Source organism: Rattus norvegicus, chromosome 17, assembly GCF_021556685.1.
Source record: "Rattus norvegicus strain SHRSP/BbbUtx chromosome 17, alternate assembly SHRSP_T2T, whole genome shotgun sequence".
Classification (NCBI taxonomy): domain Eukaryota; kingdom Metazoa; phylum Chordata; class Mammalia; order Rodentia; family Muridae; genus Rattus; species Rattus norvegicus.
The window spans coordinates 41,398,072-41,470,160 of NC_141550.1; the positions used below are offsets into that span (position 1 = coordinate 41,398,072).

The 72,089-nt window shown below is 40.6% G+C and overlaps 2 protein-coding genes across 14 annotated transcripts; both read right to left on the bottom strand.

The window, feature by feature from the left end:
- Positions 1-2,689: 2,689 nt before the first annotated feature.
- Positions 2,690-30,287, bottom strand: Slc17a3 (solute carrier family 17 member 3). Of its 10 annotated transcripts, XM_087589901.1 has the most exons (17): positions 29,979-30,258; positions 29,476-29,565; positions 28,183-28,454; positions 26,192-26,267; positions 21,112-21,228; positions 19,438-19,557; positions 18,494-18,705; positions 17,579-17,812; positions 16,838-16,925; positions 11,458-11,544; positions 8,064-8,182; positions 7,777-7,938; positions 7,366-7,495; positions 7,124-7,271; positions 6,764-6,854; positions 5,814-5,950; positions 2,690-5,733 (listed from the first exon to the last, which is right to left on the bottom strand). In XM_087589901.1, exons 5-16 carry the CDS (start codon positions 21,200-21,202, stop codon positions 5,816-5,818), a joined length of 1,617 nt encoding a protein of 538 aa, XP_087446027.1. In that variant the 5' UTR covers positions 21,203-21,228; positions 26,192-26,267; positions 28,183-28,454; positions 29,476-29,565; positions 29,979-30,258; the 3' UTR covers positions 2,690-5,733; positions 5,814-5,815.
- A 22,947-nt stretch (positions 30,288-53,234) lies between these two features.
- Slc17a2 (solute carrier family 17, member 2) lies at positions 53,235-69,160 on the bottom strand. 4 transcript variants are annotated; one of them, XM_087590646.1, is made up of 12 exons: positions 68,850-69,160; positions 64,941-65,050; positions 63,101-63,312; positions 60,663-60,896; positions 60,489-60,576; positions 58,411-58,497; positions 56,819-56,937; positions 56,547-56,708; positions 55,956-56,088; positions 55,723-55,870; positions 54,892-54,982; positions 53,235-53,705 (listed from the first exon to the last, which is right to left on the bottom strand). In XM_087590646.1, the coding sequence occupies exons 2-12, from the start codon at positions 64,966-64,968 to the stop codon at positions 53,571-53,573; spliced, it is 1,437 nt and encodes a 478-aa protein (XP_087446772.1). In that variant the 5' UTR covers positions 64,969-65,050; positions 68,850-69,160; the 3' UTR covers positions 53,235-53,570.
- Positions 69,161-72,089: the final 2,929 nt, after the last annotated feature.

Sequence of the window (72,089 nt, forward strand, 5' to 3'; positions counted from 1 at the left end):
GAAGTGAACGATAGTCCTCTGTGGGAAGGAAGGACCTATAAAAGCCAAACCCCCAAAAAGATGTGGTGGTTTAAATGAGAACTGTCTTCACAGCCTCACATACTTGTAGACAACTGGGCAGTAGAGCTTTTAAGGATTAGGAGGATTGGGAGATGTGACCTTGTCTGAGGAACTATGTCACTGGGAGTAGGCAGAATATTCAAAAGTCCATACTAGGCCCAGACTGTCTGTCTCTCTGTCTCCATTTGTTCCTTCTGCTTCCCCTTCCTCTCCCCTTCTCGTTATCCTTCTCTCTTTTCTTTCTTCTCCCAGACTTTCCTGCAGATCAGGATGTAATTTATCAGATGATGCTGCAGCTTCAGAACTGCCAGCTTCCTACTATGATGATGAACTCTACGAAAGTCGCCTTGGTCATACTGTCTCCTCACAGCAATAGAATAGTGACTAAGACAGGCACAAAGAATTTCTTTAAGTGGAGTGTCAGATTGCAGTTCAGTTTGGGATAGATCATGTTCCATTTAAAAACTTCTAGGCAACATATTTATGTCAACTAAAAATAGAATTGCAAATATACCAAAATATCAGTTATTTTTCCAAGAATTGTGAAATCTGTTTTCATTTAAATGAGCCAATAAGGCTTTTTAACAAATGCTACATCTTTTTATCAGCAAATTCTGGTACAAATTTCTGTTTTGATACCATAAATGAATAGATAACATGGAGAAAATCATAATCTCTTAACCAGTGTCTTTGAGTTAGCTATCTTACATCCAAATAGAAAACAATGGCGTTACCATAGTCAACACACTGACATTTCTAAGTAATTCTTGGACTTAATGATGATATGGCCCTTAGGAAAGTCAGATTTGGTTATAGTTTGCCTGATGTTATCCATTTTTAATGCTTTTGTGTATAAATTACCTTGATAATATCTCATTAAGCATGAGATTGGGACACCAATCTCTTTATCTTCTATTAATTTGAAAAGTCCCCTTTGTTTACCTATTGTTAAGGTCTCATCCAAGTCTTTAATCCCAGCACTCAGCATGCAGAAGTAAATGGATCTCTGGAAATTCAGGTCAGGCTGGTCTATAAAATGACTTCTAGGCCAACTAGGGCTACACAGTGAGCTACTCAAAAACAGACAGTAACAACAAAAAAGACAAAACAAACAAACAAACCTGGCACCAGATATATTGATAGTGGACAAAGAAAATTAATTTTAGCATATCCTTTTGTTGCTTGGTATAAATCCTTTGATTTAGATGTGTTTCCATAATCATATTTCTTATTGATATCTTTAATAAAAGTGACAAGTTAAGGTGTTATTGTATCATTAGCACTGACATGTATTGCCAAAGCATAAGAGTGAGAAGCTACACTCTATAAATGCCATTTAGTAGATTTCATCAGACAAGACCTTGGAAATCCTCCCTCTTTCTCAGTGTGGGTTATGTCTGCCCGAATGTTGCTTACAGACCATCACTTACATTGTTTCATAATGTCACTATTGATAACTGATTCTGGTATTGTTGCTGTTCAATATACTACCATATAGCTAGCTTTGACAATAGAACCTGCTTATATTATAATACTTTTTCGTTGAGAAGACAGACTCTTGTTCAGCTCTGCTCATTTGTTCTTACAATCCTTGATAAGAACCAGATTTGGCAGCATGTTTTTATGTGCAATGCATTTTCAAATTGCCATCTTTGAAAACTTAGGGAAAGCCCTTGCAATTTAAGCAGACTAGCTATGTGTTTTAACAGTTTAACTAGAGAGATTATTTGCCTCAACAGAAATGTGTTCACTTTCATTGAATGGTCTTCTTTCACTGATGTTTCTTAGAGGCTGGGAGTTGGGTTTCTGTTTCCTTTTGAAACTTTGTAGAAGCCATGTTGGAATTGAAGAATAGGTATGAGGCTATATGTGCTTTTATTATAAAAATGAATTGGCAGGGAAAAAGAAAGCAAGGATTGGGTCCTTCACAAATTCCAACTGCTGAAGCAATTTTTAGTAGAGGGTGGCTTGTGAAGTCTGGCAGCCAGAACATAAGGTGCTGGGTGAGGTATAGATATAACCTCAGTATGTGACTAGGGATCCTTACCTGTCTTCTAAATAATGCTGAGCTCCACCAAGTTCAAGTAGTGAGTTAAGATGTCCGGGTCCTTGGGGAAGGACACATGGGCTCGCATGGCAGAACTTGAAATGTGTCAAAGGTGAATTCATGTGAAGGCCAGAAAGAGAGAGACTACCACCCTTGGTTATGCCCATCCTCAGGGGTGAGAGGTGTTTGAGAGAACTCTCTTGTGAGATTCAGGTGATATTTTGATGACTCACCTACGCATAGAATGTCTTCTCCCCAGGGTCTTCATCAACCATGGTGAAATAGAGGCTACCCTGTGTGCCAGAGAGACAGCTAGCTGGGGGTCTTTGGTCTGCAATAGCTCCTGAGCTAGTGAGGCAAATTTTCATTTACCAAGACCCAGCAGCATAAGATGATGCATTGCTTAGTGCAATACCTGCAACTTCTTTAGAGATTAATAGAAATATTAACCAAGATTAATAGTATGTTTATTCTGTGCAATGAAATTTTAGCTATGATTAATTTTTTGCCTCTAATGTATTACTTTGAGGTGGCTATTCAACTTCAGAGTTATAAGAAAAATTGAAATAATAAATGCTAGTCTATGGGGTTGTCATAAAGATTTAATAAAAGAACAGGTACAGTTTGTTGACTTTTGGCAAGTGTTTCTGATCCAAGTAGAACACACCTTCATGGATGGTGTGTGGTAGAAGCTTCAAGCAGTCTCTTGGGTTAGACTGCTCAGGACTGAACCCCACCCTTCTTGCTCATAGCTTGGCCTTTGCCATGCTACTAAGCCATTTTTGGACTGTTTAGTGATGTTAATTATTTTTATTACTCAGGAACAATCAGTTTTCTCCTTGGTCATTGTCCTGGTTGATTTATTGTGTCAAGGTGACACAGGCTAGAGTTGTCTGGAAAGAAGGACTCCAGATGAGAAAAGCTTCCATCAGATTGCCTATAGACAAGTCTTATATAGTATTTTCTTGGTTAATGATGGATGTTGGAAGACCTGGATCACTTGGGGTGGTGCCAACCTTGGGCAGGTAGGTGGTGCTGAGTTGTATAAGAAAGCAGCATGAGCAACCCATGGAGAACAAGCCTGTAAGCAGCACTCCCCATGGCCTCTGCTTCAGTTTCTGCCTGGAGTTCCTGCACTGTCTTCTCTTGGTGATGAACTGTGGCCTGAGAGTTGTACGGTGAAATAAATTCTTTTTGTCCCACAATGCTTTGGCCATGATGTTTTATCACAGCTGTATGACAGTCATTCTCTTCTGTAGTTGCACTGAAGTCCAGGATTAAAGCACCAGTAATAGACATCTTTATGACAAAAGAGCTAAACTATAGTTTGCAGGATAAATTTCCTGCTCCCAAGTGAGGATAATTATCAGTTACCCAGGTGGTGAGCAGGTATCATCACTCCATGGAACTCAGATTTCTCCCCTCAAGTGGTGACAGCAATGACAACTTCTCCAGAACTCCATACAAGGACAAGCACTGACATGATGACCAATAGACCACTGGCACTTTGAAGACAGACTTAGGGACACTGCTTCCCAATGTAGCCATGTCTAGTTAATCTTCTTTCATTGTCCTGTACCACTACTCAGTAATCTCTTTGGAAGGCATGTGGGACAAATGGTGGAGTCTCATCCTTGGATACTCCTGGAAACCAGGACTTTTACCCTAAAACTCTCTAACCTGAGAAGGCAAAATCCAAGCCAAAAGATTCCTGAAGCTACAAAGAAACTAAAATACAAGTAGAGAACAGATCCTCTTTCACATTCCTTACAGAGAAAGAGCCCTGTCAATCACTCTAATTTCTGAACTAAGGCAGTAGTTGAGGCAGTAGTTGCTATTGTTAAAGTTGCCTGGTTGTAGCAGTTTGTCAAAGCAGAAAATTGATACCCGTGGCTACTCAACCTTCCCAACATCACTGCTAACTCAGCACAGCCCAGTCAGCTCATTATCTTTCCTCTGAACAGAGATCATCTTTTTCTGTCTCTGTCTAGTATTCTATCTTGTCTCACCTTCTGTCTGTTTCCTCTACCATCCATCCAGTTAAATGGTAGGATCTTCAAATCCTTTCACACAAATATTTTCCACCCCTCTTCTCTTCATTTCCTGCCTTATTCCAGCCCCTAAAACTGCTGTTTTAAAGACCAGTATACAGATGCTCACTTGACGTGTCATCCTAACTCTGAAATTATAGGAGAATGCACCATCTAGAAAGACTTGCCTATGTAGCTATTGCTATGAGCCCCACTTCACTGCTCATATAATGTTCTCAAGCTCTCTCCCATGACACAGGAGCACTTCATGTTTTACCCACTCATCTTCCTTTAATTTTGAACTTTGTATTTTTCTATGAATATGCAGACAGGGGACTCCCTTTAGAATTCATCCTGTTTCTTGCTTTTGTAGAAGTAGGGCAACCCATTTAGTATGTACCCCTGGAATTGCTTCACAGACAAAACCTCCCCAGTGTTTTTCAGCATGGGATTGCAAATCTTCATCTCTGTCCCATGCATGTCCCTTTGCTGCTGTGCCCTATTCTGCATAATAGAAGAAAAACTGTATTTAATTTACTCTAGTCTCCCAACAGACAGAGCAGAACTCATGTCAAGATCACAGTCATTGCTGTAAACACATGGTTCATGGTTGGCCTCTCTAATCTTGGCCTGATCTGTATTTTGCTACCTCTGTAGGATATGATTTGAGGAGAGTAATCTCTGTCTTAGACAGTACAGATCAGCATGGGGAACAGTTCTCAATGCTGTCCTGGTTCTCTGAATTTGGTCTGACCATAGACACCTACAAATCATTACTTTACAAAAACACTAAGTCAGTTTTACTTTTGATCCTTATGAGTGATTTAACCATAAATTAGGCATATCTCACAGAAGAGAGATAACAGCCACACTGGGCTGTTTCAGGACAGAGAAAAGAGATAATTTTCACAGGATCAGGCAGAGGGTGAGAAAACCACAACAGGTTCTAGAGAGTAGCAGAGATGGCACAAACAAAGACAAAAATAACAAACAGACAAAGGGAAGAAGTAACCAGAACACATAGGGGGTTGTCGGTTAGGGTTGGGGACTGCAGTGATCCTCTGTGCTAAGTTCTTCAGACTACATTTTCCTTTCTCCATCAAGAGTCTGGCTGAAGCCAGTAGATAAGGGAGTATGGGTACAGGCCACACAACTCACTGTCCAGTAGCCTGAGCACAGTGAAGAAGAATGGAACATATGTGAAATGTGTCAGTGCCAATCCAGGAAGTAGAAATTGCAGGCTAGGAGTGAAAGCCAGTCAAAGAGTGCTTGTTCTGTACCACAGGCATAAAGAGTAAGGCTATTCAACTTGACAAATAGAAAATAAACAATTGCTCCAGTAAGATTAGCACTCTGGATCAAGGGTTCATAAACTTTGGTCCTTAAGAAACTGAAACTACCATGTCAGCACCAATTTCTCGATTCAAAGATGACAACCTGGTCCCTCCTCATTTTACTTAATGTTTTATTCATCTCATGTTTTCTCCAAAAGAACTCTAGATGGAAGGGGGAAAATATATGATGTCATTTTTTCATGAATGTCTTCCCACATAGGAGCCAGTATATGTGATGACTTCTTTACCGAAAGTGGGACAGCTGAGGAAGGAAAGTGACGAGAAATTAACAATTGGAAGTCCTGCTTCGGTGACTGTAACTCTACTAAAAATCATTGTTACCTTCACAAACGGGTGAGCTTCCTCTCTCTAGCCCATTCTTGGATATCTGCTTTCGCAAACACGAGGTAGATGATTAAGCCAAATAGGTTAATCGCAAATAGAACAAAAAAGAAATTCCTCCACCCGAATTCAGAGTCCTGGGAACACAAGACCCAAAATGGGTATTACTTCTCTCATCTCTTTTCCTATGAATCACTAATTCAGAGGACACTTTCCAGAAGGTTTCCTTGATGAAGTTAATTTCTTAGAAAGTGTCTTGATATTTAGAGAGAACTCCAAAATATGCTCAAAATGTTCTAAATAGGAGAGATTTGAAGACCCTCACGACTGACCTATAGAGCTATGTTTGTCTTTATCATCAAAGTGTCACATATTCTCTGTTGGCCAACCTTGCTACAACCGCTATGCTAAAACTGGCTCTAAGATTCTTCCATCCATGCTGTGATGTAGTGAAAAGACACCCGAGGCTTCAGAGCTATGTCCTCTGAGCAGAAAAGCTCATTCTACCAGATTTTCAGTTTAAGTATTAGGAGATAAGGGTGATAGTATTAATTTCCAAACTGATGAGAGAAGGAAAAGCCAAGCAGGATTGTGGGTGTATAAAATACCTGTTGTGATGCCAACGTGCATCAGGCACTTAACCATGTTTGCTCTCCAATTCTTCTCTCTGTGTGCTCACTTTCACAAATGAAAGTTCAGCCTCAGATGACTTGGCAGGAAACATTCTCCTGAGATTTCCATGGCATTGTTGGCCATTTCAAGCGGCCGATTCTAAGTGATTCACTGATTAGTTCCAGAGTGACCTCAACTCTGGTTCATTCTGCTCTACACTTCATGGTCACCCCCAAAGTCAACACTCTTTCCCATCCCTTGAATACACTCATTAGCTATTGCTTTTACAAATACATGTGGGAGAGCATTTTAAAAGTCTGTCTTAGAATGGAAACTACCTGATTGAGGAAAAAGCCAGCAACAATGGGTACCATTACAGCAGATGAATGTGCGAGCCCTCTTGATGTTCCCATGAGAAGGCTGGCATACCTGTGAGTGACAGCAACATTTCAAGTTAAATCCAGACACACCTGACCATGTCTTTCAGCCCTGCTTTATGTGTGAATTCATCAAAAGGACTTGGGTCATGCATAGTCAATAGGAAGCAGTTTGACAAGTCCATATTTCACCAATACACTCTAAGCCCAGCCATGGTCCATAGTTAGGATTTATTGTCTTCCAAATGCTGAGGCTCCCAAACACTACAGACCATTTTCCCCCAGAAAATGTGAAACTAAGAGTAGATACAAGAGTCTTACCTTGGAGCAATATCTAATGCATTAATATAGACTCCTGACTGACATAGAGGGCTTAGTCCACAGGAAAGGGTCAGAAATGTAGTTGTTGCAATATAGCTGGATTGGACATAGGGCAAAGCCACAACAAGGGCAGCAGGGGGAGTATTTCCTAGGAAATGTGGAACAGACAAATGCAAGAGTGAGATGCATTCTTTGACCATTGAATGCTTACATCATTTCAAATACCACACCCCCATTCTTACCTAAGATTGTGATGATTTTTCTCACAGTTATGAGCCTAAAATTCTTGCTTAGTAGGAAATCTGCCAGCAGGCCTCCCAGGATACCAATGACCCAGGCAACAAAAAAGGGAAGAGAAGACAGGAGCCCATTCTGAGGTGAGAAGACTGGGTGAATGGCCATAATTAAGGGATGAAGAAAACTTGTTGGTAATCCCCTAATCATCCTGACACGCCGGAACCACTTTTTCCCCTTGGAATCCTGGCAACCTCTTAAGTCATACTCCCAGCAAGGTTACTGTCTATCATTAGCTTTAAATATCAAATTATTTGGGGTAATGAGACTTAATGTCCCACAGATAGAATTTTTGTGACAGATGAGTAACTGAGGGGGTCATGCAAACATGGAGAAGGAATGGAGTAAAATTTACTCACATCTCTGATGTTAACTTTGAACACAGAACTGATGTAGGTTGGAGTATATATTATAAGGGTGTTAACAAGCCACTGATGGGTCATACTGCAAAGACACATGGACCAGAGAGGCAGAGATTTGAGCATAGCTTTGATGGGAAGTGGTTGCTCTTCTGAGTTGAACTGAAAATAAATGCATTGGTCTGAGTAGTAATACCAACATGAGGCTCAGAGTCTGAACCACCATTAGGAACCCAGATGTGAATGTAAGGTTTCTGCAGAGGCTGGAGTATATGGAGTATATGTACCTGTTGGTCCAGGGAGGATAAAATATACTCCTTTTCTGGGCTACTTATCCATGGGTGAGAGACAGGGTCATCATAAACCAGAATGAGCCAGAGAAGGCAGCAGACCACACCAATACTTCCTGCAAGCAGAGAGGAGTTCATCAAGGAGCCCATTTCTATAATTCCTAAGGTGGACTTTAAATTATGCAACAATGTTAAGTTTGTTTAAATGTTGCAAAGATAGCCCAGAGTTTCCACATACTTCCTGTCGTGATTCCACATGTTGCCGTCACAGTACATCTGCCAACACTTCCTTGATTCATTACTACTAAATCCCCGCACTGTCTTGTTTTTAATCGGTGTAATAGTCACTGTATACAATGTTGGTTTGTAATAATTTCTTTTAAATGTATCACATGTTTTGATCATGTCAGTTTCTTCTTATCCTTCCTCAGTCATTCCTGTCCCTTTCCTTCCCTCCAGCTACTAATCTCCTCCCTTAGCTGCCTATCTGCTTTTATGTGCATATATGTATGTTGTGACTCATATATAGACATATATGTATGTGTATGTTCAAGACCAATATGTGCTTGTATGTATATGGATCTTATGACCTATGAATGCATATGTATGCTATGACCCAAGTAAATTTGCATGTATATGTTTGTTATGGCCCAAGTATGTATGTATGTATACATGCATGCATGTACATGTATGTTATGACCCAAGCATGTATGTATGCATGTATGTATATGGTATGTATGTTGTGACTTAAGTATGTATACATATATGTAGATAGGTAGACAAGTGTGCAGTTGTAAAGAATTTTAGTTTCTACAAATGAGAGAAAATATGTGGCTTGTTTTTCTGCATCTAATTTATTTCTCTTAATATGATGATTTCTAGTTACTTAGATTTTTCCAGAAAATGACATAATCCCATTCTTCTTTCTGGCTGAATAAAAATTCCACTGTGCATCATTGTCTTTATCTGCTCTTTGTTTCTGGAAGTCTATGTTGGTTCTATCCCTGGGATGCTGTGAATAGTGCAGCAATAAATGTAGATGTGTAAGTATCTCTGTGCTGGTCTGCCTTAGAGTTCTTTGGGTATACTGAATGACTTCTTCTCATGTTGGGACATTTTCCAGGCTAAGCCACTGCCAAAACTCATTCTGAACTCTTCTCAGTTCTCAAACAAGATGTCTCAACATTTCCTGTTAATTTGTTTGTGGGAACAGGATCATAGACCTTAGGGACAGCATAAGAGTGTCAATGTTTTCAGTATTAGCCATTTTAATAGGTATATGGAGATATCTCATTGTGATTTTAATTTCCATGCCCCCATGACTAAAGGTTCTTAATTAGGTGTCTGGTCATACATGTGTGTTCTCTGTGTATGCATTTGATAAAATGTTTCTGCCCATTTTTCAATTGAGGGTTTCATATTCTCATAGAGTTTTGAAAATTATTTACACATTTTAGGAAAAATCTCTAATTTAGTGGTTTGTAGATATTTTCTCCTTGAACTAGTCTGTTGTTTCATTGTCTTAACAATTCCCTTTAAAGATAATATTTATTTTTTAACTCTGGTGATTTCCAATTTACTGATTTCCTCTATGGCTCATAAAGAACAAATAAAATTTCTCTGCTTTCTTCTAGAAGAATATTCTTTCTAGATTTTATATAAAGGTCTGGTTGTCTCTCTCTCTCTCTCTCTCTCTCTCTCTCTCTCTGTGTGTGTGTGTGTGTTTGTGTGAGAGAGAGACAGACAGACAGACAGACAGACAGAGGGGGATAGAGAGACAGACAGACAGAGACAGAGAGAAACAGAGGAGAGACAGACAGAAAGACAGAGGCAGGGGGGAGAGAGAGAGAGAGAGGGAGAGAGAGAGAGAGAGAGAGAGAGAGAGAGAGAGAGAGAGAGAGAGAGAGAGAGAAAATTGGGCATCTTCCTTGATAGTTCCCCACTTTACTTCCATCACACGATCTCTGACTTTGGAGCTCACAGATTTGGCTAAGGTGGCTAATATTTCCTTAAGTTTTTGTTTTCTCATTCTACTTCCACTCCATAGAACACTGCTCCATATATCCCAGACTGGTCTCAAAGTTTCCATGTCGTCAAGAATGACCTTGAATTTCTGATCTTCCTGTTTCTGTCTTCTGAGTACTGAGATTAGAGGTATATGTCACCATGCCCAGTTTTCTGTGGTACTGGAACTGAGCCCATGGCATCATCCTAGGCAAGAACATTGCCAACTGGGCTACTTCCCACCCTCATCCAGTAAGGTTTTGCATGGTGCATTTGCGAGCTCTGCTGTTGGGTGTGTATGTATTTCAGATTCCTGTTTCTTCTTGTTGAATTGATAATACTCCTTGTTCTGAAGTTATCTTTGTTTGGTATTAATATGTCCACCCAATTATCTGTGGACCAGTATTTTCATTTTTTTGTGAACTCTACAGAGTCTTGAGACCTGACAATAAACCATCTCTGTTTCCAAGATACTCACTATCTCAAAGAGGAGCAGGCTTGTAAATAAAACAAGCTGATGGGAAGTTTGAAAATAAAATGCAAGGCCACTCCAGTGGAAACTGTAGGCTAAGCAGTACTTTCTTGGTTCCTAGCTAAATGAAAGTCTCGGGGTCAATAGTGAAGTTATTCCAAATTACTCTGTGTTTGATATGTTCTTTTCTTTGGGAACCTCAAGGCTTGCTAAGGACTCTACCCCTTGGCTAAGCTTAAACAAGACAAACCCCATAGCCACATTTATCTCCGTGGATTGTTTTCTTCTGTCTTTTAGAAAGCACTGCTCTCCAAGTCTTCCCCTCCTTCCTATAAGGCACACTGACATCCTGATGGCTGTGTCTTATGGCAGGAAGCAGCACTTTATATGAAGCCAGAAGATTTCCACATCTCAGTTAGTGTGGTGGTTTGAATATGCTTGGCCCATGAAGTAGCACTATTAGGAGGTGTGCCCTTGTTGGAGTGGCTGTGGCCTTGTTAGATGAAGGGCATCACTGTGGGGGTAGACTTTGAGACCCTCCTCCTAGCTGACTGAGGATGCTCAGTTTTCTCTTGGTCACCTTGAGTTCTTCAAGATGTGGAACTCTTAGCTCCTTCTCTAGCACCAAAGTTGCGTGGACGCTGCCATGCTTCTAGCCTTGATGATAATGGATTGAACCTCTGAACCTGTAAAGCCAGCCCCAATTAAATGTTGTCCTTTATAAGAGTTGCCTTAGTCATGGTGTCTCTTCACAACAATGGAATCCCTAAGACAGCTAGCAAAATTCCTTTTATTTTGATATTTTGTTTCCTTAACATTTTTATATTTTGATTCTCTTCCTTTAGAAAAGTACACATGGGTGCACAAACTCAGAAGCACATTCCTTAATATCCCAGAAACCAGCAAGCAGCTTACCAAAGATATAAAAGACAAAGGGCCACCCGAGGGCTTCACTAATGATGCCGCCCACAAGGAGCACAGCAAAGATTCCCAATATCATTCCTGCAGAGAGACAGAAAAAAGGTGATGGGACTCCTGCCTTCCACCAGACAGATATTGTAGTCTGGAAGATGAACACAGAGAAGCCACCAAACCACAGAATAAGCACATGCATATGTAAAACCTTCAGACTGATCCTTTAATTCATATACCCCCAGGGAGTCTTTTTTCCCTCTTTATAATTCCCAAGTGACATTGCAGGTGACTGTCATACTACCTTTAATGTTGTCTTAATTTACAGTTATAGGCATATATTATGGAAATAAAGAACCATGAAGAGCCAAGGTTCTGGTACACTCTCCACTTTTACCCTCTCTACCCCTCTGAACATAAACATCACATCAATTTATTGTGCAAGTCACAGTCGCTCACCTTCTTTTCTCTGCACTTATATGCTATTTGGAGCTCATTCATTCTCTTTGTAAATGTATTCACAGGAAGCTGTTTCTCTATAAATATGTTAATGACACTTTTAATTTCCATAACTTCACAGAACATTCTAATTAATAGTAGGCATTTTTCTGTTTCACAGCTTTGCAGATAATCCTAAGACACCTCACTTTTTATGTTTAGCCAACATGTCAAATTCCATATGGATATGGAGTTGTTATTTTAAAATAAACAAGATCATAATGGCCCGAGGGTTTATGTAACAGGTTTTTTATTTAATTTTTGAGTTATGTTATATGTCTGTCTACAGTGTGTGGCAGGAGTAGACTATGAATGAAATGCTCATGGGGGCAGAAGAGGATGGCAGATCCCCTAGAGATGCAGTGGCAGATATGGGTACTGGGAACTGGACTTGGGCCCTCTGCAAGAGAAGTGCATACTCTTAACCATGGAGCTATCTCTCCAGCCCCAATGTTCATCTTCATTGAATAATGGCTTTTACAAAGATCTCTACTGCACGATAGAGTATAAGTCTAAACAGGCATCATTTCCTATTTTTAAATGAAAACACAATTTATTTTTGTGACTAAAGAATCAGAAGATGAGCTGCCAGCTCAATGGCTATGCAAACTTTAAATTTTGGTAACTACTGCAAAAGTTCTACGATGAAAACTGTTCAACTTAAGTTGCCAACGTAGTTCTTTCTTTCTCATCTTCTTGATAGTGTCTAGTATCCTCAAAAATTTTAAGCACTTTTCTTCCAATAAAGATAATAGAACCCCCCATTTTTTAATTTAGTTGTTTTAGTGAAGTTGAGATTTTCACTGTTTACCAACTTTATCATTTGTTGTCTTCTTTCTGTTTCTCTCCACTGTTTCTCTTTGCCTCAGCTATTGACTGTGCATTGTGAATAGTCCCTATGTGGCTTGCTGGCCACAGTTCTTTCCTCCTTAACTTTGTTTACAGTGTATTTCACAGTCAGCACTCACAGGCATTTGTGCAATCAGAACTATCTATGGCCTATAGATTCACTCTTTTGTTCAAACTTCTTTTTAACCTACACTGCAAGGTGTAGAAATGATTGTTAATATCTTCTTTTTCTTTTATTCATGCTCACTGAAGCACATTGTCTCTGCTACCTCACTTAAATGCCAGCAATCAAACTTGCATTTGATCAAGTGCAGCCACACAAAGTTAAATAAACTGTCCCCTGTTGGCCTTTTAGCAACAAGGAAGGGAGCATTTGAAAGAGAATTCCAAATTCCAGGAAACATGGAAAGAAAGCCAGAAGTGAATACCTTTTCTGCCCTCAGGTCCACCCAATCAGTACCTTTCACCTAAATGTCTGCCTTTACCTTGATTATAAGGAAATACAGACTCCTCTATCTAAGCAAGGCCATGTTCTTTCCTGTCTGCTTGCCTTCACCCCTCCCATCTACTTCAAGATTGGGCTCCTAAGTGAACACCTCACTTCTTCACCCCTTCCTTCTCTACTCTCGGCCCTTACCCATCTGCATGCAATGCTAATGCATAGGATCCCAGTTGTAGATAAAGCATAGTTCTGGTGTTCTCTTGCATAGTAGCAGGCAGAGGTTAACTAATGAGAACACACTACATTTCAAAAAATAAACTAAGAGAGAGAATTTTGAATAATTTCACTAAAGAGAAATGGTCAATGTTAGAGGGGATAGATATGCCTGGATTTGAACATCAGTAAGTGTTCACATGTGCTGAACTATCTCATGGTACTATGTCCTTAATATAGATTATACATATATATATATATATATATATTATACTTTTTGTGTTAATTAAAAAGATTAAAAGTTAAGATTTTTTTTAATAATCTAGAAAATAAAAAGGGAGTAAAACCAAAACAGATACTTATCTCTTTAGAGCCCCCTCTGTACTCTCTGGTGTTTCTCTGTGAGAAAAAACTGTCATAGCCTGTGACTGTGAACATGGAAGAGGCATGTGAAGCACCAAATCCCTGGAGTGCTGGGCTCTGTGACATTTCACTGTACCCATCTTCTCCACATCATTCTGTATCTTAAAACTGATATCTCAGGGGGCTCTTTGGCATAGGCATTGATAAGTACTGTACACTGGCTCTGATCAGCACAGCACTACTGATTCAGTATGTGTAAAGGCCCAGGCTAACCATCCTATGGTGCTGTTCACTCTGCCCTAGGTACTCAAGAACCAAAACACAACAATTATCAGGATCTCCAGTTGACAAGCTCTACTCCTTCATGTGTCCCCTCCCAAAGAGCTAGCAGGTATCTTTGTTTCAGGATGCCTTCCCTTTGGGGACATTCTTGTTTGAACTCTAACTTTGTTTTTCATAACCACGACTTCAGTTGAGAAGGCTGAGGCAATAGAAAGACAGGATATCTAGGTATCTGAGAACAGATGGCCCTTCCGTATGCTTGCCTCCTCTCTCCCATGAGAGAACTATGCCACCCCCCCATTGTGTGCATGTCTCTACCTCTCACCATCCCCTTTTCTCTGTCTCTCTCCCTTTTACCTCCCCTCTATTTCACCCCATGTTTTAAAATAACTCAGAAAGGTGTGCAATGAAGTCACTCAATTTGCTTTGAGAGTCTGCTTGTCTGTTTTCTGAGCTCTGGGCTAAGCTAGCAAGACATTTATTATTATTATTATTATTATTATTATTATTATTATTATTATCACCTTAAGCATGAGCTACAAGTCCTATTTGACCTGCTTAGTTCTAAAGCTCTGTGAGTAACCATAAAATTCCCTACTCACGCATCTTTGTGGACCCTGAAAGCATATCCAAGCTATGCCCCACAGACTACCTCCACCCCAGAATAGCTACAAATACAGTTTAGTACAAAATCTTAAACATTATGAGATATCTATGATTATTTTGTTTCATTTTATTTTAATAAAATATGCTCTTTGAGAATATCATGCAATTATTTTGATCATATTTACCTCCTTAATTCTTCTTAGGTCCATCTGTCCTTCCCAGTCCACCCAACTGTGCCTGATTATCTCTAAACCAAGTCCAATTTGTGTATTCTTGGATGTGTGGCTTTCACTAGTGGGTGGTCACCACAACAGGACCACATCCTTAAAGAAAACTTGACTCAGCCCTTCAGTTTAAGATGAGACTTCATGTGCTAATCATTCAGTCTTTTTCCCAGGTGTGAACTCTAGGTGACAATGTCAAAGGTTAGACATACCAACAGGGAACATGCAGTATGTTTTGTACTGAAGGCTGTCAGTAGCTGGGCCCTTTGACCCTAGACAGGTGCTTTTCTGTATGTGTTTCTCTAACTTCTGGGTAGAGAAATCCTATCTTTCAACCAGATGTCGCTGTCACTGGAAGTGATATCAGTCTTACTGGAGCAAGAAGGTGAGCTCAGGAGCCTCTGTTTTGATGGACTCTTTCATCTGCTCTCTCTGTGCCACCTTCAGGCAGCCATGTTCCTGATGCTTTCTGAAATCAGAAAAAAATTTCTTCCTGGAGTTCCTCCAGGAAGCCTGAGAGTTTGTGGGCTCCTGACATATGTTAGCTACATAAATATGGCAACTGATTTGTTTGGTCTAGGCCCTATAGATCAATAAGTGAAGGGCCAGGGAGATACTAGGGTTTCAAGCTCACTGTCTTTATTCTGTTTAAAAAAATGGTTTGTGCCTTTTGTTTTATGTTTGTTTTGTTGAGATGAGGGCTTGCAACTCACTTCATAGCCCAGGCTAGCCTTTGTGGCAATCCTCCTATCTCAGCCTTCTGCGTGTTGACATTGCATGCATTTGTCATCACATAAGCTTACATTCATGCATTTTTATCTCCTGTTGGTTGGGTTTCTCCCACAGCTGCTGTGTCTGCAGTCTCATACTTTTATTCCCTTGTGTCTTGCATTCTGAGATCCTCTCACAGTTGGGTAACTGAGGCAAATTTCTTTTGTCTAAATTGTATACTCTCTTTCTGTCTGCTAAAGTGAACTCTCAAGACACACACTGGATACTATCGTTCTGGGTTTCTGAGGGGGCCTTCAAGGCCTGCTGACAGCAAGCTCCTCTAATGTGTGTGACTAACTCATGGTTTTGTACTTGAAGAGTTCTTGATTATCTTTGAACACACACATTGCCCACTGCGTTACCCTTTTTCTACCCAGTGCTAACCTTGTCAGTGGCCATTGTTAATTTACACCATCTGTTCTCCACTTTCCCTAGTATGTGTTAGGGGTCTGCCTCCAGAATGTTCATTATGGGCACATTACACTAACAGGCCATTTTCAGAGAACAGTTCTCAGGAACTGGCAAGATTGAGTAAAATGCTTGCTGCCAAGCTTGATGACGTGAGTTTGATCCCTAGAACCCACATGGTAAAAAGGGAAAATTAACCCTTGGAAGTTGTTCTTTGACTTCCAGCTCTATGCTGTGACATGCATATGCAGTAAATAAATACATGCAACAAAACTTTTTTTAAGTAACGATATTCTCAGAAAAATTTAAGGCAATTCCAAAAATTATTAAATTGAATCCGTATATCACAAGGAATGAAAATATAAGTTTCACATGACTGTCAAGAATCAATGTATAAAAATGAAACCCTAAAAATTCATTAAACACATGGATAATTGCTTTCACAACATTTCCATGAGTGAGTGGGAATTTCAAGTTCAACAAAAGGGATCAATTTAACAGCATTAAAAACATTTTTTATAGGTAAGAAGTCATATCACAAACAATGTTAAGCCACAAATCATAATGCAGGGAAAAATAAGTCACATCACAAATAAAGGATTGGTTTCCTTAATTTATATAAATACTTCTTATCATCAAGCAAAAGAACTGTTCAACAGAAAAATGTTTAGGAGCCCAATAGGAAGCACTGAGTTGCCAAGTACCCATCTAGACTGCACATTTTTACCTGACATGGCAATGCTGCAGAGTCGGCTGCGTTCATTTGGAGGAGCCCACTTCTGCCAGAGTGCAAACTGTCCCCCATATCCAGCGCCCTGAAATAAAAATAACTAGCTATATTGATGTAGTACTATGTAGAACTATTCAGCTCAGAGTTTGAAAATGCTCCGTATCTGGGGCTGAGTGTGCTGACACATCTTTAAGTCCAAAAATCAGGAAGCAGAAGCAGGTGGTGGATCTCTGTGAGTTAAGATACCAGCCTGGTTTACATTTGGCAGAGGGGAGAGGAGAAGGGAAGGAGGAGGGGGAGGGGGAAGGAGGAGAAGAAAGAAGAAGAAGAAGAAGAAGAAGAAGAAGAAGAAGAAGAAGAAGAAGAAGAAGAAGAAGAAGAAGAAGAAGAAGGAGAAGGAGAAGGAGAAGGAGAAGGAGAAGGAGAAGGAGAAGGAGAAGGAGAAGGAGAAGGAGAAGGAGAAGGAGAAGGAGAAGGAGAAGGAGAAGGAGAAGGAGAAGGAGAAGGAGAAGGAGAAGGAGAAGGAGAAGGAGAAGGAGAAGGAGAAAAGAAGGAGAAAAGAAGGAGAAAAGAAGGAGAAAAGAAGGAGAAAAGAAGGAGAAAAGAAGGAGAAAAGAAGGAGAAAAGGAGAAGAAGAAGAAGAAGAAGAAGAAGAAGAAGAAGAAGAAGAAGAAGAAGAAGAAGAAGAAGAAGAAGAAGAAGAAGAAGAAGAAGAAATACTTTTGAGATACTTGGTACCTGGGTTAAGCCCTGAACTGCTCGAGTTGCCAGGAGAAAAGCTAGTCCAAGATTGGCAGCCAGTGGGATGCAGAGAGTGAGCAGTGACGATCCCAACAGAGCAATTCCAACCACTTTCTTTGTTCCTAATTTCCCTGCCAAGTATCCGCCAGGACCCTGCATCAGCATCATGCCATACTGGACAGAGCTGAAGATGATTCCTTGGGTTTGAGGACTCCAGTTATACACAGGGGCCTTTGGGAAACATAAAATGCCTCTATGAGCCACATACTGAAAAGTACTTACCTACCTTACCTACTCTAAGAAGACTCCTTAGATCCAAAATTTCTCAATTAAAAAATTTGAGCACAGCCAGGCCTCGTTACATAGACCTGTAATACCAACTACTCAAAAGACTGAAGCAGGAGAAGCACAGATTCAAGGCTAGCTTGGGCCTCAAAGTGAGCTCAAGGCCTGCCTGGACAGCTTAATGAGGCTCTTCCTGAAAGTGGAATTGAACAGAAGAGAAAAAGGAGAGGACTGGATACTAGTTCAGTTATAGAGCAACCAGTCTAAAATGTGTAAGTCCCTGGCTTCTCTTCCCAGAATTGTAAAAAGGGCTTTTGAAGGTATAAACTCTAGAAAAATAAATATAAAAAATGAATAGCAAAAGTTTGAGTCCAGAGGCTGAGGAGATGGCTCAATGTGCTTGCTGTGCAAGCATTAAGAGCTCACTTTAAGTCCCAGAACCCACATAAAAAGCCCACCACTGTAGTTTGTATCCCAATCACTGAGGAAGCAGAAGCAGGGAAATCCCTGGAACCTGCAGGGCAGTTAGCACAGCCTAACGTTTAAGCCTTCAGGTCCTACATGCACATGCATTTGCACACCCATGAACACAACTGGGAGAACAAACTTAAAATTTGCATTGCCTACCTTTATAGAAAGATGCTTTGAAGCTTCATGTTGATCACCGTTTAAACCATCAGGAAACCATTCAGTAGAGCTATTGAGGTGGGATGGCTGGTCCGTGTTGTTGACCATGGCTACCATGGTGATGCTTATGATGGAATTCTGTGCTATCAATGTGAAGTTGCAGATATGTGCGATGAAGGCTATTGAATAGCGCATGGAACATAAACTCGGGACTGGAAACAAGACATCACATCATGGCTGGCTTCATTGAGCTAGCATTAGTTTTTCACAAGATATAACAGAAAGCTTGGCTTGGTGGTATAAGCCTTTAATCTCAGCACTTGAGAGGTGGAGGCAGGAGGATCAGGAGTTTGGTCATTGTTGGCTGCTGTCTGGGGCTAGGTAAACAAAAACTGTCTCAAACAAAAAAAGACATAATGTAGAAAGTCATTACTGACCATCACCTGATGACTGAAATGACACTTCTGATTCTTCTGGAGTGAGGAAAATGATTGAATCGATCCAAGTAACATTTGATACTATAGGTATACAGAACCTGGCTTATACTGGGTCCTTCCTGTAATTTTCTCTGTCCTATTTCTGAATCATTCAATTTGAGCCAATGAAATGATTCACAGTAAATGTAAAACTTACATTAAAAGATAAATGTATATAATTACACAACACATAATATATTATGTGAAAGTTGCATGCATATGTACAAATATAGTATGTATAACTGGTAACGTGCCATATATGTTTATATTACATATGACAAATATAATTTTTGTAACATATCATGCCTAATGCATGCAAACGAAGTTTCAAGTTTGAAGAAGTTGCTCATTAAGACAGCTGATTTTAATTAACCCTCAGGCATTGAGGATAAACTTTCATTTGAAATGTAATATTTATTTTAAAAAAGAATCAAGTTTAAGATTAAAGTCCTAGAAAGATTTCCTCACTAGTGAATTTGGGATCCTCAAATGCTGAGAACCTGTAGTGAACCCGTAGTAGAAAAAGAAGTGAGCAGAGCAGTGAAATTATATCCTCTTCCACCTTTCCCAGAGCTTGGCCACGATGTCCTAAGAACAGAAAACAGGTGACACACACACACATCTGTGAGTGAAATGAGAGACTAGCTCAGACAGGGACCTCTAAGGAATGCTGATTGCTTCCCAACCTCTTTCTACTGCTTCTGAGGAATCCCTGCTGTGCTGCACTGGGTAGATGTCCTGTCAGTATACATTAGACAGACCAACTTGATAATCAGAAAATGATGACTGCAGGAAGCTATATTTATGCCAAGGTATTATTACAGATGTGCTTCATCAGAGAGCACTTCTGATCTCTCTGTCTCTGTCTCTGTCTTTTTCTCTCTGTCTTTGTCTCTGTATCTATCTCCCCCCACTCCCTCCAGGAGAAGTAGATTAGGTAGCAACTGTGGTAAACAAGCCAAGCATTCAGAGCTCAGCATCTTCTCAGGGTATCAGAGAGCTACATGGATACCTCAGTGGACTAAATGCCTGTCTCTCAGGGAAGCCTACATCTAGCTAGGCCATCCTGTGCCTGAACAAGTCAGTTGATTCACTTCAGAGAACTGGGCAGGAGCTGGACACACACTGATCATTCTCCATGTGTAGCAGCACACAGAGAGCGGAGCTCATGTTCCCAAGAGGAGAACAACAGACAAAGCCAAACAGTAAGTCTGTCTTAGATGATGTCAGTGACAGCAAGCTGTTGGGAGCTCTGTCCCCAACTCCTTCCACAAGATAGTGAGGTGGTAAAGACAAGTGGTTTCAGGCTATTGACTTTAAGGTGATATGCCTGCAGGGATCACTGGGTGACAAAGACTGAAGCAGGAAGACATTGAGCTTGAGACTAGCCAGGGCTATCCGACAGGTAAGGACATGTGAAAGTTGGACTTGCTAGAATGCATCAAGTGTGCCTTAAGTGTAACATTCTATTCCTGTCCTTCCTCCAGACAGTAATCCCTTCGGCTTTCACAACATCAGAATTCCATCAAAGGAAGGAAATGAGCCCCAGGTGCATGGGGGACTGGGGCAGGGGGGCAGAGCAGAGAGGAGGAAGATGAGCAAAGTATGACACAAGGAGGAAAATGCCACAGTGAGACCCACTCCTTGGTCTAACGTGGTACTAACTTTAAAGAATTAATAACATTTGAAAAGGATAATCTTATAATGCAATACTGAAAAAATACAGCAAATACAGTCAGTATAGAATTGTATAGAAATCATAGAGAATAAATGCAGTAAAATTATATTTGGTAAATTAAGCTTACAAAACTTCTTTGATTTTGGATATTTATGTAATTTGTTACTTTAATCAAGCAACACAATTATGTTTGCATTATTGCAATCAGGTATTAAAGGAACAGGACATGAAGTTTGTTTACAATTATGAAGAATAAATTCATGGATAAAGATGAGAGAGTAACTGTGAAAAACTACTTTTCTGAGTGTTTTTTCTTCTTTCACATAACTGTGAAGTGTGCATTAATGTTAGTGTGTTTCAAAAGGAATCAAAATTTTAAGTGGTTAGTCCATTGTTTCATATGAATACATTACAGAAAAGAATGTGCCGTAAAATCAGTGGGTAAGCAGCTGTGCATGGTTTACCTTTCCGGGGAGGGGTCTTCTTATTCACTGGCAGACCTAGGACAAACTCACACTGCTCACTTGTAGGGCTCAGTTCTACCACTGTGGCCATTGTCGTTTTTCCTTCTGGATAATTAGCTTTTGTTAGGAAAAAATAAATAAATAAATAAAGAAAGAAAGAAAGAAAGAAAGAAAGAAAGGAAGGAAGGAAGGAAGGAAGAAAGAAAGAAAGAAAGGAAGAAAGAGGAAAAAAAGTACAGACATAAAATTACCCTTCAGTTGAACTTTATGGAGAGAAAGATGGAGATGGGAGGGGGGAGTTTCATGGGTCACTATTATTGGACCAGAATGTGGGAAAGCATTAGAAGAGACAGAATATCATAGCAGTAGGAGCGGGGGTTCAATTCTAGACAATAAAGGGGGCTTTTAAGTCGCACACCACATGATCTAGTTTGCCTTGGCTTATGTAACAGAAGTCAGGAAGGCACTGACAAGATTAGTGTGATTCAATGTTGTCAGTTAGGGGTGGGGGCAAGGCTGGGTTTGATCACGGCTGTAAATGAAAGAGGGACTGAAAGCAAGCACAGCATATTTTCTTATCAACTCTTCATCCCAGAGAGCAAGAGGAGTGTGTGGGCTGATTTCTGAGAGAGAGAGAGAGAGAGAGAGAGAGAGAGAGAGAGAGAGAGAGAGAGAGAGAGAGAAGAGCACTAGATGCTCTGTGGTCTATCAGGGCAATATATAACCCATACGTGTTAGTTAGGAAAAAATGCCTTTGAGACCTTTGAAGAGTCGGTACCAATTAGTCAAAACCAGGCTCCTTCCATCTATCTGGGGTGCAGGGTAGGGTGGAGCTGGTCACTATCTCCCACTTCAACACCATAGGCCTTCTGCCACTAAGGTTTGGAACTGCTATGGCAGGATTTATCAGAGTCACTGTATAATGCTTGAAGACCTCTGGCTGGTTCCAGTACAACTTCATATCAACCTACTTTGCCAAAGTGACACAGGAACAAATCTAAATGCCTGTTTTTCTGTCTGCTGTTAACAGCAGTTGCACTGGCTTCCTCTGGCCTAATGTCCTGGAGGACCCTCATGCTGCTGCCACATATAACTCACTATGAGTGTTGAGGAGAGCTGGGAAGCAAGTCTGCACAAACAGGGGATACAATTCTGATTCCATATTGGTATTCTCCAGACATTGATGCTATGTCTGTAGAGTTTATTGAATAACTAATAGACCTCGTCTTCTCCACATGGAAAATCTCACTGCTGTGGTACAATATTAGGGTCTCTAGGCCAAAGGAAATTGTTATGTAGAACACTGTGTAGAACTGGAAGATGTGTATACTATTCAGTGCTCAACTTTACTAATGGATTAGTTCAAGAAAAACATTTTGTTTGTGCCTTAATAAACTGACCAAGTAGTGTCACTGGGCAGCCCTGCCAGTGCCCTGCTCTCTCTCTTCTGTTATTGGTAACCTGCTTTTGATGGCAAGTAGTAGTTGATATTCCCCAGACATGCTATGGAAACTGAACAGTGCAGAAATGCTTTCTTTTCACTCAGAATACTTATTTTCAAATTTATGCGGTGTGACTTTAACCAAGCAAGTAAAAGATTTGTACAATAAGAACTTCAAGACTCTGAAGAAAGAAATTGAAGAAGACCTCAGAAGATGGAAAGATCTGCCATGCTCACGGATTGGCAGGATTAATATAGTAAAAATGGCCATTTTACCAAAAGCGATCTACAGATTCAATGCAACCCCCATCAAAATACCAATCCAATTCTTCAAAGAGTTAGACAGAACAATTTGCAAATTCATCTGGAATAACAAAAAAACCAGGATAGCTAAAAGTATCCTCAACAATAAAAGGACTTCTGGGGGAATCACTATCCCTGAACTCAAGCAGTATTACAGAGCAATAGTGATAAAGACTGCATGGTATTGGTACAGAGACAGACAGATAGACCAATGGAATAGAATTGAAGACCCAGAAATGAACCCACACACCTATGGTCACTTGATTTTTGACAAAGGAGCCAAAACCTTCCAATGGAAAAAAGATAGCATTTTCAGCAAACGGTTCTGGTTCAACTGGAGGTCAGCATGTAGAAGAATGCAGATCAATCCATGCTTATCACCCTGTACAAAGCTTATGTCCAACTGGATCAAGGACCTCCACATCAAACCAGATACACTCAAACTAATAGAAGAAAAAGTGGGGAATCTTCTCAAACACATGGGCACTGGAAAAAATTTCCTGAACAAGACACCAATGACTTATGCTGTAAGATCAAGAATCGACAAATGGGATCTCATAAAACTGCAAAGCTTCTGTAAGGCAAAGGACACTGTGGTTAGGACAAAATGGCAACCAACAGATTGGGAAACAATCTTTACCAATCCTACAACAGATAGAGAGCTTATATCCAAAATATACAAAGAACTCAAGAAGTTCGACCGCAGGGAGACAAATAACCCTATTAAAAATGGGGTTCAGAGCTAAACAAAGAATTCACAGCTGAGGAATGCCGAATGGCTGAGAAACACCTAAAGAAATGTTCAACATCTTTAGTCATAAGGGAAATGAAAATCAAAACATCCCTGAGATTTCACCTCACACCAGTGAGAATGGCTAAGATCAAAAACTCAGGTGACAGCAAATGTTGGCGAAGATGTGGAGAAAGAGGAACACTCCTACTCCTCCATTGTTGGTGGGATTGCAGACAGGTACAACCATTCTGGAAATCAGTCTGGAGGTTCCTCAGAAAATTGGACATTGAACTACATGAAGACCCAGCTATACCTCTCTTGGGCATATACCCAAAAGATGTCCCAACATATAACAAAGACACATGCTCCACTATGTTCATAGCAGCCTTATTTATAATAGCCAGAAGCTGGAAAGAACCCAGATGCCCTTCAACAGAGGAATGGATACAGAAAATGTGGTACATCTACACAATGGAATATTACTCAGCTATCAAAAACAATGACTTTATGAAATTCGTAGGCAAATGGCTGGAACTGGAAAATATCATCCTGAGTGAGGTAACCCAATCACAGAAAAACACACATGGTATGCACTCATTGATAAGTGGCTATTAGCCCAAATGCTTGAATTGCCCTCGATGCCCAGAACACATGAAACTCAAGAAGGATGATCAAAATGCAAATGCTTCACTCCTTCTTTAAAAGGGGAACAAGAATACCCTTGACAGGGAATAGGGAGACAAAGATTAAAACAGAGGCAGAAGGAATACCCATTCAGAGCCTGCCTCACATGTGGCCCATACATGTACAGCCACCCAATTAGACAAGATGGATGAAGCAAAGAAGAGCAGGCTGACAGGAACCGGATGTAGATCTCTCCTGAGAGACACAGCCAGAATACAGCAAATACATAGGCGAATGCCAGCAGCAAACCACTGAACTGAGAACGGGACCCCCGTTGAAGGAATCAGAGAAAGGACTGAAAGAGCTTGAAGGGGCTCGAGACCTCATATGAACAACAATGCCAACCAACCAGAGCTTCCAGGGACTAAGCCACTACCCAAAGACTATACATGGACTGACCCTGGACTCTGACCTCATAGGTAGCAATGAATATCCTAGTAAGAGCACCAGTGGAAGGGGAAGCCCTTGGTCCTGCTAAGACTGAACCCCCAGTGAACGTGATTGTTGGGGGGAGGGCAGTAAGGGGGGAGGATGGGGAGGGGAACAGTCATATAGAAGGGGAGGGGGAGGGGTTAGGGGGATGTTGGCCCAGAAACTGGGAAAAGGAATAACAATCGAAATGTAAATAAGAAATACTCAAGTTAATAAAGAAAAAAAAAGAAATTTATGCGCATCATACATATTCGTGGCTTTGTCCTTTGTTGTCACTGGACAGTTATATTACATTTTGTTTAACCATTCATCTGTGGATGAACACCTGTAATATTTATAGATTTTTTTAAGCATCACAATGAGGCTCTTAGGGATATCCATGACCAGGACTCTGTATAGCCATAAACTTTTACTTCTTTTAAACAAATACCTAGTACTAGAAGGTTTATGCTGTGTAATAAGTGCATATTTGTTTTCATAGGAATTTGGCCAACTGCTTTTCAATGAGATTGTGCCATTTTACATGTTCGCTAACAGTGTTTGAGGCATCCACACAATCAATTGGTATGGCCAGACTTTGAAATGTGAAGCATTCCAGAAGTCAGTTGGTATGCTTTGTCTTGGCTTTAGTTACCCTTCTCTAGAGAAGCTGGGCATCTTTTCATGGCATTATTTGCTATCAATATATCCTTAATGAACTGACTCTTCTCAACATTGGCCATTCTAATTCCATGATGTACCATACCATTTTAAAAATCAGCCTTTGGTGGGCTGCCAAGATGGTTCCACATGGACATATATGTTGGCCATCAAGACTGAGTTTGATCCTCAAGACCTACAGGAAGTAATGAGAAAGTGACTTCCCCAAGCTGTGCTCTGACCTCCACATGCATGCTGTGGCACAAGCATACTCCTCAAAGCCAAGCGTGTGCATGCACGTGCACACACACACACACACACAAATGGGGTAAGAGGTTTAAACATTGGCCTTTAATTTCTAGAGAAAGTGCTTTGCTTTTCTATTAAAAAAACTGGGAAATATTTTCCTAAAGAGTCAAAGGTAAAGCCACCTGCACCTAATGGTGACAGAACTTGGTTGTCCCAGGCTGAACACAGTCTACCCTATTTTCATGAGCAGTGTTCTCCAGTGAGTTCTCCAGCGTGATGATCTTTTGTGATGTCAGTAGATGTAGCTGTGAGAGCTGATTCCCATTTTTAGAACTCCGTGATTACTTCTCTCCACTCTCCTTAGGCCACCAACCATCTTCTGATGACCCAGACCACTGTTACAATGGTCTCCCTTCTCCATTTCTTCTTCTATTCCAAGCCATGCGCTCATTTTCTTTTGGCTAATGTTGTGGGTCAAGCCCAGACCCTCATATGTTATATAAGCATTGTATCTCAGCAGTAGATCCCAGCCATTTCTAGCATGAACATACATGTATGTGGCTGGGCATGTTTACATAAGCATGAGTGTGTGTACTCACGTATGTGAAGGCAAAGCTGGGGGTCTTCCTCAGTTACATTCCACCTTATTTTTTGAGACCAGATCTCTCACTGACCCTGAAATTCAAGACTGGCTAGTCAGGGAACTCCAAGGATACACATGCCTCTCTAGAACTGAGATTATAGATATATGTCATAGCACTCAGCTTTTCGCATGGGTGCTAGAAATTTTAGCTCAGGTATTTACATTATACAGTAAGCACTCTATTACTGAGCCATCTCTCTAGTCCCCTCTCATACATTTTAATTTGGTTAAGGTTCATTTCATCTCATTGGTTTTCTTAGTCCAGTGTTCTTAAATAAGAGCAACCCTACTCCGGCTTATGCTATAGTTCTGTCTCCTAATTAATCTGAATGGGGATCTGAAGCAATGAATTAATTTGATTAGGAAAGGCTGCACTTCTTCCGACCACCATGGTAGTCACATTGCTGAAGCACAGCTGTCTAAGAAAAAGAGCAAGATAATCTGGAGGACAGGGCATGTATTTTTGCAATGTCAGTGAGTGTTCCTGGAAGGCAGGTGTGTCTACAAAGACCGATTCACTGATTAGAGCTGCAATAGTGTGGAAAGGTTGAAATATTGTAAGTTCAGAGGCTAGTTATCTTAACTTGGGATAGATTTAGCCACCTCAACAACCATTCTTTGGTCAACTCTGTGTCAGAACTAACGTTCCATGATTGATAAATTACCTTTTGAAATCTATTAACATTTAAAGATGATGATGACAGCTACTACACAGCTACTACTAGCTTGTGCTAATCCAAAAGTCTAAGGATTTCACCAGATAGCATCTGAGGCCTACAGGAAAACTTCCCCCTCTTGCTGTATCTTCCTCTCTCTGTACACTCCAATGTATTTTAAACTTGCCTTGATTTATGATTTTTGTCATTCTCTAATATTATAAAATTCATGAAACTGCTTCTATGTTGGGACATGAACATCTGGCATAACCTAAATCTGTGTTCCAAGACCATGGTTTCTCAAACAGGGCTCCAGCATAATCTTGTATTTGCTGTAAGGTAGGAGCTGGGTGCCTTTTGCATTGACAATGTAACAGGCAAAGAAGTGATTGTTCACACTATTTTATCTAGAGTGGTTTTCACAATGCTTGCACCATCCCTTATGTCCCCAGCAGTTGTCAGGCTAACAAGTCATTGTAGCCACTTGCTGTAAACTCAGGACCTAGGCAGGGCCATCGACCTTAGAAAACTCACTGTCTCTCTTCCCCTAGGCCACTCAGCTCATGAGCGAAAGAACAGATGTTTGTTCATGAGCCACTTTGACTATCTCCCTACCATTCATTCTCTCTCTCTCTCTCTCTCTCTCTCTCTCTCTCTCTCTCTCTCTCTCTCTCTCTGTCATTTTTTTTAAATAAAAAGTTCTGTTGGGTATGGTAGACCTACCTCCTTGCTTCTCTGGACAAGTCACTTCTACACACATGCATGATTCTATGTGACTACATGGAAGTTTTAAAAACATTCCTTTATATTTATAGCATGCGTTTCTTGGATCTGTCTCCACAGCTGCCATTGTCTCCAGCAGCTAGCAACAAAGCTCTGGTGAGTCTGGCACAAAGCCTTCACTTCTAATCTCTTCTCTCCTACTTTTTCTTCTCCTCCCTCTCCTTTTCTACTGCCTCAATATGCTCCTCCCTTTCCCCTCCCTCTTGGACCCTCTTTTTCTATCCCTTTCTCCTCCCTCCATTTCTCCTCCCATACTTCTCTTCTTCCCCTTCTCCCTCCCCCTCCCCCTTCCCCTTTTCTTTGTCCTCTTCCTCCATTTTTTCATTTTCCTCACTCCTCCTTCCCCCACTGCCTTTGTAGATGTAGAGTTTTACATTTACATACACACATTTCATTTTGTCAACAGGAGGACATTTCAAGTCAGAGGAGGGATGTGTAGAAACCATCAGCTGGTATTCAAGAAGGACAGTGCAGACCTTTTGCTACCCAATGAAAGTAAGTGACTTACCAACTTAGTGCCTGAGGTAAGGCTTTCCAGTGTTTCCTCAGCAGGCTTCTCTTAGCCTCTTGCCAGACCGCTCAGTAGCTCAGTATTCTTTGTTACTCCAGTACATTAGTCATTAATCATTAATGAGAGGCTGAAGCACCCTCTGCTTTCAGTTGTGATCTTCACAGCCTCCCTCCTTGTCTAGTGTCTCCCCAGCACCCCGAAGTATCTACTGCACGTGGTTGTTGGTCACATTGCACTTCAATGTTTCTAAAGACTTTCCTTTCTAAAGGCTTGAAATGTGAAAAAGTCAAGAAAGAGAAAAGTTACAAATTAAATACATGTTCACTTTCCCCCTCTTTGTTGTTTTTGCTCCTTTAATTTTCTTCTGCTTCTTTGAACGAGGTGAGCCATAATTTTATTAAAAGTCAGTCAGTATGTTGTTTCCTTTTTTTCTCCATAGCTCTTTGTTAACCAAATCAAACAAAAAAACCCACAAGCCACTCTCATAAATTCAGTGTTTATTCCCCATAGGTTTTCCCCCCTGTTTTAACCACTGCTATGTTAATAAACTACATAAAAATAATGCTTGGAGTTATGTCTCAACTTGCATACATGCTACCATGTACAATGGGAAATTCTCTGACTCATTTTAAGTAATTCTTTAAAACTTAATACACGCACATGATGCATTATGATCAAACCTCACTCATTTTCTATCCCCCCAATTCCTTCCCATCCCCCACTATCACTTTACCCTCTCAAGTTAATGCTGCTTCCTCTTCCTCCTCCTCTTTCTCCTTTTCCTCCCCCTCCTCCTTCATATGCTGAATCACTTAGTGTTGCCTGTGTCTTCATGGGTATTGAACTATTTACTGGAGTATGGATAGCATCTTAGAGTCTGAAGAAAACTGAAGCTCTCACAGGCCAGCAGCCAGCAGTTGCCAATAGTTCCTTGGCCATGGGTGGGACTCCATAAGCTCCTGCCCTGACTGTGCTGAGATTTTGGCTGACTGGATCTTGCTCAGGTCTTGTGTTTGTGGTCACAGCCTCCATGAGCTCTTGTGTACAACAGCACAGTCTTGTCTGGCAAATATGGCTTTGCAGTAGATGCCTACTACCTTGGATACTTAAGGTGTCCCTTCTTCTACAATGCTTCCTGAGTCTTGTGATCAAGGAAATTTTCACTGTAGCTTTAAGTGCCGTCCCGCTTTACAGTCTCAGTACCTCTTCTTTGCTTTTTGTGTTTGATTATAAGTACTATAAGAGGACAAACCACTTCTCAATAGCAGAAAGCCGAGACTAAGGACTTACAGTTGCTGGATCTGTCACTGAAATCAATAATTCACTGAGGGTTTTCTTGAGCCTATGTAGTATACGATCTTCATAGTATACAATCTTTCACTGTAGGAGGAAAAAACGTGCAGACACAGTCTATATACACCTCTGGAATTTAAATATAGAAAGGTCTATGGAGTCTTATGAGTTTTACCTCCTGTGTCAAATATTTTTCCCTGAGTCATTTTTAGAGAACTCTGTACTCTGGGATAAATAATCAACAACTTTAGAATTCAAGTATTTCTAATTCTAAATTAACCAAGTTGGAATATGTGGCTTAGTTTCACATTTTAATTTTTAACTTTACTTTAAAATGTTCGTGTTTTTTTAACCATGTTAAATTAGAGCTTAATGTTCTACTTGGTTTAATTTGTAATTCTACACTGAAAGCAATCCAACTTTGCCTCACCAATACAATTAGTTTCTAAACAATAGAGTATGAATTGAAATATTTCCTTGACTTAGTTCATTTTACTCACCTTTTAAAGATTACACATTTTCCTCCCGGGTGAGCTCAAAATTACTTTGTGTTGGTGTGAGAATCTTCAGAGTGAATAGAGTACCCACTTCCCCACTTTGATTTGAATATCCAAGGAATGCTCTCCTTAAGTTTGTGAACAATTGTACTTAATGATTATCTATATGGCAGCTCCATTTCTGATTAACATCTCAGAGGCAATCACTGCCCAGTTGAGACAATCACAGAAGCCTAGGCTAGAGGGCCAGGCCAAGCCCTGATAGAGGAAGGACAATGTCTGTGTACTCTCTGCCTAAAGCTCACAAAGTCCAGCAATGATCAGATGATTCAGGGGCAACCTTGCACAACCACATGGAGTACGCTGGCTCAATGACAGTGGGCATTCCCCTGTAACCTCAGAATCTAAGCCATGAACCCAATTGCTGCATCATCTCTACTCAGCATCTAAGTTCTCATTAGCATTTCTGGCAAATGTTTTTGCCTCCATCTGTGGTCAAGTTAAAGTCTTATTTGCCTCTTGTTCTCCATGACAAATTGGGTCATGGACATGAGTCACAAATCTAATATGAGGTCAAGTACTGGTGCTACATTGCTCCTAGTGGAAGGCCATCTCTGTAATTTTGCTTCCTATTAACTGAGTAAACTGATGAATGTGTTTTCTGTTACATTCATTCCCATGTTCAATCTACTGCTGGACTGTCTCACTGAGAATATTCCTCATCTCTTTTCAGAGATCAGACGAGACCAGGCGTATTCAGGGTGGTATAGCTGTAGACCCTCACCTTTTTTCTTAAACATGCTGTCTTCTGGTGCACTTTATAGTTTGAATGCAAAGAATGCCAAGAAACATTCACCCAAAGCTGTAAAACCACACAGTACCAGAGATATTGGACAAGAAGAGAAAAACATGTGTGATAAACACACTCTTTAGAGAGGATACAGACAAAATCAGTGAGGTAGGGACAGGACCAGCTCTTCAGCTCTCATAAAAATCCAAGTCAGCTCACCCATGCTTCCCAGGCAAGGCATAGGGCTGGCTCTAACCAGTGTCTTAGCTGGTGAGGGGCAGGACTAACTCTAAGCAGGTTTCAGACATTGAGATGATTCTAGGAGGCAGCCAGACCAGGAATGTCTTGGCCTTTTGTGGTAACATGGACCACACACTTTAACATAGATCCCCTTGCATGGCCCTCAGCAGCAGCACAGACCAGGACTTCACCATGGCCCCAGGTAGCAGGCAGATTACTCACATCAATCTGTTCCTCTCTACCCTGAGTCTCCTGTTCTCCTTTCCACAGTGTACACACTGCTGTTCCCTTCTTTTCTTCTCCCATCTCTCCCCACATACTTGCAAACCCTCGTGGTGCTTTGGGGTTTCTTCATCATGCACATGCACCCCATGCACTACATGGCAGCTGACACCCCAAGTTGGTATTTGTAACATAAAGAGATTTTGTAACTGTCAAAGCAGACTTCTTTTCTCTATTTTCTTATCTCCATCTCTCCTTTGAGAACTTCATTCGTATATACAGTGTACTACAATCATATCCACCAAACATTTTTCATCTCCAGCTCCTCCTGAGCATGTCCCCCTCCCAATATAATGCCCTTACCCTCTTTTAATATTCTACTGCATCCAATTAGTGTTGCCTATGTGTGCATGTGCATATTTACTTGTTGTAAATATATCAGCAAATATTTTTGATAGGATTAATTAATTAACTGTGAGACAAGGTCTTACTGTGTAGCTCTAGCTGTCCTGGAGCTGACTATGTAGAACAGGCTGGCCTCAAACCACAGAGATCTGCCTTCCTCTGCCTCCTAAATGCTGAGATTAGAGGTGTGTGTCACTACTCCAGACAGGATTATAAATGTAACTACTTATATGATTACTTTTTCATTTGTGAGCATACTTTTTCTGTTAACTTTGGTGTTCTATTCTTGAAGCTATTGAGTTGACCTTGATAATTGATTTGGGACCCTGAACTCCTGGATAGATGCATATATTCCATAACTTAAATGTCAATTATTGCTTAGGTGTGAATTAATGGCTTTCCTGGCACTTAAGGTATGCCTTGAGAGAAGAGAGTAAAGATTGACTGGTTGTGTCACTGAACTGAGTAAGATCTAGCATCTTGAATCTGGGTATACTGCTCTTGTCTGGAGAGAAAGGGGGGGATAGGCCATAGGTCAACCTTAGATTCTATTTTTCAAGCTCTATATATCTTAGTTAGGTTTTTCTTGGTGTGATAAGACACTATTACTAAGTAACCTGATTAGGCAAGGGTTTATTTTGCTACTTTTCTATGTAATAGTCTGTTGCTAAGGGAAATGAGGGCAGTAACTCAAGCATGGCAGGAACCTAGAGGCAGGAACTGAAGCAGAGGCAATGGAGGAGCACTGCTTACTGGCTTGTTCTTCATAGCTGGCTTAGCCTGCTTTCTTACAGCATCCCAGAACTACCTTCCCAAATGTGGCGACAACCCACAGTAAGCTGGGCCCTCCCGTAGCAATCAGTAATTAAGAAAATTCACTATACACTTGCCTACAGGCAAATCTTTTGGAGGCACTTTTTTTAATTGAGTCGTTCTCCCTAAATGACTCTTGCTTGTGTCAAGTTGACATAAAACTATCCAGTTCAGATTATCCACCTTACTTTTTTTTTTCTTTTTTTTTCGGAGCTGGGGACCGAACTCAGGGCCTTGCGCTTGCTAGGCAAGCGCTTTACCACTGAGCTAAATCCCCAACCCCACCTTACTTTTAAGACAAGGTCTCTCAGTGGCCTTCTACTTGCCAAGCAGGCTAAGTTAGTTGCCAGTCATCCTCAGGGATTCATTTACCTCATCCTTTCCGGTGCTTTGATTACAAACACAGGTCACTAGACCTTACACACTCACATACGTTCTAGGGATGGAACTTGCATCCTCATGCTTGCTGGGCAAATGTTTACCCACTGAGCTCTCACCTGGGACCATGAAACAATTTTATTATTCCGAGTGTTAGTTCCTCAAGATGTAGGAGGATTTTAATTCTGTACTTTTAAAAATGCAAAGGATAACTAACATCTTCCTCCTCCTCTCTCTCCTTCCTCTCCTTCTCCTCTATTTATTTTTGGGGAGAGAAGGGGGGTAGGAGGAAGGGAATGGGGTTAAAACAAAGTGTGTAGTCAAAGTCACACAGATCTGCCTGCTTCTGCTTCTCTGGCACTGGGATTAAAAGTATGAAAAAATCACAGTGGACTTCTCCTCCTCCTCTTCCTCCTTCTCTTCTCCCCTCCCCCTCCTCCTTCTTTCCCTCTTCTCTTCACCTTGTCCTACCTTACCTCTATGAAGATGTGACGTTTGCCTTGGGATTGATTTTTGCTCCTTTCAAGTTCCAATATTTATATTAAAGGTTTTGCTTGGTTTGGTTCATTATGTGTCAATACTTGCCTTTCAATCAGAACAGAGATCTGTTGTGATCAGCCAGTAAAAAGGATTAGGGGTCAGATCTATTTACTGGCTTCCATACTATGCAGTTAAGTTTTAGAAGTTCAGATGAAATGATTTGAGGAGTGAGCCTACCCACACGTGAATGAGCATTCCCAGCAAGAGCTTGGTCAGGCCAAGGACCCTAACATCTCGGACACATGAATGGCAAAGCCTTCTTCATCAGGGGAACGGTAAGCCTCTCTCTGCTTCAGATACTGATGCTGATAAACTGTTGATCATTAACTCTAAAATCAGTGCATAAAAAGTAACAGTCACAGCTTCCTCCTCCCAGATGACCGCAGCCCGGGACTGCTCTACTAAGATTAGCCAATTGCCTCCTCCCTCAGCTGTATACAATAATTGTGCTGAGTTTCAGCAATGCAGGCGCCTCTCCATCAGAGACCACAGCTCTTCTGTCTGTGTGTCTGTATGTCTGTGATTTATCTCTCACCGCCCCATTCAGGTTATTCCCAGAGTCGTTGGAAGAGAAAAGAGATGTAGGGTGTGGAAGGGCACAGGGCACAGAAGGACAAACAACAGAAGGACAAACAATAAATAAGCATAGTGCTGGGAACCATAGTGACGAGAACTAAATCTCTTTTTTCCAACACACTATCAAGAGCTTACTTTTTGCCGCCTGTTGCTGCTGCTTCTTCCTCTTCTTCTTCCTCTTCCTCTTCCTCTTCCTCTTCCTCTTCTTCTTCTTCTTCTTCTTCTTCTTCTTCTTCTTCTTCTTCTTCTTCTTCTTCTGCTTCTTCTTCTGCTTCTGCTTCTGCTTCTGCTTCTCTTCCTCCTCCTCCTCCTCCTCCTCCTCCTCCTCCTCCTCCTCCTCCTCCTCCTCCTCCTTCTTCTTCTTCTTCTTCTTCTTCTTCTGGAGAATATAAACAGATCTGCTGCCACTTCTGGGATCTCATTTTTCACAAAGGGGAAGAAGCTCAGGTACTAAGTCTGAGAGAGCCCAGGAAAGGGTCCTATTGACTCAGCTCAGACTATGCTTTGAATCAATTGCTGGGATATGATAGCATCAAGTCCTCAGATTGGCTACTCTCCTTATCACAACACATAAAGCTATGAACTATCTCCCTTGTAGATGCGGTGCCTCAAAAAGATTATTATAAATGAATAAACAGGCCAGGGACAGTGCCCCATACATTAATCCAGCATTTGGGAGGCAGAGGCAGACATGTGGATCTCTGTGATTTTTTGAGGTCAGTGAACTACATAGTGAGTTTCAGGCCAGAGTTATACACTGAGATTCTATCAAAGAAAAAAGTAAAATGAATAATCACAAAAGAGTTAAGCTACTTAAAGTAAAAAGGAATAGATTACTGTTCACCCTACAGAGTAAGGGTTATTTTGTAATTTTTCTTGTTTGTAAGTTTTAGATAACATACCTTTACATTCACCTGGGCAAAGCCTTGGAGGAAACTGATGTCCAATTGCTGAAAAATATTGTCTTATGTTAAACTATTTAAAGGCCAAGTAATGTCTCAGCATATCAAATACAACTTATTAGACACATGGTTTACACTTGGAGAAAGAAATGCATCAAGAGTGTTTTTTGTTGTTCTTTTTAATTTGTTGTAACTTAATTGGGATGGGAGATAACATTTGAAATGTAAATAAATAAAGTAACCAATAAAAATAAATAAATAAAAATTGTTGTAACTTGACTGCCAGTAAAAAAAAACTAAGCTTTAAAGTACTTTATAGGCAGCCACACCAAACTGTCTTGCACAAAACCACAGCATGCATGAAAATACAGTGCTAATGTTTTAGGAAACTACTGGTAGGTACCTAATGCTGCAGAAAACAGATCAAGCAAAAAAACTGCCAAAAGAAAAGGAGGGAGCCTGTGAAATCCTGCGACGAACTGTCTGTGAACCCCTGGTTGGCTACCAGCAGTCTTGGGGTCCATTCTTTCAAAAAGTAGGTTCACATATGAGCTTTATTATCTAGTGGCTCTTAGCCTTCTTGGGTACAGGCAACATTCCAGCAAGGCTGCCAGGTACTGGGGCGCTGGCGTCCACAGGAGTTGCTGTTGCACAGGAGTGAGCGGGCTATCTTAAACTATAGACTTCAGAGGACCAGATCCAGGTCTTCGTTTGTCTGTCCGCATAGCGCCCTCTAATGTTGAAGCAGAAGCTTGCAATCAGTTTTTTTTTTTTTTAGCCGCAACCCAGCAAAACAAAACAGAAACAGAAACAAAAACAAACAAAAACCCAAAAGCCTGTCAGACACCTTGATTCTTCTGTATGTTTCTTTCAGTGAGCTGTTCCCTTATTTTTAAGACTCATTTGAATACAAAGACCCACAGTACTCTCTTTGGTAACTATACCATCACACGAACACTCCCAACCAGCGGGGTCTTTTCTGTAGGATTCAAATTTCATACAGCAAAGATTTTTTTTCTTTTCTTTTTCCTGGAGATACCTTCTTGGATGTATCTCATGTTGACCTTGAACTCACGATCTTTCTGCTCACCATTGCCAGAGGTTACAAATCTGGCTCCTACCTTGGTTTTTAAATTTGAGTTCTAATTAATGTGCCTTTCTGCTTGCACTTTATTGGCTGCAAATCTTCCAGTTAATTCTTTTTTGTTGTTGCTGTCTCAGGGTCTCATGTAGTGGTATGTACCTGGGGATCCGACTGTGAACCTCCCCCATCTACCTTCCACATGCTGGTACTACAGGCTCAAAAGTGTGGCACCTACCAGGTTTGTGCAATGCTGGGCTCAAAGCTGGAGGGACTGAAGCATGCTAGACACTCACTCTATCAACTGACCTACATCTCCACACCACTTGTGTCTTTTGATAAGCCCATCAAATCATGGCTTAATTTCTCCAAAAGGCCAGATTCCTAATACTATCATTCTTATGATTAGGATCAAAGTACTGATATTTTGGGGATTCGAACCATAGCATGAATATTTGTGGTTAGTGTTGCTACAAGGATATTTCCTTCTGGGTTAGGATTGTATCATGGATGTTTTAGGGATTTGGACTACAGCATGGATATTTGGGGGCCATAGGACTGTGGCATAGGCGTTTTGTTTGGGAATGTATTGAATATTGGTGGTATTGAAACTGTAGCACAGGTGTTTGGGGGTCTCAGACTGTAGCCTGGACAGTTAAGACCATATTCAGCTTACAGCACCTTTCACTGCTTTTATAAAAAACAAATCTAATTGAGACCAGCTTGATGTTACATTACTGTTTTATTAGTGTCACAGGAAGTTCTCAGATTTCCTGTGATAAATGACATAGGCTACCGGTTCATGAGTCACTAGAAGACAAGTCTAAACCAGAGTGAAGAAGAGAATCGGCTCTGTCCCTGAAACCAGGAGTGGTGTGAACATACTTCCTGAACAAGCCTTCCAGTATATAGAGCCCTTTTATTCGCATGTAAAGTGATGGTGAATGAGCTTGGAAAGTTCCTCTCCAGCCTGCCCTCTCTGCTCAGGGAGAACCGTGGGACATCCTGATGTGGGAAATCATGAAGTAGATGCAGTTTGTTCATGTGCAGACCAGGGGAGCTGCTTGGGTACTGGGACAGAACCAATCTGCTTTATAAACCATGTGTTATTTCCTTGTTATTGTTGGTGGTGGTGCTGCTATTGTTGTTTTCCTAAGTTAAGTCACATAAAAATGCATTATATAATAGTCAAGCTATTTTTTAAAAACTCATAATGATTATCACAGATTTAATAGCTTTATTTCATATATATTGTTCCCACATCACCAACTTAAATTTTTATTTTTAATTAATTGTTACCACATGTGCACTTAGCAATTGCTAAGATACATGTGATTCTCTTCTCTTTTAATGTGTACATGAATTATCTTTGTGACAACAAAATAACCCAACACCATGAAATAAGATCCCCAAAGCGCTCATACAAAACACTTTGCAATCTAGCATTTTCTGCACAGTTAAGTGAATTCAAGGGTGACGGTGAAACAAATACATGAACACACACTTAAAGAAAGACTAAGGGCTGGAGAGATGGCTCAGCCGTTAAAGGCTAGGCTCACAACCAAAAGTATAAGAAAGACTAAGAAAATCTTCTGCTCAGAGAGATATTTAATGTAAGGTATAGTGAGTGGAAATAGCAAGCTTATTTTCACCATTATGATTTTTTTTATGTTTTCACTTTTTTTAAATTTTTTTTATTTATTTACTACTTAATAATAATTCTTTGGTTTCCGGGCAAACATCCCCCTCCCCACTCCCCTTCCTTATGGGTGTTCCCCTCCCAACCCTCCCCCCATTGCCACCCTCCCCCCAACAGTCTAGTTCACTGGGGGTTCAGTCTTAGCAGGACCCAGGGCTTCCCCTTCCACTGGTGCTCTTACTAGGATATTCATTGCTACCTATGAGGTCAGAGTCCAGGGTCAGTCCATGTAGTCTTTAGGTAGTGGCTTAGTCCCTGGAAGCTCTGGTTGCTTGGCATTGTTGTACATATGGGGTCTCGAGCCCCTTCAAGCTCTTCCAGTTCTTTCTCTGATTCCTTCAATGGGGGTCCTATTCTCAGTTCAATGGTTTGCTGCTGGCATTCGCCTCTGTATTTGCTGTATTCTGGCTGTGTCTCTCAGGAGCGATCTACATCCGGCTCCTGTCGGTCTGCACTTCTTTGCTTCATCCATCTTGTCTAATTGGGTGGCTGTATATGTATGGGCCACATGTGGGGCAGGCTCTGAATGGGAGTTCCTTCAGTCTCTGTTTTAATCTTTGCCTCTCTCTTCCCTGCCAAGGGTATTCTTGTTCCCCTTTTAGAGAAGGAGTGAAGCATTCACATTTTGATCATCTGTCTTGAGTTTCATTTGTTCTAGGCATCTAGGGTAATTCAAGCATTTGGGCTAATAGCCACTTATCAGTGAGTGCATACCATGTATGTCTTTCTGTGATTGGGTTAGCTCACTCAGGATGATATTTTCCAGTTCCAACCATTTGCCTACGAATTTCATAAAGCCGTTGTTTTTGATAGCTGAGTAATATTCCATTGTGTAGATGTACCACATTTTCTGTATCCATTCCTCTGTTGAAGGGCATCTGGGTTCTTTTCAGCTTCTGGCTATTATAAATAAGGCTGCGGTGAACATAGTGGAGCATGTGTCTTTTTTATATGTTGGGGCATCTTTTGGGTATATGCCCAAGAGAGGTATAGCTGGATCCTCAGGCAGTTCAATGTCCAATTTTCTGAGGAACCTCCAGACTGATTTCCAGAATGGTTGTACCAGTCTGCAATCCCACCAACAACGGAGGAGTGTTCCTCTTTCTCCGCATCCTCGCCAGCATCTGCTGTCACCTGAGTTTTTGATCTTAGCCATTCTCACTGGTGTGAGGTGAAATCTCAGGGTTGTTTTGATTTGCATTTCCCTTATGACTAAAGATGTTGAACATTTCTTTAGGTGTTTCTCAGCCATTCGGCATTCCTCAGCTGTGAATTCTTTGTTTAGCTCTGAACCCCATTTTTAATAGGGTTATTTGTCTCCCTGCGGTCTAACTTCTTGAGTTCTTTGTATATTTTGGATATAAGGCCTCTATCTGTTGTAGGATTGGTAAAGATCTTTTCCCAATCTGTTGGTTGCCGATTTGTCCTAACCACAGTGTCCTTCGCCTTACAGAAGCTTTGCAGTTTTATGAGATCCCATTTGTCGATTCTTGATCTTAGAGTTATATATAAGCCATTAGTGTTTTGTTCAGGAAATTTTTTCCAGTGCCCATGTGTTCCAGATGCTTCCCTAGTTTTTCTTCTATTAGTTTGAGTGTGTCTGGTTTGATGTGGAGGTCCTTGATCCACTTGGACTTAAGCTTTGTACAGGGTGATAAGCATGGATCAATCTGCATTCTTCTACATGTTGACCTCCACTTGAACCAGCACCATTTGCTGAAAATGCTATCTTTTTTCCGTTGGATGGTTTTGGCTCCTTTGTCAAAAATCAAGTGTGTGGGTTCATTTCTGGGTCTTCAATTCTATTCCATTGGTCTATCTGTCTGTCTCTGTACCAATACCATGCAGTTTTTATCACTATTGCTCTGTAATACTGCTTGAGTTCAGGGATAGTGATTCCCCCTGAAGTCCTTTTATTGTTGAGGACAGTTTTAGCTATCCTGGGTTTTTTGTTATTCCAGATGAATTTGCAAATTGTTCTGTCTAACTCTTTGAAGAATTGGATTGGTATTTTGATGGGGATTGCATTGAATCTGTAGATGGCTTTTGGTAAAATGGCCATTTTTACTACATTAATCCTGCCAATCTATGAGCATGGGAGATCTTTCCATCTTCTGAGGTCTTCTTCAATTTCTTTCTTCAGTGTCTTGAAGTTCTTATTGTACAGATCTTTTACTTGCTTGGTTAAAGTCACACCGAGGTACTTTATATTATTTGGGTCTATTATGAAGGGTGTCGTTTCCCTAATTTCTTTCTCGGCTTGTTTCTCTTTTCTGTAGAGGAAGGCTACTGATTTATTTGAGTTAATTTTATACCCAGCCACTTTGCTGAAGTTGTTTATCAGCTTTAGTAGTTCTCTGGTGGAACTTTTGGGATCACTTAAATAAACTATCATATTATCTGCAAATAGTGATATTTTGACTTCTTCTTTTCCGATCTGTATCCCCTTGACCTCCTTTTGTTGTCTGATTGCTCTGGCTAGAACTTCAAGAACTATATTGAATAAGTAGGGAGAGAGTGGGCAGCCTTGTCTAGTCCCTGATTTTAGTGGGATTGCTTCAAGTTTCTCTCCATTTAGTTTAATGTTAGCAACTGGTTTGCTGTATATGGCTTTTACTATGTTTAGGTATGGGCCTTGAATTCCTATTCTTTCCAGGACTTTTATCATGAAGGGGTGTTGAATTTTGTCAAATGCTTTCTCAGCATCTAATGAAATGATCATGTGGTTTTGTTCTTTCAGTTTGTTTATATAATGGATCACGTTGATGGTTTTCCGTATATTAAACCATCCCTGCATGCCTGGGATGAAGCCTACTTGATCATGGTGGATGATTGTTTTGATGTGCTCTTGGATTCGGTTTGCCCGAATTTTATTGAGTATTTTTGCGTCGATATTCATAAGGGAAATTGGTCTGAAGTTCTCTTTCTTTGTTGTGTCTTTGTGTGGTTTAGGTATAAGAGTAATTGTGGCTTCGTAGAAGGAATTCGGTAGTGCTCCATCTGTTTCAATTTTGTGGAATAGTTTGGATAATATTGGTATGAGGTCTTCTATGAAGGTTTGATAGCATTCTGCACTAAACCCATCTGGACCTGGGCTCTTTTTGGTTGGGAGACCTTTAATGACTGCTTCTATTTCGTTAGGAGTTATGGGGTTGTTTAACTGGTTTATCTGTTCCTGATTTAACTTCGGTACCTGATATTTGTCTAGAAAATTGTCCATTTCCTGTAGATTTTCAAGTTTTGTTGAATATAGGCTTTTATAGTAAGATCTGATGGTTTTTTGAATTTCCTCTGAATCTGTAGTTATGTCTCCCTTTTCATTTCTGATTTTGTTAATTTGGACACACTCTCTGGGTCCTCTCGTTAGTCTGGCTAAGGGTTTATCTATCTTGTTGATTTTCTCAAAGAACCAACTTTTGGTTCTGTTGATTCTTTCTATGGTCCTTTTTGTTTCTACTTGTTTGATTTCAGCTCTAAGTTTGATTATTTCCTGCCTTCTACTCCTCCTGGGTGTATTTGCTTCTTTTTGCTCTAGAGCTTTTAGGTGTGCTGTCAAGCTGCTGACATATGCTCTTTCCTGTTTCTTTCTGCAGGCACACAGTGCTATGAGTTTTCCTCTTAGCACAGCTTTCATTGTGTCCTATAAGTTTGGGTATGTTGTACCTTCATTTTCATTAAATTCTAAAAAGTTTTTAATTTCTTTCTTTATTTCTTCCTTGACTAGGTTATCATTGAGTAGAGCATTGTTCAATTTCCACGTATATGTGGGCATTCTTCCCTTATTGTTATTGAAGACCAGTTTTAGGCCGTGGTGGTCTGATAGCAGGCATGGGATTATTTCTATCTTTCTGTACCTGTTGAGGCCGGTTTTTTGACCAATTATATGGTCAATTTTGGAGAAAGTACCATGAGGAGCTGAGAAGAAGGTATATCCTTTTGCTTTAGGATAGAATGTTCTATAAATATCCGTTAAGTCCATTTGGCTCATGACTACGTCTCTGTGTAATTTCTGTTTCGATGATCTGTCCATTGATGAGAGTGGGGTGTTGAAATCTCCATTATTGTGTGAGGTGCAGTGTGTGTTTTGAACTTTAGTAAGGTTTCTTTTACGTATGTAGGTGCCCTTGTATTTGGGGCATAGATATTTAGGATTGAGAGTTCATCTTGGTGGATTTTTCCTTTGATGAATATGAAGTGTCCTTCCTTATCTTTTTTGATGACTTTTAATTGAAAATTGATTTTATTTGATATTAGAATGGCTACTCCAGCTTGCTTCTTCTGACCATTTGCTTGGAAAGTTGTTTTCCAGCCTTTCACTCTGAGGTAGTGTCTGTCTTTGTCTCTGAGGTGTGTTTCCTGTAGGCAGCAGAATGCAGGGTCCTCGTTGCGTATCCAGTTTGTTAATCTATGTCTTTTTATTGGGGAGTTGAGGCCATTGATGTTGAGAGATATTAAGGAATAGTGATTATTGCTTCCTCTTATATTCATATTTGGATGTGAGGTTATGTTTGTGTGCTTTTCTTCTCTTTGTTTTGTTGCCAAGACGATTAGTTTCTTGCTTCTTCTAGGGTATAGCTTGTCTCCTTATGTTGGGCTTTACCCTTTATTATCCTTTGTAGTGCTGGATTTGTAGAAAGATATTGTGTAAATTTGGTTTTGTCATGGAATAGCTTGGTTTCTCCATCTATGTTAATTGAGAGTTTTGCAGGATACAGTAACCTGGGCTGGCACTTGTGTTCTCTTAGGGTCTGTATGACATCTGTCCAGGATCTTCTGGCCTTCATAGTTTCTGGCGAAAAGTCTGGTGTGATTCTGATAGGTCTGCCTTTATATGTTACTTGACCTTTTTCCCTTACTGCTTTTAATATTCTTTCTTTATTTTGTGCGTTTGGTGTTTTGACTATTATGTGACGGGAGGTGTTTCTTTTCTGGTCCAATCTATTTGGAGTTCTGTAGGCTTCTTGTATGCCTATGGGTATCTCTTTTTTTAGGTTAGGGAAGTTTTCTTCTATGATCTTTTGTTGAAGATATTTACTGGTCCTTTGAGCTGGGAGTCTTCACTCTCTTCTATACCTATTATCCTTACGTTTGATCTTCTCATTGAGTCCTGGATTTCCTGTATGTTTTGGACCAGTAGCTTTTTCTGCTTTACATTATCTTTGACAGTTGAGTCAATGATTTCTAGGGAATCTTCTGCTCCCGAGATTCTCTCTTCCATTTCTTGTATTCTGTTGGTGAAGCTTCTATCTACAGCTCCTTTTCTCTTCTTTTGATTTTCTATATCCAGGGTTGTTTCCATGTGTTCTTTCTTGATTGCTTCTATTTCCATTTTTAATTCCTTCAACTGTTTGATTGTGTTTTCCTGGAATTCTTTCAGGGATTTTTGTGTCTCCTCTCTATGGGTTTTTACTTGTTTATTTATGTTTTCCTGGAATTCTTTCAGGCATTTTTGCGATTCCTCTCTGTAGGCTTCTACTTGTTCTCTAAGGGAGTTCTTCATGTCTTTCTTGAAATCCTCCAGCATCATGATCAAATATGATTTTGAAACTAGATCTTGCTTTTCTGGTGTGTTTGGATATTCCATGTTTATTTTGGTGGGAGAATTGGGCTCCGATGATGCCATGTAGTCTTGGTTTCTGTTGCTTGGGTTCCTGTGCTTGCCTCTCGCCATCAGATTATCTCTAGTGTTACTTTGTTCTGCTATTTCTGACCGTGGCTAGACTGTCCTATAAGCCTGTGTGTCAGGAGTGCTGTAGACCTGTTTTCCTGTTTTCTTTCAGCCAGTTATGGGGACAGAGTGTTCTGCTTTCGGGCGTGTAGTTTTTCCTCTCTACAGGTCTTCAGCTGTTCCTGTGGGCCTGTGTCTTGAGTTCACCAGGCAGGTCACTTGCAGGGGAATAGTTGGTCCTACCTGGGGTTCTGAGGCTCAAGTGTGCTCGTGGGGTACTGCCTAAGTCCTCTCCGCGGCGGCAGCAACCGAGAAGATCTGCGCCGCTCTTTCTGGGAGCCTCCGTGCATCAGGGTTCCAGATGGCGTTTGGTGTTTTCCTCTGGCCTCTGGATGTGCGCAGAGTGCAGTCTCCTCCGGTCTCCCAGGCGTGCCTGCCCCTCTGTAGGTTTAGCTCTCCCTCCCACGGGACCTGGGTGCAGAGAACTGTTTATCCGGTCTGTTTCCTTCAGGTTCCGGTGGTGTCTCAGGTGCAGGGGTCCTGCCGCTCCTGGGCCCTCCCCTACGGGAACCCAGAGGCCTTATACAGTTTCCTCTTGGGCCAGGGATGTGGGCAGGGGTGGGCAGTGTTGGTGGTCTCCTCTGCTCTGCAGCCTCAGGAGTGCCCACCTGACCAGGCGGTGAGGTCTCTCTCCCACGGGGTTTGGGAGCAGAGAGCTGCTGCGGGCCGGGATCCTCGGGTGTGGGACTCCCGGTAAACACAGGAAGTGCCCGGTCCTAGAGGAATTTTGCCTCTGTGTGTCCTGAGTTCACCAGGCAGGTTTCTTGCAGGGGAAAAGTTGGTCCTACCTGAGGTTCCGAGGCTCAAGTGTGCTCGTGGGGTACTGCCTAAGTCCTCTCCGAGGCGGCAGCAACCGAGAAGATCTGCGCCGCTCTTTCCGGGAGCCTCCGTGCACCAGGGTTCCAGATGGCGTTTGGTGTTTTCCTCTGGCGTCTGGACGTGCGCAGAGTGCAGTCTCTTCTGGTTTCCCAGGCGTGTCTGCCTCTCTGTAGGTTTAGCTCTCCCTCCCACGGGACCTGGGTGCAGAGCCACCATTATGATTTTAAACATTACAAAGTTTTAGAATAATGAAAAGACCGTTGAATGCGGTATAACTAAAAATGGTGCTACCGTTCTCATGAGTTCCCACTCAGTGCAGATCCACACGCTCTTGCTGTTTCTCTGTCGGCTGCTTTCACACTTTCCCCTGGGTGGGTTGTTACCATGCCTGATACACACATCGAGTTCCGTGGCTGCACTAGCGTGGCCCCACGCCACAGAAGCCCCAAGCATTCTATAGCTTAGTATGGCTTCCTGTCACAGACTCTGCTCACATTCTCAACAAAACAGTTATGTCATGACTCAACAAACTGGAACCCTACCACCAGATTTATATGTTAAATGTTCAGTGTACAACACATCCACACAATTAATTTACAACCAATTGATAAGGATATAAACCGCCCACCTAGATAATATATAATTTGTTCATCTAGACACACAAAATTCTATACACATCCATCCCTTAAGAATAGTCATAATAACCTGTAAGTGTGCAGAGAGAAATCTTAACATCCACCTCCACGTTCTCTTGACTGCTCTTCCCCTCTCGATCTGGTCTTCTTTCCTCTCTAAATCTTTTCTCCCGCCCATCCTTCCTTCTCGTCCAATAACAGTCCTCGTTCTATCCTGTACTGCCTTCACCTGCATAATGACATTAACCTACATTGCCCACTGATGGGTTTTATGTGTAGAAGAGACCATGAAGCAAGTATGAGGGATACATCTTTCAGACAGTGATGAATGATGCATTTTTATACATATCTCTGCCTTTCCCTGTGTGAAGGTGGAACTTTCCTACATGGCTTCCCTTGTCCGATGAAATTATGACTCAACCAATTCTTTTATCTCTCCCCATAAGGCTACCCCTTATGTTCCAATAGAGCATCTTCTATCAACAAAGGTCCTGAATGGAGGAACACAGATCAGGGCTACAGCCAATCCCAAAGGATCATGCAGTATGAGGGAGGTAAATGATTGATTCTGAGATTGTATGGCTCCTGCATTCCTCCATGCCCAGTCTTTGGGCTTTATGCATAGTCATTTGATACATATTCATACCAAACATACGGTCTTTAAGCAGGGAAATATTTATAGGTTTGTTTTTCTTTTTTTTTTTTTTTTAGATTTTTTAATTGTCTCAGGATGCCACTAATTGCAAAGGAGACTTCAAATTTTAATTTTCTCTTCTAATGGTTTTTATCTTGTTTTATTTTATTTCTAAATGAATATTAATAAATGAAGTAAGGGCTTTCTCTTAGATACTTTTCAATTGCTGTGACAAAATATCATAACTAAGACAACTACTAGGAAAAAGAATTTACTGGGGCTTACAGGTTCAGAGGGTGAATCCATGGCTATTAAGGTAGGGAGCATAATAGCAGGCAGGCAGGCATGGCAAATTGGAGCAGTAGCTGAGAGCTAACACCCTTATTCACAAGTAGAAGGTAAAACAGTTAAAAGCTAACTGGGAACAGCATTTGAAACCTCAAAGTCCACTCTCAGTGACACTCGTCCTCCAAGGCCACACCTTCTAATCCTTCCTGAACAGTTTCTCCAATTGGGATCAAGAATTCAAATTCATTCACTCACTCACTTTCAAATCATTACAGGCTTTAAAATAGTCTGGTTAAGCCCCAAAATAATATGGAGCAGAAACTTGACTCTGGGAAGTCTGTTTAGTGCATGTTTCAGATGCCCTGAAATACCATTCAGACTGCTTTTATTTAGGACATACGTGTGTGTGTGTGTGTGTGTGTGTGTGTGTGTGTGTGTGTGTGTGTGTGTATGGGTGTGCATTGAGATCAGAAGTCAATGGTCAGGTCTTCCTCAATTTCTCTGCCTTATTTTTTATGAGAGTTTGTCATGGGACTAGTTGGCCAGAGGGCTCCAGGGATCCTCCTGTTTCTGCAGTCACTCCAAAGTTGGGATTGCAAACATGTCAGTTCTCATGGATACTAGGGACTAAAGCTTAGGTCTACATGCTTGCAGAGCAAGCTCTTTACTTACCAGGCATCCCCTGAGTCCTCAGACTACATTACTTTTATTGCCTTTATGAGTTTTCCATAGACAATGAAAGCAGGACTATTTTAGGTTTTTGTCATAGTGATAGATCACTTCTGGTATGAAAAATTATCTACTGTTAAATCACTCTGAGGTCACAGTGATTTTAAAAAGTGAAATTTGTTTCTTCCTGGAATTATTTCTTGTTTAGAGAGTATATCTAAACATGCATTCAGTGTCTGATGTGAGTGGTTCAGTAGAGGCAAAGTGATGGCCAAGTAACCCAAGATAAAAATGGATACCTTAACATTGAAAGCTATTCTACAATCAATAAACCTTCAGAACACAGCTTTAAAGTTACCTATCAATGCTGTTCCTTGGTTTCCTCATCTGTCACATCAGACGTAGATAACAGAAGACATAATCGATGGGTTAATAAATGGACAGCACTGAGAACTGGACCTTCACTGTCTTAAATGATACAATGTTGTGTGTTGATTTCTCTCCTTGCTGTTAACATGCATTATAAACAGCACACATTTGTGCAAGTGAAAACTTCAAGGTTTCAACTTCTGTTTCAGCAATTGTTAGCAAGCCATGTCAAACTACTCTCCACTAAGAACAATGAAGACTAGTATAGAGCTGGACCATGTAGCACCCACCTTCAATCCCAGCACTAGAGAGGCAGAGTCAGGCAGATCAAAGTTAGCCTGGTCTACAAAGTGAGTTCCAGGATACCCAGGGCTGTTATACAGAGAGTCCCTGTCTCAAAGACAAACAAACACAAAACAAAAGCAAACAAAAACCCTTACATACACATCACTAATGCCTCGTTTCACTGCTTATTTGCTGCATTCTTTTAAAGATTTTTATTTTTTTTTTATGATTTGTGTGTGTGTGTGTGACAGAAAGACAGAGAGACAGATAGAGACAGAGAAGCAGAGAGACAGAGACAGACGGAGAGACAGAGAGACAGAGAGACATAGAGAGAGAGCATACATGCCATGAAGTTATGTAGAGGTCAAATATGAACATGGGTTACTGTCCTTTCCTTCCACCACGTTTAAGACAGAATCTCTTGCTGTTGGCTGGTGTTTATACCCAGCTATCTTCCAGGGAGCTCCTGGAGATTCTCTTGGCCCTGTCTTCTACTTTGCATAGATGTGCTAGGATTTCAGGTATGTGTAGCACTATGTCTGGCCTTTATGTGGGTTCTGAACTGAACTGAACTTAGATTAACAGGCTTACACAATCAATACTTCACTCACTGAGCGAACTGCCCAGTCCCAAAGCAGCATTTTAAGTTCTAAAGAGTCACTGTCACCTTCAGCTCAGGCTGACCAGTTATCAATTCATTTTGATGTAGTCCTTATTTAATTAGAACTAATTTCACATGCTGACCTACGCTCCTCTTACATGTTAATCCATCCCTTTTCCTTTAAGTCCATCTGGAAATTTCTGGTCTTCACTCCAACTCTTCATCTGAGCTCTGTATAGCTCAACTTTGCCCAGCTTCCGTGGGAATGTCCTCTATTCTGTTTTCTGAGTTATTTTGTTGAATCCAAACTTGAATCCTGGGCATGTAATAGTTTTAAACAATGAGTTGTGTGAATCTCTCATTGACTTTGGTTCCTGTCATGAAAATGATTTTTAGCGGTTTTTAAAATCATTTTTCAACAGAGAGGAAGTTTTGTCTTTCAAATATACAAGCATAAATATCCTCTAACTGGCCAGTTATTTACTGGTTTTATATAGTTTGTTTTTGAGTTGTTATTGTTGTTAAGTGTGACCAGTAGCAATGAAAGCACACTACTAGAGCTGGTGACATAGCTTAGTTGCTAGAGCATTCGATGTTACACATGGTGGCCCATCCTTGCCATCTTGGCATTCTGGGAGAGGCAGGAGGATAATAATTGAAGGTCAGTCTGGGATACAAGGCAAGACCTTCAGAGAGAGAGAGAGAGAGAGAGAGAGAGAGAGAGAGAGAGAGAGAGAGAACGAGCAGGGAGAAATAAAGAGGCACAGCCCCAACATATTTATCCTAATCACTCCATCAAAATGAAGACTCTCTTAAGAAATGTAAAACGGTAAACACAAACGAAAATGTCCCAAGAAACTCATTATTTTATATGCTTAAAAGAAAAGATTCACATGTGGTTTATCTTCTCATTCAAGTTGCTCTGTGCATACGGAGTGATCCTGAACATGACATGTCTGTGCACACACGTTTGTCTGAGGGTGGGACATCTCATACTGTTCATAGCCCTCAGGACAGATGAGGTTAAACAAAAATGAGGAAAAGAACTTCCAGAATTCAAGGCTTTCAAGTTTATATTTCACAGAATATGACCAAGGGTCAGCTGCTGCTTCCTTTCTACCTCACCTTCCTGCTGGATGCTGGAAAGTGTGGTACTTCCTCTCTAGGCATCAAGTCTCACACGGGGGAAGAGAGTGTGTGGAAAGAATATGAAGAGACCCCACACCACCTCATACTGTTACACTAAATGTGTAATGTCCTCACACTGGCTCATGTGTTTGAACACTTGTCTCTCAATAATGGGGCTGTTCTGGAAGGTTGTGGGGCTTCCAGAAGATGGGGTTCAGTTAGAAGAAGCAAAGGGTGGGGGGACTGACTACCCTTGAGGTTTACAGCTCAGCTTTGCTTCCTATCTAACTCGTGAACTGAGTTTTTAGAACTACTAATTTATTATTAGTGTATAATATGGAGAGGGGCATTACGTGCGACAGCACGTGTAGGTCAGAGGGTAACTTTGCGCAGTCAGCTCCCTTCTCCCATCCTTCCATAGGTTCTGGGACTAGAACTCAGTTCATCAACCTTCAGTAACAAATGCTTTCTCCACTGAGCAATTTCACTGGCCTGTGGTTGGTGTGTGAACTCCAGTTACCTAGCTTCTGTTTGGTCCTTACACAGGACTGTTGGGCAAGTGAAAAAAAAGTCTACATATAGTACCGAGAGGGACATCAACAAGGCATGAAGAGAGAAAGGCAGAATGGCCGAAAGGAAGAATGTTGACAGCCAAGTCTGAATTGGGAGGATGATGGCAGGCATGATGACATGAGGCAACAGGGCAATGACCCTGGATTGCTGAGTTCGCAGTCTTGTCAGAATCATCGCCAAGTCCCAAATAGAAAACAAAGTAGGCGGAAATGGAGAAAGCCCAGTATGGAGTTTTTAGTAGCAAAGAAATCCTCTATATCCATGGGGCTTTCTAAAGCTGTGGGGCTCCCTCCCAGGTAGTAGCAGCCTGGGAACTAAAAGAAACAGGCCTAGTGGGTTCAGGTACAGAGACAATGTAACTTAGGACATCCCTTTCCAAATGCCCTTTCCAAATGCCTTTTCCAAATGTGTTTACTTAGACCTTATAATAGATCAGCTGGCATTTTTCTGATTTTAGGAAAGAAAGAAAGTAACCAGTAAGAGAAGTGGGAGTCAACTTGATGCCCTCTCTTCCATGCACACTACTCATGCATACAGGGACCTGGAAGCTCTGATTGAAAAGAAGCCAGTGCAAAACTGGCAACAACTTTGGAGAAATGTGTGAATAATGATTATATCTTCCCAAGAGGAAAAGGTTTCTTGATTTCATTTTACCAGGGTTTTGAGTTATAGTTTATGCCAGTATCCTGAGCCTCTTGGACATATTTTAATTCATCCCTCTGAGTGTGAGGCCAAAGACTCATAGACATCCAAATTCCATGTGCCAGGCTCTCTACATTATCTAGATAGTCATTCATGGATAAGAATGTTCACAGGGCAGAGTGACTGCAGAGACACAGATAAGGGTGCTATGCATTGATCTTCCTATCATTCCATCTCTGTACTCTTCTGTGTCTTCCTCTTTACATCCATGGCATGTTTTCTGATAGTCCAGGTGATAGTGTTACACATAGGTCCATAAAGTTGGAATTGGAGATAATTCACTGATACCACTAGATGAATTGCTTTCTAGACCTGAAGAGTTACATATCAAAAGAGGTAGGGTAGCTGGGAAGATAGCAAACTGCTTGCTGGGCAAGCATTGGGACTTAAGTTGGATTCCCTAAAAGCTGTACTTAAAAACGTGGAGCATGAGAACATGTGTTTTTATCCCCAGTGCTGGGGTTTTTATCCCCAGTGCTGGGGAGGCAGAAGCTTGCAGATCTCTGGAACTGGTTGGCTACCCAAACTGTTCTACTTTGTGATTTCCGCAACAATGAAAGGTCTCAATACAAAAATAAAATCAGTGAATGATTCCCTAATAGCAACAACTGAGGTCGCCCTCTGACCTCCACTTTACCTGGTTTCAGAAAAGCAACTGAGCAGCAAATCTGATGGTGTAGGCTGGCCATCTTAGCACCCAGGAGAGTGAGGAAGGAGGATCATGAGTTCAAGGATAGTTTGGGCTACATAGAGAGACCTTGTGTATCAACCCTTTTTCCTCATAAAAGCAACAATATTTGACCACTATAAAAGTGGTTTCAACAAACTAGAATAGAACAAAACATACAAAGAGGGAGGAAAGAGTCAAAGAAAAAGCACAAGAAACACAGAGATGCAATGATACACATTCATGAAACACAGAAATTCTATAAAAATATGAAACATAACCACCGGCTCTTACAATCTTTCCCCTGGTTTTTCAAAGTTCTCTGAGTCCTGTGGGGAAGAATTTGATGGAGACATCCTATTTAGCCCGAGCATTTCAAGCTCTCTCACTTTCTGAACATTGTCTGGTTGTGGGTCTCTGTATTTGTTCTCACCTACTACAGGAAGAAGCTTCTCTGATGATGGATGAGCAAGACACTGTAAAGCAGAAGGTCACTAGGAATCATTTTATTGCCGTGTTCCTTGAGATGAATAGTAGTATTTGCCTTTCTCTTTTCTTTCTTTCTTTCTTTTTTTTTTTTTCGGAGTTGGGGACCAAACCCAGGGCCTTGCGCTTGCTAGGCAAGGGCTCTACCACTAAGCTAAATCCCCAACCCCTAAAATTTTTTTTAGATCTATTTATTTATTACATACACAGTGTTCTGCATATATGTGACAGACGAAGGCACCAGATCTTATTACAAATGTCTGTGAGCCACCATGTGGTTGCTGGGAATCGAACTCAGGACCTCTGGAAGAGCAATCAGTGCTCTTAACCGCTGAGCCATCTCTCCAGCCCTGCCTTTCTCATAGGTCTATGACCTATCTAGTCTTGGGTTATTAACGAACTGAGACTTCTCAGCCATGGGTTTTTTTTCTTGTGGAATGGACCACCTTAAATACAGTCAGATAGTTCGTTTCTCCCAGAACTTTTGTGATACTATTTACCAGCATGTCATTCAAGCAGATCACTATTGTAGATCCAAGGTTTTTAGCTGGGTTGGTGTTTCTTCTCTGGTAGCATGAAGAGTGCCTTCTTCAACCGTGGACTAGACAGTAAAGTTCTAGGTGGGCACCAGTACAACTTTTCAGTGTTCATGAGTAATGTAGGTGTCTTCAGCAACATGGCCTAACCCTCAGTTTATGGAGAGCCACCAATGGCTTTGGAAATAGCTTGGGTTATTTTGAGTTTCCATGGGACATCTCCACACAACAACTCAATTAGATGTAAGCCATTTCTGGTACTAAGATGTTTCATTTGGTAGTAAAAAGATGTCTAATTAGAGCTTTGTCTCCTGTTTCTTGGTGATTCCATTTGTATTTCTTTTATTCATATGTGTATATATTTTAAGAAGCTTCTATGGTAGTAGGTTTCCATATGACTGCTCAAATGGGCCTGAGTTTTAGCTGTCTCTCCCCATATCTTCTCTCTTATCTTTCTTCCCTCCTTCCATTTGTGGTCCCCCAGACTATAGTCATTCCTTCTTTCTGAGCTCTCTCTCTCACTTCATATGTAACATGCCAATTCATTATATAATCTCTCTCTTTCCCATCTTCTAGTTTTCTACAGACTCCTTTGCTCTGTGTATTATAAACATTTAGGAAGCAGAACCAATAGATTATCTCAGCATCGCCCTCAGGACCTGACACCAACTTTTATCCTTACAACTTCTGGTCAAAATTACCTTTTGGTTCTAACTCTAACCTGATTAGAAGATTCTCTTCCTCTTATGAATTAATCAAAGGTTCTTGTCCTGCAGTTATTTTGAAATTACTAACATGAATTTAAAAATACCTTTCTAAGACAATTGAGGCAAAAATAGAATAAGCTATCTATATGGCGTACCTTATAGTATATTGTATACATTAAAACCCCAACCAATTACTACTGTATTTTATTCTGTAGTTGAATATGACTATTTGGAAGACTATGAGGGTCACATAGTCTATCTTCAGGATGAATGTCTTTTACACAATTTCTTTCCAAGCCTCTCTCCAATTCATCTTACCCTTATAAATTTCTTCCCTGATGTTCACTTAAGAGTGTTTCTATCTTCTCTTTATGTTTTCACCACATGACTAAACTCTGATAGTGTTTTAAGGGGTCAACTTTGCCCTTTCTGGTATCTATTCAATCTTTCTTCCTGTATTCCATTTTAACCTCATTCATTGAATCTTTTTCTTGTTATTTTCTGGTCATAACCTCCAAGAAGTTGGCTAGGATTTATAAATATTATTCCACCTTTAGAAAGAATCCTAGTGTACATAGCTTTAATGTACTCTGTTTAATCTTAGCATGTTTATTTTAACAGCATCTAACTGCATGCATGTTTCCTGGAGTATTATAAAAGGAATAAAGTTAATTCTATCATTATAGGTTTCAACTCTGTTCTTTGCTGAGTTTTATAGTTTATAGGTACAATTCCTATAAGACCTTTTCTGTTCTTCTAACAGTCTCAATGAAGGTATTTATCAGATTATTTCAGATAGATTTTTATTCATCTAGTACTTCCCAAAGAGGAAAATTCAAAGGCAACTAAAATTGACTTCAAATTCCTCTACTAGTTATCAACCACAGTTGCGTGTTGGAAAAACTCCCAGGGAGTCTAAAACTTAGTGGCACCTGGGTTCCACTTCAGACTAACTCACTCTGGAGTATAGCCTGGGATCTGTTTCTGAAGCTCCTTGAAAAAAGCTAGCACCCAGCCAGAATAGAGAAGTGTTGTTTCTATGGACATAAATACAAAGAAAGAATGGTGATAAGCAAAATATGTTAAGGGTCAGCACTTTGGTTGGATTCCAACCCTACATCCTCAGAGGCGGGTGAGAGTCCTCTCTTTGGCCCAGTTCTGGATTTCTGCTTGTCCAAATATGAGATAAAAGATCAGACCAAACATGTTGACTGCAGCAGACAGGAAAAACACATTCCTCCATCCTGATTCAGAATCCTGAACACAAAAAAATACACAATGAGTTATTAATTATATAAATATCTCTCCTAAGGATTATACAAGTCCTCTACTTTGCATATTGCAATGCTAATTACATGCACACAGATTAGGGGGCAAACATAGAATACACTTAGTATCCTGTTAGCCAAGAGGGGTCATGAAACTGTTGAGAACCAAATGACTATAAAAAGCACATTGTTGTGGTAGCTATTTCCCCAAAAGAAAACAAATTAAGCAACATTGATGCTTCTCCAGAAATCTGGATTTCAATGATTATAAAAGTGAAGCCTTACAATTATGTCTAAACTGAATAGTTAAGGTCTGTCCTTCTTGCTTTGTTTAGTTTTTAGCTATTGACTTCAATCAGTTCAGCTCCTTACATGGGCCTCTCAATGCAGTGTGAGCTACACTTGACCTGTTTGATAAACTCTGTCAGGCCAATTCATTGTTGCCATTGTCATCATAGTGAATTCTTATAAATTACTCATAAATTAGCCCTGAATCTATGCCACCTAGCTGTACTAAAAACAAAACAAAGCTCTGCTTCTTGGACTGACTGTCCACTTCTTCCATCCTCGCCTGAGTTTTCCATTACTGCCTTCCCTCTTGCTCACTAGACCACACCTGAAGGCTGAGAGCAAAACTCTCAACCCTAAAGTCATACAGCCATTCTCCTCTCTCCTCTGTATACAGATTAATGTCTTTATTAATTAGGACCTAGGATATTAGTTTTCTCTTTAGTGATGTAAAAACTGTCTACAATTGATCCGATTTATGAACCCCTCCTATCTCCATCATTTACTAATTCTTGATATGACTTATTCACTCTGTCACGATGAAAGCCTTTCTCTTGTCTCTTTGGTTGTGAGCTTAGTCTTTAATTGCTGAGCTATCTCTCCACCCCATCTCATTCTTTTTACCTCATGGAAGTCATAGAAAAACTGTTATTTGTACCCAAACAGCTCATTTTCACGAAATGAATAGCGATTCCCTTTGATGAACTCAGCTTTCACTTTTCTTTCCCTGGGAAGCATGGCATGCCACATTTTGATTTTCATGAATTGAGTGTTCAGATCCATGCTTGCTTCCCCTGGCCACCTGTACAGTCTTTGAGAGCACAGTGTATATTTTCAATGCCTAAAACAATACCTGCCACTTGCAGATGTTCAATAACATGCCCAACCTGACTGATGAGGAATCCGGTGGTAGTGGACGAGATGATTCCTGCTGTAAGACCAAATCCCCTTGAGATGCCCATGAGGAAACTTGCATATCTGTGGAGAAGATGATTTTATGTAGAAAACCATTTATAGCAGATGTTCAACTTTCATGAAACACATTTTTAATGGTAAAGCAACTTGGCCTATACTTTAGGTAACTTTTCGTTACCTAAAGACATCCAAAGAGATGTTTATTTACCAATTTTGAAATCATCCATCCACTGAATCAATAGCTAGAATAACCAGAGAAGTAGTTTGTGTGGGAACTTTTTTTCACAACACTGTTCAGTGCAGAGGGCAGTTTGCATAACAGACAAGTATCAGTCTCCAACTCTGAAGCCAAACTGTACGCCTTCAGATCCTGCCTCTGCCAAAGGTCTCATACCCATGTACTTCAGTCTCCTCTCCCCTAATTAGGGGATCAGAATAGTATCTACCTAATGTATTTGTGATGCTGACACATATCGATTTCTGAGGATGTGTTAGCATGGGTCTGGCTCGTGGTGAATAGTCTATGTGTGGTAGCTGATAAAATAAACACTCTGGAAGTTTCCAAAACAGATGTCTGTGGCCTTTTACCCAAACACACAGTTTAATCTCTTACCAGGGAACTTGAAAAACTTTCTCTATCCAGAAACGAAACACATGGCCATGTGAACCATCATTTGTAGTTATGTTACTTCACCTTGATTTAGTTCTCATCAGCAACAGACAGGCTTTGCACATCGGTATTGACACAGATCTACCATCACTTAAGGGGTCTGATAAAGGCAATAGACAGGTAAAGCCCTTACCTGGGGGCAACATCTAGGGTGTTGATGATGAACCCTGAGTCACAGAGATTGCTGGTCCCAGGAATGAGTATCAGCAAAACAATGGTTGCTATGTAACTGGAAGTCACAAAGGGCAGGGCCACAGCACAGAGGGATGGAAGGAGGAGCCCTGGAGGATGGAGACAGGTCAAGGGGTTTCTCAAAGCCCACACAGGAAGGGGCGTGGTTACTTGAATCCACACACCTATCCTTACCCAGGGATGAAAAGAGTTTTCGAACTGTGATTAAGCTGAGAAGATTCCTGGATAGAAGGAAATCTGCCATCTGACCTCCTAAAATTGTACAGCTTGAGGCAGCAATGAAAGGCAGGGAGGACAGAACCCCACTCTGAAAGAAGGAAATGTACACAGAACATCTCAGAGCAGTGCAGGGTGCCAGTGTTTATCTCACAGACCCATCTTAGCCTAACCTCTGATATTACGAGTTGTTTGAGGGAAACTAGCACCGTTGCCATACTGTCTTAGGTAAGAGAATCAATGCCCGAGAAAAGGGATATCAGTTTCTGGGGAAAACTTCTAAACTAGTAAGGTGTAGCAGAAAATCTTGGTGATTAAGAACCCAATGCACAGCAGCTCCACCATGCAGTAGTCACAGTCGTCATGTAACCCAAGGCAAATTATCTCACCTCTGGATGTATCCCAGTTCTACTGTTGTGAAATGGGAATCATGGCACTGCCTCTGTCACCACCATTGTGAAGGTGAAATGATTCTATACACTGAAATATAATGGACAGTGCAGGACTACAGTCATTATTGTCACAATCACAGTAGGGGAGTGTACTCACATCTCTGATGTTAACGTGGAGCACTGTACTGATGTACGTCGGTAAGTAGGTTATGATTATGGTGCAAAGCCAGAAATGACTGAAAAAACCCATGAAAATGGCCCACAGTGGCAGGCATCTGACCATTGCCTTTATGGGGATGGATCTTCTGGGAGAACTAGACTGAAAGAAAACATCAAATCAACATCGGCCATTAGGGTAGATTCCCCCTAGAAACAGTGCTCTGCAGACTTCTGCATGGTCCCTGGGTGGAAAGAAAGGGTGCAGTGTACCTGCTGAGCCACTGAGGATGTGATGTATTCCTTCTCCTTCACACTTATGCATGGGTGATGCATGGGGTCATCATAAATCATCGTGAACCACAGGACACAGCAGACACAGCCAATGCTACCTGGGAAGTAGGGATGTAGTTATACTTCAGGTCAATTCATATATTGGAAGAATAATGTTTTGTCTGAAATATCATAGCCTTCCTACCACATATACCAATTTGGAATTAATCCACCATACAGACCCAAATTTCCCTTTTCTCTTTCCCACCCTGTAAAACTCTTTCTATTGAACCTTTTTTTTTTTTTTTTGTTCTTTTTTTCGGAGCTGGGGACCGAACCCAGGGCCTTGCGCTTCCTAGGTAAGCGCTCTACCACTGAGCTAAATCCCCAGCCCCTCTATTGAACCTTTTTAGATGCCGGTTCTCAAATATAAACTTGCTTTTTGTCGGTGTCAGAATCTTGGAGATAATGTGAGCATGAATAAGCCAGTAGAACCAGGGCTTAAGGATTCAGTGTTTATTTATAGCCATAGATGGTCTTAATCTATTAATTAATTGGCACACATGTCATTGTCTTGTTTTGCTTTGTGTGGTTGGAACTGAAGAAAAAGTAGTTGTGCATGCATGAAACCACTTGCCACGGCATCAGTCATTGTGGCACAGAAACATTTCTAATGTGTTTGTAAGAGGTTACTATTTGTATTCAAGCTATAAATCTTTTGTGGAGTCCAAGCAGGAGCAACTTTTCCATGCTTGATTACCATGTGTGAAACAAAATGACTGGGATTTACACAGTTATTGAGAAAATTCTGCCTCCTCTGCCCATGACCTGCAGGGGCTAAAGGTGTGCACTATTGGCATCAGTTCAAACATTTTCTATGTTAAACGGTTTTGAGAACCGTTCTTTAGATCCCACCTCTATTACCTGATTAATCTGTTTTATTGGGAGCTAAATTTCAGATACTATGATTTCCAAAGCAATCTGGAAAACATTAAATAATGGATCCTTTGATTTAAACATTTCACAGTTTAGTGAGACAAGGAACATCCTGAAAACATGTCCTGAAAAGGAAGTGCTGATAAGATCAGAGATGGGAGAATGAATGGACCTGATCAATAAGTTGCAGAAGACTCCATGAAGGAAGGAACATCTGAATTGAGCTTTGCACAATTCACTTGATAGAGAACAGGCTAAAGACATATTGGATAGATGTAACAATTATTACAAAATGTGTAGACACATTGAAGGTGTTCTCAATAGGCTTTGATGTCTTAACTGCACAGCGGCAGGAGACTTGGACAGGATGGCAGAGATGCTGGGAGGTGTGTGTGGCAGACAGAAAAGGCTTTGTAACTGATTTCTGAAAAGCTTCTCAGAAAGCTGTGGAAAGTGATCTCATCTACCCCATGCATGTGGATGTCCAAACCTCTGGGAAAGTGTGAGAGACCAAGATTCATGAACTATATACTAAGGAAACTACCAATCCTCAACCTCCTTCATCGTTTTCCATTTAACTAATGGCTGAGCGATGTCTATCTTAAAACAAGTGCCTGAAAAGTGGAAGTGTTATGAGTTAAGAGGCAGTGACTCACCAAAGATGTAGAAGATAAAGGGCCAGCCCAGTGCCTGTGAAATTAATCCCCCCACACAGAGGATGATGAAGGATCCAAATGCTGCTCCTAAAGGGAAGACAGGGGAGAAAACCTTATGGAGATAGTAGTGGCTAAAATGTGAACATTGTTCCCATGCTGATTTGTAATTATTGTGTGATGAGAGGATTTATTCTGTTCACTAGACTCAACATCATGAGGAATAAAGAGCAATGTGTAAACAACACATTACCACTGTAACAGCAATGTGGCCAACTCTAACCTCTCAGCTTATCATAGAAACTCTCTGCAAGTATAGCTCACCATGGTGGAATGTGAAGCTGGGCACCGAAATGTAAAGACTTACCAAAATTAGAGAGATACAGTTCCTATGTGCAAGGAGATTTTACTCTAATCGATGAAAGAATAATGAGCAAAATTTATTATCACAAATGTATTCCAACTGGATTACACTTGGACCTTGGGGTCTACAATGACAAAAGCAACAACCAGGCATGACTGCATGCCTTTGCAATCCCAGTACTCAGGAGTCCCAGGAAAGAGGACTGGCATGAATTTGAGGTCACTGTGGGCTACATCCACAGTATCTGACCAGCTATGGCTATCTAGTAAAACCTTGTCTCAAAGCTGAACACGAATTACAGCTGTGCATTTTCCAGATTCACAGTAGAAAATGCTTTTTATATAGCAATATTACACATACTTAGTGTACACAAACACTTGCACATACACAAACTTCAGAATGGTTTCATGAGTTCATAGTCACCTGCACAATGTGAATGGAGCTTATTCTATTCTATGTATTCTATTCTATTCTATTCTATTCTATTCTATTCTATTCTATTCTATTCTATTCTATTCTAGCCTATCTATTCTAGCCTATCTATTCTAGCCTATCTATTCTATTCTATTCTATTCTATTCTATTCTATTCTATTCTATTCTATTCTATTCTATTCTATCTACTGTATTCTATTCTATCCTATTCTGTTCTGTTCTGTTCTGTTCCGTTCCATTCTGTTCCGTACCGTTCCATTCCATTGCATTCTATTCTATCAATTATATTTTGTATTCTATTCTCTTCTATTATATCAATTCTATTCTATTTTCTCCTACCCTACCTTATTCCTTCTGATCATCTTCGTGTTTTAAATTCTAGATTTGCTCCCAACTGAATTGGTATCACAGCACAGTTCTATTCTTCTAGTTGAGATGTGACTTTAGAATGTAAAGGCAATAATAAAATTATAATGTACAATGGGAATAGATGAAATTAAATTAGCTGCAATGAGAAGACTAGACAATTGTATGAAGAAGGCAGCACATATCTGTGGTTTTAACAAAACCAGGGATATAGAATCTTTTAAAGCTATGAACCTGTGAGCTGAGAGCCTGGGGAAGTGACAACAGCTGTGGACAGCTCACGCTACCAGAGGGAGTTGAATGATCAGCATGTTGTAACAAAATGCCTGAACATCTCCCAATATGATAAGGAGGTGAGTCTTTATTTTATAGTTGTAAGGGGGCACATGGAAGATACTCAAGCTGATGGGTAAAACTGCCTTAGCAGTACAAAAAAAAAATAAAAGCATTGATGGAAAGAGGAAAGCCAGCCAGAGAAGAAAGACTAGCTGGGAGCATTTGGAGATAGAGAAAGCCATGACAGTGGCTGTAGAGAATCAACCAGGTGGATTTCTGTGAGGGAACAGACTGCAGACAGAGCCTCAAGAAACTGTAATTGTCTATAATATAAGCTGAGTTCAAACTCAGAATCCTCCTGCCTCTGCCTCTGTAGTATTAGGAAGACAGGCAATAGCCACTATGACCGATTCCATTTCTACCTTTCATAAAGCTCAGCATGTTTTCCCATCAGGCCTTAGCTTTTGACTGACATAGGTCACAATGCTCAGCCGTACTCCTGAGCCTGAGGCTTTACAGCACAGATACATGTTTCTTCTTTGTTATGTAATTGTCTCATATTGCTCTATTTTTTTCTTAGTCATCTGAGTCACAGAAAAACAGAGCAAATCACAACCCACTGAGGCACGTATGCATCCTCACCTGAGCCTGCAATGCTGGTGAGCTTGCTCCGTTCAAGTGGCGGAGCCCACTTCGCCCAAATTGTGAACTGCCCGGTCCATGACATCCCCTGCAACAAGAAGTCATTGAGATCTTTGCTGTTTTGCCGGTGTTGAGAATCTGTATCCTATTCAGTCTGAGAAAATGTTTAGATACCTGTGCCATCCCCTGGACTGTGCGGATGACGATGACCAAAATTACCCCAAAGTCAGCAGCCAGTGGAGTAAAGAGCGTGAGCAGGGATGAGATGAGCAACCCAGCACCCAGGATCTGCTTTGCTCCAAATATCCCCGCTAAGTATCCACTTGGAATTAACGTCAGTATGATTCCATAGCTGATGGAGCTAAAGATGATGCCCTGGGTCTCTGTGCTCCACTGATAAACAGCAGCCTGCAAACAAAGAAAGGTTTGGGTTATGTAGTAGTTAGTGGGGGCATCCTCTTTGCTAAGAAGTCCTGATTTGAAAGTCTATTGTATACCCAAAGTTGTTCTATATTCAAGAGATTCCAATTATAATTCTATTATAAATACTTAGTTTGATTTAGTTTTTCCAAAATTTTTACCTAACCTATTTGTTTGCTTGTTTGTTTTTACAAATAACCAACTCCATCCCTAATTTGTTTTCTTTAATGGGAGAGAAAAATTTAAATGTAAGAAGTAAAGAAAAGAGATAAAAATACATGACTATGGAGTTAGAGAGATGTCTTGGCTGTTAAGGGTAGCTGCTGCTCTTGCAGAGGACTCAGGTTTGGGTACCAGAACCCACGTGATGGTTCACAACTGTCTGTGACTTTAGCTTCAGTGCAACTGATATCCTTTTGGTTTCTGAGAATATATGTGGAGAACACATATATGGAAGACATTCATACATAGAAAAACTAATAAATCTTTTTTTTGAATAGATGAGAGTCTGAGAACAGCAGCAAGTCTCAGCAGGATGGCTTCCATGTTAAAGAACTTCTTTGAAAACTTGAATGCTGCTGACTCTCACTGAATAAAGTGAAGACAACTTTTCTGATTTCTTATCAAAATTAACCCCTGACTGAAAAATAAAAGCCACATTTTGTTGTTATGTATGGTCTAAGAAGATATACATTATAAATGAATAACTCGGGGTTGGGGATTTAGCTCAGTGGTAGAGTGCTTGCCTAGCAAGCGCAAGGCCCTGGGTTTGGTCCCCAGCTCTGAAAAAAAAAAAGAAAAAAGAAAAAAGAAAAAAGAAATGAATAACTCAGTACTTTAATAGTCTCTAGATATCTTGATCTGGAATCGTATTATACATTAGATCACCAAAGGATGTAAAATAAAAATACTTTATTAACTTAAGAAGACTTTTAGCAGCCAGGCATTGGAGGAACATGCCACTAAGCCCAGCATGAGGTGGGCAGAGGGAAGCTAATTTCTATGAGCCAGCCTGGTCTACATAACAAATATAGAACAGCCAGGGCTATGTAGAGGGTCCCTGCTCAACTATAAACAAAGAAAAAAGACTATTATAACTCAGAGTATATGATTCATGTTAGAATTAACATTTGAGGGTGGACATAAATAGAACAGAAACCTTGAGGAAGGAAACAGTTGAGAAAGATCCAAGAGAGGAAATGATTTTGAGGCATCTTTTGAAAACACACTTGGGATTTGTGTGAAGAAAGCAAGTTAGACACATTCCCATTGGATAAAAAGCACATTTAGACTTGCAGCATCTGATATATAAACTGCTCCCATACTGACAGTGACAGTGCCTGGCTCTGAGTAGAAAATTTCCTCAGCCATTGGTGGATAAGAGTGTGCTGAGGAAGAAGACCAGGCTCTAGTGGGATGCAGCACGTCCAGACACAAGTCAATTAACTTGAAGGTGCCTTGAGTTCCCGAGCAAGGGAGTGTGAATGATTAAGTGAGTTATAACACATCCCTAACTCATGGACTGTGTAATAGATGACAGGTTAAAGGATGCTTACAAAAGCAGGGTATCTCTATGACTCTTATACAAATATGCAATGAACCCATGATAAAGGTACTAGTTAACTCACTGATTAGTGGGGGAGCTGGTAAACATGGTAGTTTATAAAAGAAAGAATGAAAAGGACCACACATATATAAGCTGGACAGAAATACTGGGATGGAATTTAAATCGATGACAGACTGCCTTATTCAATCACATTTGGGAGCTGCTGACTGGAGAAGAATGGAGATGGATTCTCCACAGGACTAGAATCATATGCATTTCTAGTCATCCTATAGAATTTGCCGAGCTATAAATAGCTTAAAAATTTTGAAAGCTGCAGGGACTCAAATAGAATCAGTCAACCCAGAAGGGTTCCTTAGACAGTAACTAGTTTTTCTCTGAAGAAACTCAAGTAGTTTATTAGTCCTATTTTTAAATTTTTCTTTCATCTTTCTTACAACTTCTCTGCAATGCTACTTCAGTGAAAGATTATTATCACAGACTCAAGCAATGGCTCAAAAATCACTTCAGTTCTTTTCAGTTTACAGTTGAATTCTATAACCTGCAGAGTCAAGACTGAAGCCTCCCCATCTCCTGTTCTTGCCTGTTATTTTCTGTCAGCACAGAGCCCTCTCTTCATCATACTCACTCGGGTGCTAAAGTCCTTGATGCCTCTGCTCCGGTTACTGAGGAGATTCATCACGGGCCCCTCAGCGGATGCATTAGCTGGGTCCTGATGCTGTGTGCTGTTCACCATGGCAATGATGGCAATGCTCAGACTCACACGCTGCGTTATCATGGTGAAGTTGGAGAAGTGCATGACGAGAGCCAACGCATAGCGTAAAGAGCAGAAACCTGACCCTAGGCAGGACACAGAGCTACACAATGAACACCGGAAGGAAACTGCTGACTCCATTTCTGCCACGGTTAAATATGAAAGAACTCCAGGTGATGACAGCGATCAATATTACTATTTTTTTGTTTCCTTTTGTGCTTTTTCTTTCCTTTTCAAACTGGAGATTGAATCCAGACTTTGCATGTGCTTACCAGGCAAGCAGCCTACCACTGAGTTGATCTCCAGCCCCTTTTAGAATGCATTTGAGACTGATTAAGTTGCTCAGAGTGCAACTTGCCATCTCTCCTACCTCAGCCTTCCATGACAACGAAACTATAAACCAGTTGTCATCGGGGCAAGCTAATCCTGATGCCCACCTTTTACCAACATGTTTCTTCCAAACATTGTTGCCATATGAGTTTGGAATCTTGCAAATATTCTTTAAATGTGTGGGGACAGACGGTAAGGAAAGGAAAAACCTTAATGCAAGGATTTTGTGCAATATTGCTCTAAAATAAGAGACTGAGAAGACAATGGCAGAGTCGACCATGACTGGCACCCCTCTGCATTGCAAGGAAACAGTCCATCTCATTTTGCACATTCATTTCTCATATCGCTTGTGAGATTTTACATGGTAGTTGCCTTTCGGAGACAGCACTTCCATGTCTGAGGATTCTCTTTTGAACTGTCAGAGAAATAACACTCCTTTTCCATGCTGAACTCTCTCCCGGATATGCTGATTTTCTTCTCCTTCTTTTTATTTTGTGGCTCAAACTAGTCTGGAACTCTTAGGCTCAACTGATGCTTCCAGCTCTGCCTTGTGAACATCTTCACCACCACACCCAGCTGAGAGCTGATATTTCACAGACTATGATACTTCACTGATTCCTCCTTCCCCATGTATTACTACACCCTGCTTCATGGTTTTTCAGTCTTTCAAGCAAATATAGAGAAACACTTTCGATAAATGTATAGGTAAAATGATACGAAATAGTATTCAATAGAGTTGTAATACAAATGTATGTGTTTATGTATTTGTCATATTTTCAATATGTATTTGTATGTATAATGTGTGTACTGATATTCTATATCTTTTCCCAATAAAATAAAGCAATGGGTTGGTATTAGAAGGATTTCATGTGACTGATGGGTTAGGCTTTTTCTCCTGCATATTTGGAAAACTGTGACTTGTAGGACATAAACAGGATCTGTGAAGAAACAAAAATAAATGGAAGAAATCTCCAAGTGGCTCCAAGGGTAGAACAAATTGCCTGCAAATGAATATTTTGATATCAATTTAAGCTGCCAAGCTCAGAGGAGGAAGTGGCCAGACATTTGGCAAATGTGTTCCACAGGGATCTGTAAATCAGCTAAGTTGGCTGTTTGCTTTTAAATCACTTGTTCAAAACTCATTGCATTCCTAGGATACAGGATTTATTGATCATTTGGTTCAATTTCTGCAAGATTAATCGATGGCATTTTTTAACAGTAAAAAGCAAGAGACATCTTGGGATTGAGGTTGGGTCTGATGTTAAACTAAGAGCATCCACTGAAACAATATAAAGAAAAGGCGAGGAAAGCCATCATGGATGAAGTGGCTGAAGCCAAGCATTGAGTTTTCTATAACTACCTGCAAACAAGGACAGTGCCTTACCTTTCCTGGTGGTAGGCTTCTCATCCATTTTGTTTCTCTGGTGAATGATGTGTACTTTATGGCGGAGTTTCCCTCTGCCCCAAATCACTTTCACCACGACAGGCTTTGACCTATGAGAACATCATACAAGAATGACACACAGCTACCTCTTGCCCATGCCACCCCTAGGGATCAGGAAGAGGCGAGCATTTGCTGTTGATTTGTTTGTTCTTTATGACTCCCACATTCTGGCTCTTCTACATTCTGACTATGCTTTCAGTGGACTGTGTTTTTAGGAGGAACTCTAACTATAAATCCTTAGAGCAAATTCTCGAACCATCCAGTGGTGCTATGAAACTAAAAGAAGGAAGCTGCAAAGACTTTATCAAACCATAGAGAACCATTCAATGCTTAGAGTAGACCAAAAAATAGAACAGTCAAGCCCAAGAGCTGAAGAAGATGGTTTTAGAGCAGCCTTTACTCTCATCCTGACCATTTTTCTGATCCCTTTGGACATGCACGGTGTTCTGTAGCATCTTCTTTACCTCATGTGCTGTGATGCTCAGTGTTAATGGTCAACTTGGTAGGAACTAGAATCACCTGGGAGGCAGGCCTATGGGTTCCTTGTATGAGAGTAAATTGAGCATGTTCATTGAGAAGAAAAGGTTCAGTCAGTATGGGTAGCACCATTCCCTAGCAGGGGACCCTGAACTTCCTAAAAGTGGAAAAAGTGTAGAACATGCATTAGTCACTTCTTCTGACTGAGGACAGACATAATATGAGCAGCTGATTCAAACTCCTGAAGCCTTGATTTCCCTTCTGTGATTAGAATATGCTTTACTACTCATAAAATGAGCATTATATTGAGCTGAAAATATCTTTAAAAATTTATAAAATTATATGGAATGGAGGGTTTCTGCTGTAATCATAAATTAATTTAGCTACTTTAAAAAGCAAATAAAAATTATGGCTCCAAATATGGATAGGTTTAATTCAGTATTTGCATCTCTTTGGGGGAGATATATACATTTGCTTCTTTTAGAGAAGAATATACCTTCTAAGAATCTGATAAATTATATCCATCTTAGACTATATCTTCGAGAACTGTTAGAAAACACTTGTATCATGTGTATATTTCATAAATTCAGGATCTTATACTTCCTGAACCCAAATTTAAAGAGATATTCTCACCCTCCTAAATGACTTTAGGACAGAAGATCATCATGGAAGATATAAATAATTTTATCCAAAACTATCTATTGTAATGTGTGCATATGTGAAAGTGCAGGTGGAGGCCAGAGGTCAGACTCACATGTCATTTTTCAAGAACTGTCCATCTTGTTTTTTGAACTAGTGTGTGTCACCAGGACCTGGGTTTGCATATTGGGCCAGATCGGCTGCTCAGGAAGCCTCAGGGGCCCTCCTGTCCCTACCTCCCTACCTCTAGGAGAACAAACACATGTCACCAAACTTTTATTTTGTTTGTAGGTGCAAACACTTTACTAACAGAGCTGTCTCCCCAGCTAACCATGTCCTTAAAGAAAGGTTAATACATAGGAGTCAAATTAATTAATAAATAACTATTATACATATTTGAGATATATTGGGGTTTTTTTTGTTTCTGTTTGTTTGTTTGTTTTTTCAAGACATGGTCAGTGGACCAGGCTGACCTTGAACTTCTGATCCTCCTATTTCAGCCTGGTGCTAATTGAAATTGTATTGTATCACAATGAGCCCACATGTAGGCTCAACTGCTATGAGAACAGATGAGCATCAGAGCAGATGTTGGCTGGTAGCTCTGACCTGAAAGGCTTCCAAGTGTAACTCTCATCTGGATGAGGCAAAAGACACAGGTCTTCTATTCCAAGTACACACTTGATTGGTGAGAAAATGTGTGCAGAAGACTGGACAGTTGTTTCATCCTTACAGTTCACAGAGTCAGTGCTCAAAGGCCAGACTACTTGTTTTTCTATTTATTAATACAGCCTCATTTTTTTCCTTAACATTTTAAACCTAAGTTTAAAAAATAATAACTAGCTTCATTTTGAAATATTCTAAGTTCTAATCATTTATTCCCAAAGGAAATTTGATAATAAAAGTATAAGTTGAACATTGATTTGAATATTAAAGAAAACCCCCTCAATTATCTCTTGCTTTTTGTTCTGTTAGTGGAACTGTATTCTGCTCTCTCTGTTTTAGTCTCATGCAAAGGAATGAATGATCTTAACAGCCTCTTGTTTCCCCCGAGGATTGGCCCTAGTACCTCATGTGTGCCAATCAAACACTTTGCCTCTGAGTCACATTCCACTATCACTGCTCAGAGAGGAGTATGAGGTGTGAAAGTGTGTGTGTGTGTGTGTGTGTGTGTGTGTGTGTGTGTGTGGTATCCAGGGGCGTGTCACACAACTTCTACTGTGCTCAAGTATTTGAATTCTGTTTTATTAGCCTTCCGCTGTTTTGTTGTTGATGGCTTCTCTTTTTCATAAAACAAGTATAAAAATTGGTCATTCCAAACTTTAGTCTCCCCATAACATGATAATGAAAACCATGCTTCAAAACAATCACCAGAGCTCATGAAATTACAAGTCACTGGTGTCACTGATGAAGACAGTAAAGTCATTCTGAGTCTAACTGTAAAACATTGAGACCATGGAAAATTTCAAAGACCTTTTCATTCAAGCAATGATAGTGAAACCTAGTGTCAAAGTTGCAAATAGACCTACAATCATAGGGGACAGTATAGGTTGTATCGGAGGAAAAGGGAATATAGATATTATGGTTATACATAAGGCACACATGGGTTTTATTTGAGGGGAATGGTGATATAGACAGAGTTGCATAAGGGGCTTTACCCTATCCTTAGTCTAGAACTCATTACTTTGTTACAATAATATTTCTAATGCTTTTTAATTTTCCCCAACAACCTGCTTATCTTGCATAATTTTGTTAGCCCAGTCTCCTGATTTACTCAAAGCAAATGTTGCATATTGTTCAAATATCAGGAGCCAGAAGTTTAGAGCCTGAATTCCCACTCTCCAAACCATAGCAAGTTTCATAAACGCTTAGAGCCTTAATTGTTTCAAAGGGAAAGAGAGGACAATATTGCTTCATAGGACTGTTTGCATGAAAACAGAAGTATGTGGGATGCTGCTCCAAGGAGTTCTACATTGTCAAATGTCACTGACATTAACAACATCAGTGACAGCCACTATGTCCCCACTTGCTCCATGTTAGACCATCTCAGATCCATGAGCAAATGCAGGCATATAGCAAATAAAAATATTTTGATTAAATGTTTGTTTTTAAATTTTTTAAAGTGACTTATTCTGCCTTGGATAGGAAAGTGCTCATCTTGCCACAGACTGCAAAGAGGAAAAAAGTAGACAACTCATTAGCTCTCTACTTTTCTGAGGGACTGAGGTCACTCAACCAATGTATTTATAAGTTAAATCATGGTTTTAAAAAAGAATGTTCAAAGACAAGAAGTAGAAACTTCTAGACAGAGTTATGCCAAAAAGCCAAGCGCACTTCAACTATAGTGCTAGCCACAGGGGGCTCACAACTCTGGTGTAGCCTCCCTCAGTTCCACCTACCAGTCACCATTCCCTCTGGGTAGGACAAGAGAGAGATTGATCCTCACTAAATCCTGTCCACTATGACTACACTCGTAACAGGCATGTACCATGGTCTCCCTGGGAACCTCTTAACTGCACAAAGGCAGCAAACCTTGCAGAAACATTCAGCTGCCTTGATTTCCAGCTTACTCAGGTTCTTGCTGGTCTTGTCTTAAGAGGCAAGATTGGGTATATTGAAACCAGAAAAGACTTATTAAGCACAGTCCCAAAGCTAAACCTTGTCAGTTCTGGTTCAGTGTTTCATCCTGCAGTCAAAGCCAATTGTACACATTTACATACCACAGCCAATACTCACAGGTTCCTCTGGCTAGTGACCACGATCCACAGTGGCCCTTGACACCAGTGGCCACTCAAACCTTAGCGTCTTGATTGGATAATTATTTTGTAGGAAAGCTTCTTCTTCTCCAGAACCAGACACCATTCCCAAACGGAGGTCCTCAGGCAGCAGTTGGTGTGTTTTTGAGTTCTCTTAACGTTACTTCCACCCTTGAATGCATCTCTGATAGCTTCGTAATTAACATCCTATTTAAAAGAAGAAAACCACTTACCTTCACCATTAAACTAGTATTTGAAGGACTAGACTAGAAAGCTAGCTTGACAAAAGGCGTTCCTGTGTCGTCCTCCCTTCACAGGGAAACGTAACGAATCACGTGGGAACAGGACTCCGCCAAGTTGACCCTATGCTTCGGGACAGAGTCTGCATTTGGCTTAGCTGCTTAATTTTTAACTTCACTTTCAAGTTCTCACCGACCTAGTGAGTATCTCAACGATGTCACTATGTTTTTCTGCTTTGAACTATGCACACAACCATTCAGTCAACAAACCACTGAAAGTGGAAAGTGGTGTGTGATGGGAGCAGGAGCGATACTCCTTAGCTTGAATTTCTGAGATCATCCCCACCTTTGCTCCTAGTGCTTTCTTCGTCTGCAGATAAAGCACCTCTTCAGTTAAAACTCGCCTCTACATTAAGAAAAATGGGTTGGAATGGGCACAATGACCAGTGATTGATGGGACAAATGAGATGACATCGATCTGCTAACAGGAAGATGGCCTTAATGAGTTGGTCCTGCGGAGGGATTCAGTGAATCAGTTAGACTGTCCTCCATCCTCTGGTGCTCACAGTGAACTGATGTGAACTGTGACTCTGAGAATCCCCCTGTTCCCGACCTTAATTTTCTCTGTATCCTCCTGATGTGCGTTTGCTTGGCTCCTGACTCTTGGGTTTGTTTTGTGACTTTTAGGTTTTGGAATATGGATGGTGTAGATCTTTCTAGTTAGTCTCTTGGCCTTCCTAAAACAAGGTGAAGACCTGCCTTCTCTGCATTTCAGCGGGGGCTCAGCCTCTGACCCCAGTCCTATCGTTGTGAGCCCCCAAACAGCTGCACAGCCCCTTAACCAGTCTGACTGATCTCTACTCATTTTATTTTTTTCTTTATTTAAAAAATCTAAACTATATTAATTTTCTCATTTTTATTTATGTGTCTGTGTTTGTGTGGATGTATGGCATGTGTGTGGGTACTTAAGGAACCCTGAAAACCACACTGGAGCTGGAGTTATAGGAACCTGTGACTCCCCACTTATGAGGGTTCAGGAAACTAACCTCAGTACTCCAGAATAGTGTATGTTTTTAACCACTGAGCTATCTACTGTGTGGAGACATTAACAAAGATCTGCTCACTCAGATTGGAAATAAATAACAGACCAAAGTAAGGATACCCATCAAAGTCCAACATGGTAAACTCCTGAGTTTTATTTCGGTTACTTACAGGAGTAGAGGTGAGAGGGTTGCTTATAAGAACTGCAACTCCAAAAGCCAAGCCAAGTGTGAGTGACAGCTCACAGAATTCAGAAACCTAGAGTGTACTGCCCAGGTATCTCAGCTTCCCTGAACTTCTTTTAGGCTTGACTCTCTCTATACTTTTATACTTGGACTGGATGGGACCTAATGTGCTTGGTAAATTTCAGAGATTTCCTGAAGCCTTTGGATTGTTTAAGGAGGCTAAGGAGGCTCCCTGCAGTATGTAAGGTTTTACCTCTCTTTGAGCATCCTATGTCTTAAGGAACTTTTCTCAAGATATTCATCTGGCAGAACATTGCCATACAACACCACCTCTTCAGCTTCCATAATTTTCTATTAGCACTATAATACTATTATAGTTCTATGAGTACTATAATCAGTAGCAAACCTGGAGTGTTTAAAGCAGTATATACTTATTCTCACAGTTCTAGAAGACACTAGTCCAAAATGTGTTTCACTGGACCAAAGCCAAAGTGTCTGATGGATTGAATTTCCTCCAGAGGCACACTGTGGTAGTTTACAGAAGCCTGAATAGAATCAGACAGTAATTTCTCAGTAAACAGTAGCTTATGGATAAATGAATTCTTGAGTTACACACATAGTGATAAAAGTCAAGGATTTTGGAACTGGTTCAAACTCCTTACCTGCACTGTGATTTTTAAATAACATCTCACTGATAAGTAAACTCAGTACAGTGAACATTCAGACCATTTAGATTTTGAGAGGCCGAGGCAGGATGGTTATAAGTGCATTGAGCTACATAATAAAACCTAGGAATATAGTTCAGTAGTAGACTGTTTTTCTAGCTTGCAAGATACCTCCAGTTTAGTCACCAGTACTAGAAAAAAATTGAATATCTTATATCTGTAACATTCATAAACACCAAGAATAATAGAACAGAAGAGTTGAAGTCTTAAAAATGTAGGATTTTCTAGATTGTTAACAACTATCACCAATTAAGGCAGTTTAACAGCAGTACTTTTAAATTCTTTTTAAGTTTGGCATTTTCCACACATGATGCTTCTTTTCCGAGAATGTCAATTTGTTTGATTTAATGCCTGGCTCATGATCTACAGAGCTCAAAGTCCACTGAGTGAGGCTGTACACAGACAGACACCTAGGATGAAGGGTAATGAACGCAAGCCACGCAATCTTGCACAAGGTAGAAGGAAAGAGCAAACAAGGACTTCTGCCAACACTGAAGTGTCAGAGGAAGGCTTCTCAGAGCTGTGGCTGGTTTCAGAGGCTGCATGAATAAATACCGTGGGGGAAAGACTGTCCATGTTTCCCCATGATTGAGGATTACAGTAAAACCATCAAGGGAATTTGGTAAGCTAACTCAAAACATGATAATTCTTTTTTTAAGAAATCGACTGCTTTTTCCCAGTAGTAGAAATAGAATTTCCAGAATAAAAATAGAAGAACGCATGGGCCACATGTGGGGCAGACTCTGAATGGGTGTTCCTTCAGTCTCTGTTTTAATCTTTGCCTCTCTCTTCCCTGCCAAGGGTATTCTTGTTCCCCTTTTAAAGAAGGAGTGAACCATTCACATTTTGATCATCTGTCTTGAGTTTCATTTGTTCTAGGCATCTAGGGTAATTCAAGCATTTGGGCTAATAGCCACTTATCAGTGAGTGCATACCATGTATGTCTTTCTGTGATTGGGTTAGCTCACTCAGGATGATATTTTCCAGTTCCAGCCATTTGCCTACGAATTTCATAAAGTCGTTGTTTTTG

Coding starts and splice junctions, on each gene's coding strand:
- Slc17a3 (XM_087589900.1), bottom strand. CDS start 21,202: ATGGCCACAGTGGTAGAACTGAGCCCTACAAGTGAGCAGTGTGAGTTT. Junction 11,545..16,837: donor CTGCAGCATTGCCATGTCAG/GTAAAAATGTGC, acceptor GTCTCTCTGCAG/GAATGATATTGGGAATCTTT. Junction 5,951..6,763: donor CTGGCTTTTTCCTCAATCAG/GTAGTTTCCATT, acceptor TTGTGTTCCCAG/GACTCTGAATTCGGGTGGAG.
- Slc17a2 (XM_087590646.1), bottom strand. CDS start 64,968: ATGGATGAGAAGCCTACCACCAGGAAAG. Junction 56,709..56,818: donor CATCCTCAGTGGCTCAGCAG/GTACACTGCACC, acceptor GTTTTCTTTCAG/TCTAGTTCTCCCAGAAGATC. Junction 55,871..55,955: donor AAAACTCTTTTCATCCCTGG/GTAAGGATAGGT, acceptor TCCATCCTCCAG/GGCTCCTCCTTCCATCCCTC.